The sequence below is a fragment of the Tasmannia lanceolata genome, unplaced genomic scaffold, assembly GCF_043159265.1.
Source record: "Tasmannia lanceolata isolate RefF3 unplaced genomic scaffold, GAP_Taslan_0.1 ptg000004l, whole genome shotgun sequence".
Classification (NCBI taxonomy): domain Eukaryota; kingdom Viridiplantae; phylum Streptophyta; class Magnoliopsida; order Canellales; family Winteraceae; genus Tasmannia; species Tasmannia lanceolata.
The window spans coordinates 11889568-11941623 of record NW_027518681.1 but is presented as its reverse complement, the minus strand read 5'-3'; the positions used below and the strand labels follow the sequence as shown (position 1 = coordinate 11941623).

The window sequence follows — 52056 nt, the reverse complement described above, 5'->3', positions numbered from 1 at the left end:
TACTGCCTTTTCATTATCTGCACCATTCATTTTCAAGGCCACAATCTGAACGGTTTGGATAATCCAAAAAGGATCGTTCCATGGCTTAAAGGTGGCCCGCCTTACAAATCAAAGGTTTAAAGGTCCTATCAACCATATCCAAACCCCTCAGATTCCATTATATTGGTCGATATATATATATATATATGAGCATGTATTTGTTGTGCTCGAGCACAGCTAAGCTTAGTTGCGCTTGAGCACAGAAACAGGGTGGGGCCACATTTTGGGTGGGATCCAAAGCATTCATTTGATGGGCCTTTTCATGGGTAGGGTGTCCATTTGTGGGGCCAAAAATGGACAGATTTGTGGACAAACAGTATCTGTTCATTTTTTGCCCCACAAATGGACACTCATTGGTGATCCAATGGAGCTGATTTTTTGTAGGCCCCCCATCCATGATGAGGCCTTCCAAATGAATGCTTAGGATCACCTCCTCCTCCCCCCAATGCCCCCACCCCCTCTTTCTGTGCTCGAGCGCAACTAAGCCTAGCTAAGCTCGAGAGCAGCAACCCTTTTCTCTCTCTCTCTTTATATATATATAGAGAGAAAAGTGTAACTATACATACGTGTAGCTAACTTAGCTACACCGACGGCTTAAAATACAGTGGGCCCCACATTGTTTGGGTGATGCAAACCAGTCATTTGATGGGCCCTCACATAGATAGGGTGTGACCAAAAAATCAGCTCCATAGGATCATCCTAACCCTACAATTTGTGGAGGCAAAAATTGACGTGTAAAAACCTTCACAAATCGGTCTATTTTTGCCTCTACGGTTTGAAGGGTTGGGATGATCCAATAGAGCTGATTTTTTTAGCACACCCTATCAATGTGAGGGCCTATCAAATGAATGGTTCGGATCACCCAAACAATGTGGGCCCACTGTAGTTTAAGCCGTCGGTGTAGCTAAGTTAGCTACACGTATGTGTAGCTTCACTTAACTCATATATATATATATATATATATATATATATATATATATATATATATATATATATATATATATATATATATATGAGGAAAGTGAAGCTACACCGCCGGTGTAGCTAATTTAGCTACACCGCCGGCTTAAAATACAATGGCCTCATATTGTTTTGGTGATCCAAAGAATTCATTTGATAGGCCCTCACATAGATAGGGTGTCCACCAAAAATCAGCTCCATAGGATCATCCCAACCCTACGATTTGTGGAGGCAAAAATGAACGTGTAAAAACCTTCACAAATTTATCCATTTTTGCCTCCACAGTTTGAATGGTTGGATGATCCTATGGAGCTGATTTTTGGTGGACACCCTATCTATGTGAGGGCCAATCAAATGAATGGTTTGGATCACCAAAACAATGTGGGCGCATTGTATTTTAAGCCGGCGGTGTAGCTAAGTTAGCTACACCGGCGGTGTAGCTTCACTTTCCTCTATATATATATATATATATATATATATATATGAGAGAACAGTTCCTACACACATGTGTAGATAAGTTATCTACACACTAGCTTAAAATACAGTGGGGGCCACATTATTTGGGTGATCCAAACCATTCATTTTTAAGGCCCTCACATAGATAGGGTGTCCACAAAAAATCAGATCCATAGGATCATCCTAACCATTCGAACTGTGGAGGCAAAAAATGGACTAATTTGTGAAGGTTTAAAGACATCCATTTTACCTCCACAAATCGTAGGGTTGGGATGATCCTATGGATCTGATTTTTTGTAGACACCCTATCTATGTGAGGGCCTTTAAAATGGATGGCTTGGATCACCCAAACAATGTGGGCCCCCATTGTATTTTAAGCTAGTGTGTAGAGAACTCTCTACACATATGTGTAGGAACCGTTCTCTCTATATATATATATATATATATATATATATAAGAGCATCTATAAAAGAAATCATACCAAATATAACAGCATATCCGATACCATCCGATAAATACAGCAAGATCTATAACCATTAAAGGTGACTCGATGCCATTGCCCCGCATATCACTTGTGGTGGGGCCCAAATCATTTTTAACAACGCATTTCTAAAGTGGAAATGATATTTTAGCACCCCTCTTAGTTTTATGAAATGAGAAACAGATGATGTTGAGAATGCAGCCATTTTTAGAAAAGGACAAAGAAGATAGGGTGGAAATAGTGGAAATATCACTTCCCTTCCAAATTAATTAAGATAATTAAGATGGTAGAGTTTATTAAGTTGTACATAGATCCAAATCAACCTAGTATCTTTCGATTATGCCAAGTTTGGCTAGAATCCCTCACAATAAGGAAACATGGGAAAAAAACCATTTGGTCTATGTTTTGAAAGACCAGAAGAATCCACGAGATATTGCTCTTGATAATGTTCTTTTCAAAGCCACACAATTCTCCCTTCCCAATTCTAGCAAACTGAGACTGTTCCATACCTCATCACAAGATAGATACGGTGGGCCTCACAAAGAAATGTAAGGCAAGTGGTCCCGAGGATTGATAGAATGTGGTCCCTATTCTCCCCGTTGGTATCCAGGGCAGGTAAAAAAAATGTTTCCGATGGGGTATGAAAAACAACAACTAACTTGAGTGTAATCCATCGACACATGGTCCTGGAAGGGACCACCACGAAATCGACACCTGCCCAGGGGTAATCCGGTAATTACCTGAGAGTAGGTAAACCTAAACCCACAGAAGGGCCGACACCTGTCCTGGGGTAGGTAATTCAACCACCCCAGGCCTCCCTCTATAAAAGGCCTCTCAAGGCTCAAAGTAAGAGGCAATAACTTCTAAGCTACCACTCTTAAAATTTGGCTCTGCACTCCTGCTCGTACTGACTTGAGTGTCGAAGGGCCCGTCCGGAGCAACGACTCCGGGTTGGTCTTCTGACCTCGTTTGCTTTTGTGCATGGCTCAGTCTCCTTCACGTCAGCTCCTCGGGTCCTCAAGCCCAGCTCTTACGTCACTGCCGTATCTGTTATCGATTTTAGGCCTAACAGATTGGCGTCATCCGTGTGACTCCGAACTAAAAGCTATTCGAATCCCCTATACAAAATGGCAGGGCGGAAGAGTGCTCGGGTACCAACTACCCGAGCTGTAGTACTTTGCGGGGTTCGAAGTGACCGAATCGCCTCGCAGGTAGTAGCTCCCTCTGCAACAGCAGAGCAGAGCCCGGCTCATTCAGAACACCTCAATCCCACTCCCACTCCGGATCAATTGCATGCTCTCTTCCAACAGATGACTGCTCTTGTCGATCAATACCAACATCTGATCCAAGCGCCTTCCCAGCATCCCCCAGAGGCCCCACGACCTGTACAGGAAAAGTCGAGTGCCCACAGGGGAGAGCAAGCGCGCCCCAGTGGAGACCGGACCCACCACTCCACAAGGCGAGTCCATCACTCCAGAATCAGGCATGCTCATACAGAGCCTCACCACCGTCGGAGGTCACGATCCCGCTCCACGCAAAAGCACCGAGCCCAGGAAGACCGCACGCCGAGGAAAAGATCCCGGCATCATCGAAGGAGTTCGGAAAGTCAGTCCGGCTCTGCTGCGAGCCCATCGGTGGAGAAAAATAAGTCGTTGGACCGAGCAGAACGGAGGGCTGACCCAATGTTACGGAGGATAGAAGAGATAGATCACCGTATAGAAGAGCTGGCAAAAGATCAAGGCCGGCCCGCTGCGAAGACGTACTCAAACAGACCTCCGTTCACAGATAATGTTATGAACGCGCCGGCACCCAGAGGGTTCAAAATGCCGACGGTTCCGCAATACGACGGAACCACCGACCCTGTGGACCACCTGGAAACGTTCAGGACTATGATGCTCCTCCACGGCGCCTCTGACGGATTCCTCTGCAGAGCATTCCCGACCACACTGACGGGCGCGGCCCGGGACTGGTACTCAAGGATCAAGCCAAACTCCATCAGCAACTTTGTAGACTTTGGGGACGACCTGGTTCGCCATTTTATGAGCAGCCGGAGGCCGAGGAAAACAACAGCATCCCTGATGGCTTTGCGGCAGGAGGATAACGAACCTCTAAAAACATTCGTGAGCTGCTTCAACAGGGAGGCCCTCCAGGTGCCAAACTTGGACCCCTCAACTGCAGTAAATGCGTTCCTAGCGGGCGTGAAGTCTAATGATTTCCGGCGATCAATAGCTCGCCAAAACCAGTACTCATTGGCGGATCTGATGGCTGGAGCCTAGGAGTACCTAGCCGTGGAGGAGACTCTGGCAGCCTTAGATTCAAACTGGAGGAGGACCTCTGAAGAAAAGAACCCTACCAAGCTGCATAGGGATGATAAAGCTTCGAGAATAGAAAGATCCCCGCAGAGGAGAGAAGAGAATTACACCACCCTCAACACCTCCAGGAGAAGCATACTGGCCGCAATCGAGGGAGAAGAATTCGTAAGATGGCCAACCAGGATGATCTCAAAAGGAAACAAGAGAGACAAGTCGAAGTATTGTAGGTTCCATAGAGACCACGGGCACGACACAGATGAATGCTGGCAACTCAAGGAAGAAATCGAGCTGCTGATTAATCGGGGGGTACCTAAAAAGGTATGTTAAAAGTAATGGCGACAGAAGAGAGCGCAGGGGGAGAAGCCCTCATGGCCAAAGCCCTCGACGACCCTCACCGTTTCCTGTGCGGAACCAATCTCCCCCGTCGTCCAGTCCACAACCAGAGATACACCGATCCCAGCCCAAGGGGGTCATCAACACAATTATGGGCGGACCAGCCGCCGGAGGTACATCATCTGCTGCTCGAAAAGCCTACGCACGCCGAGTCAATGCCGTGCACACATGCAGCAAAAGGATGAAGACGGAGAATGAAATCGCCTTTTCATATGCTGATCTCGACAACTTGATACTACCTCACGACGACGACACCCTGGTCCTAACCATGCTCGTCGCGAACTGGGAGTTGAAGAAAATCCTTGTCGACAACGGGAGTTCGGCCGAAATCCTGTCCTATCATGCTTTTAAACAAATGATGATAGGAGACGACCGTTTAAGGCCAGCGAACTCCGATCTGTTCGGTTTCTCAGGGTAGATTGTGAAAGTGGAAGGACAGATTGAACTCCCAGTCCTCGTCGGAGAGCCGTCCTGTCAAGCCTTCGCAATGGTCAACTTCTTGGTAGTGAGGGCCACTTCGGTCTATAACGCTATCTTGGGACGTCGAGGCCAGAACCTCATCCATGCAGTCGCCTCAACGTATCACCAGAAAATAAAGTTTATAACGCCAAACGGCGTGGGAGAAGTCAGAGGAGATCAACCACAGTCCAGGGAGTGCTATGCCATGGCACTCAAAGGAAAAAATGCATCAGAATCGTTGCCGATTGAGCTACTTGATCTGAGACACGAAGCCCAGGTGACTGAACCCGCCGAAGACCTCAAAAAATACTATCAATAGCCTGTCGCCCGACACAAAAGTGGATGCCATTGTAATTACACTTGTGTGGATAATGAAAAAGGCTACTGCTTCTTTGCAAAGTTCCGAGTTCCTCAAATCATGCCGCTGCTTGGTTCACCCCGGCTCGTCTCCACAAAGACTGAAAGCGCACTCCTGGTCGGGAACGGGCCCGCGCAGAAAAACCAAACCATCTCAGAAAACCAGTTCACTAAAACTTGGGTACTCGCTGCTTGGTTCGCCCCGGCTAGTCTCCACAAAGACCGGGAGCGCACTCCTGGTCAGGAACGGGGCCGCGCACAAAAACCAAACCATCCCCGAAACCCAGTTCACTAAAACTTGGGTACTCTCTGCTTCGTTCGCCCCGGCTCGTCTCCACAAAGACCGGGAGCGCACTCCTAGTCGGGAACGGGCCCGCGCAGAAAAACCAAGCCATCTCAGAAACCCAGTTCACTAAAACTTGGGTACTCGCTGCTTGGTTCGCCCCGGCTCGTCTCCACAAAGACCGGGAGCGCACTCCGGGTCGGGAACAGGCCCGCGGACAAATACCAAACCATCTCAGAAACCCAGTTCACTAAAACTTGGGTACTCGCTGCTTGGTTCGCCCTGGCTCATCTCCACAAACACCGGGAGCGCACTCCTGGTCGGGAACGGACCCGCGCAAAAAAACCAAATCATCTCAGAAACCTAGTTCATTAAAACTTGGGTACTCGCTACTTGGTTCGCCCCGGCTCGTCTCCACAAAGACTGGGAGCGCACTCCTAGTCGGGAACGGGCCCGCACACAAAACCCAAACCATCTCAGAAACCCAGTTCACTAAAACTTGGGTACTCGCTGCTTGGTTCGCCCCGGCTCATCTCCACAAAGACCAGGAGCGCACTCCTGGTCGAGAACGGGCCCGTGCAGAAAAACCAAACCATCTCAGAAACCCAGTTCACTAAAACTTGGGTACTCGCTACTTGGTTCACCCCGGCTCGTCTCCACAAAGACCGGAAGCGCACTCCTGGTCGGGAACGGGCCCGCGCACAAATACCAAACCATCTCAGAAACCCAGTTCACTAAAACTTGAGTACTCGCTGCTTGGTTCGCCCCGGCTCGTCTCCACAAACACCGGGAGTGCACTCCTGGCCGGGAACGGACCTGCGCAGAAAAACCAAACCATCTCAGAAACCCAATTCACTAAAACTTGGGTACTCGCTGCTTGGTTCGCCCCGGCTCGTCTCCACAAAGACCGGGAGCGCACTCTTGGTCGAGAACGGGCCCGCGCACAAAAATCAAACCATCTCAGAAACCCAGTTCACTAAAACTTGGTTACTCGCTTCTTGGTTCGCCCCGGCTCATCTCCATAAAGACCAGGAGCGCACTCTTGGTCGGGAACGGGCCCGCACAGAAAAACCAAATCATCTCAGAAACCCAGTTCACTAAAACTTGGGTACTCGCTACTTGGTTCGCCCCGGCTCGTCTCTACAAAGACCGGGAGCGCACTCCTGGTCGGGAACGGGCCCGCCCACAAAAACCAAACCATCTCAGAAACCCAGTTCACTAAAACTTCGGTACTCGCTGCTTGGTTCGCCCCGGCTCGTCTCCACAAAGACCGGGAGCGCACTCCTGGTCGGGAACGGGCCCGCCAAAAAAACCAAACCGTCTCTGAAACCCAGTTCACTAAAACTTGGGTACTTGCTGCTTGGTTCGCCTCGGCTCGTCTCCACAAAGACCGAGAGCGCACTCCTGGTCAGGAACGGGCCCGAACAGAAAAATCAAACCTGCTCGGAAACCCAGTTTACTAAAGCTTGGGTACTCGCTGCTTGGTTCGCCTCAGGTCGTCTCCACAAAGACCGGGAGCGTACTCCTGGTCAGGAACAGGACCGGGCAGAAAAACCAAACCTGCTCAGAAACCCAGTTCGCCAAAATTTGGGTAATCGCTGCTTGGTTAACCCCGGCTCGTCTCCACAAAGATCAGAAGCGCACTTCTAGTCAGGAACGGGCCCTGACAGAAAACCAAACCCTTGCAAAAACCCAAGTTCAATAAAACTTGGTCATCCGAAGCCCGTTCAGAGCATACATGGCCGGACATGATATTTCACTTCAAAATCCTGGTCGTCCTAAGCCGTTCAGAACATCTCCAGCCAGACTGGATATAACGCGTGGGTAAAACTTAACTTGAAGTAGGGTAAGTTGTAGCTAATCTGTTTTTCAGCCGACCTGAGATGGACGACCTAAAATGGCTGACCTGAATCAGTTTTCAGTTCATCCGTTCCTCAAGCCGACCAGAATATAGCACAATGCGCTACAGGACAAAACTGTGGTCATCTGAAGCCGACTAGGACTCGGCGTGATTCGCTACAGGACAAAATTCTGGTCATCTCAAGCCGACCAGGATATAGCGCGATACGCTACATGATGAAATTCTGGTCATCTCAAGCCGACCAGGATATAGCGCAATGGGCTACAGGACAAAACTCTGCTCATCTGAAGCCGACCAGAACTCGGCGTGATTCACTACAGGACAAAATTCTGGTCATCTCAAGCCGACCAGGATATAGCGCAATGCGCTACAGGATAAAACTCTGCTCATCTGAAGCCGACCAGGACTTGGCGTGATTCACTACAAGACAAAATTAAATTTTGTCTTTAAGCAGATTACGCTATATTCTGGTCATCTCAAGCCGACTAGGATATAGCGCAATGCGCTACAGGACAAAACTCTGGTCATCTGAAGCCGACCAGGACTCGGCGTGATTCGCTATAAGACAAAATTCTGGTCATCTCAAGTCGACCAGAATATAGCGCAATGCGCTATAGGACAAAAATCTGATCATCTCAAGCCGACTAGGATATAGCTTGATTCGCTAAAAGACAAAATTCTGGTCATCTCAAGCCGACCAAGATATAGCGTCATCCGCCCAGAAGGCTTAGCCGGATAGATTTCACTTCAGGTTTCTGCCCATCCCAGGCCGCCCAGAAGGCTTGGCCGGACATATTTCACTCCAAGTTTATGCCCGTCCCAGGCCGCCCAGATGGTTTGGCAGGACAGATTTCACTCCAAGTTTCTGCCCCTCCCAGGCCGCTCAGATGGCTTGCCCGGATAGATCCTTTCGCTTCATTTTTCCAGCCACTCCAGAGCACGGCCTCATACTTCCCCAAATCATCACAATGACTTGGAGAACTGGGGGGCAACTGATGGGGTATGAAAAACAACAACTAATGAGTTGTCGACACGTGGCCCCTGAAGGGCCCACCACGAAATCGACACCTGCCCAGGGGTAATCTGGTAATTACCTAAGAGTAGGTAAACCTAAACCCACCGAAGGGCTGACACCTATCCTGGGGTAGGTAATCCAACCAGCCCAGGCCTCCTTCTATAAAAGGCCTCTCAAGGCTCAAAATAAGATGTAATAACTTCTAAGCTACCACTCTTAAAATTTGGCTCTGCACTTCTGCTCCTACTGACTTGAGTGTCGAAGGGCCTGTCCGGAGCAACGACTCCGGGTTGGTCTTCTGGCCTCGTTTGCTTTTTGTGCAGGGCTCAGTCTCCTTCACTTCAGCTCCTCGGGTCTTCAAGCCCAGCTCTTACGTCACTGCCGTATCTGTTACCAATTTTAGGCCTAACATTTTTAGTTTGAAAATAATTGAGGGTAAAATCAAAATCCTCAAAAACTCATTTTCTAGCTGATAATCACTTTTGGAATTAATCCTAACTATCAATTTTTCGGCCCTATATGGTGACATGCATGTGTAATGAAGTCAGTTGATCTCGTAGACCATCATGAGGCGATCAAACATAGTTCTGCTCCAATGTGGAACGTACACCCCAATCCGAAGATAAATTATTACACGAGTTAACTATTTAGCGGCCTTCGTTTTAGTTTTTAATGATTGATTTCAGGTCCAAAATTGAATATTGGAGTCACAATTATGTTTTATTTTAATTCCAATAATCACATTTGAACTCAAAATCCAAAACAAACAGGTTAAGCCTTGGTTTTGGATTTGGGAACCAACTGTGAGTCTAGGACTGATTATTGGACTCAAAATTTATCAAAAAGTTGAGTCCAATAATCATCTTTAGTCCAATAATCAGCTTTTCTAGTCCAATGATCAGTGTTGGACTCACTATCTGTTCTCAAAATCCAAAACAAACAGGGTTTTTTATTCTCTTTACAAAACCCTTGCTTTGTTTGGTTGCTTGAACTGTTGGGAAGAAAAAAGTTCTTCTTTTGGTTATTTTGGTTCCTCGGATTTCGTGCGGGATTATTTTGGTTCCTGGTATTTTTTTTCCAGCTTTGGGTTTCGTGCGGGGTTATTTTGGTTTGTGGGATTCTTTTTTGCCCACTATATAACTAGCAACCAAACGTGGGTTTCCTGCGGAAATTCCACAAAAGTCCCAAGAACCAAAAAAATTCTGGCATCCAAATGGAGTGTTTGCTCTGTTTGGTTGCTCGAAGTTGGGTGGGGGATTAGGAGAAGAAGAAGTCAAAGGATAGAACACAAGAAGATTAGATTGAGAGAAGAATAGTGGAAGATTGACCCGGTGTGTCTGGTTGCGTGGCAATCCGTGAGAAGATTAGCAGAAGATGTAGGGGTGCCATTACTAAAATGGAGGGTAGAGGAGAGAGAAAGACAGAAAAGAGAATAAGACAAGAACTTATTGAGATCTTCTCCTCAAATTTCACTAATATATGCATCCAAAAGGTGGGGAACGAAAATAGGGCAGATTTCGTTTGGTCAATTGTAGCCCACAAAGTTGTTGGTAGGAAAGAGCCAAAAGTCCGTACTTTAGAATTTTGCAATTGGGTCCAAGCGAATGCAGAGATAAAAGTTGCACGAAAAGAAAAAAAAAATCATGAATCATATAGGGTTGAATTTTCTTTAGAACAAGAAAATACCTCGATTTTGGAAAAAAAAACATGAAAAACAAGTTAGTCAAATATTATAGAAGCAATCTTTCAGATAGAATTTTCCACAAAAAATACTTGCCAATTGATAGAGAACTATTGAAATGATAACTTGAGTTGGGTTCATCTCAGTAGTTGAATTTCTATTGTGTGTGATTTAGAATCTGGATTTTTTATTTTCTGGTCAATTAGATTTTCAATTAATACTGGGATACTGATATTGGCACTACCATCTTTTAATAGTTGCACAGACTCGGCCTGTCTTTTCTTTTTATAATCTGCTTCTGAGACCTCTTTGGGAATTGTAAGAACCTTTGACAGCTGTTTAAATAGTAAAAGACAGGATAAGTTGTACAATTATCAAAACATGATAGTACCAATATCAACAGCCTGATTCTACTGCAAAAAAAAGGGAAATCATATCAGCAGAACCATGTTTTGACATTTGCACTATCTCATCATGTCTTTTCTTTTTTATAGAGTTGTCAAAGGTTATTACAGTTCCCAGGAAAAGGCAGGTTGGGTTTGTGCATGTTCCCCCAGCCCAAGTTAAAAAACTGATATTTGTCACTTGATCATCAGATTTTTTTGATTTTATCATGTAGTATTGGAGTTCTTAATTTTTGAAAGAGCCAAAGCATCAACATTAAGGATAGGGATGCCAATGGATCGAGACATTGGACTATCCGAATCCGAAGTTTAATGGACAGGACCTAGATACACTACTAGGATCCATGGACATATTTTGGATCCTGAACATAGAATCTGAAAAAATTACCGGTCGGATCCATACAACTATTAAAAGCCCGTTGGACTGTCTGAAACTTGATATTCTTATATTATTTTACGAAAATACCCTTCAAGTTTTACAACATTAAGTATTATTTCATGGGTATTTTAGTAAAATAAGTCGTATCTATTTTTCAAGCAATTTCTATTTTCAGCATTTCGTCAATCAGTTGTCTCAAGTCTTGAGTTAGCCTCTTCTTTTCCTTCTCTAATCATTGACTCTAAGGGGCCATTTGGATACGCAGATTTTAGAATCCATGTTTTTAGTTTGAAAACAGTGTAAAAGACGGTTCATGATCAGGCTGCTGCATGTTGTCCTGGCAGCATTTCTTGAATTCACTCATCCAAAAAAAAAAGCGTTTCTTGAATTTTAAGCGAGAAATTCAGGTTTTAAAAATCTCTCCTGCATACTAAGGTTTCTAAAACCTGGAAATATGGGAGGATCAGCTACTTCCTTGCTGATGGAAAGAAGGGTGAGAAGCAAAAACGAGTCAAAAACAACAGCTGGTCCGCTTCTTCTCGTCTCTTAGCTACTACAATTTTGAAGAAATTCCGGATTCTAAAATCAGCTTATCCAAACGGCCCCGAAGTCTCTAATCCAGTGTGTAGTCACAGTTGCAACTCGGCCTCACCCTTTTTTGAGAATTTTAATTATATAAAAGAAGGACCTACTAGGAAACTCCGATTTGAAATGGATCATGTCCGGGACATGGGAAGTAGGATCCGAAGAGCAATCCGAATTTGATCCGACCAATAAGGGATTTAATGGATTGTGACAGAGACATACGTGGAACCAATCCGAGGTGGATCCCTTGACACCCCTAAATTTAAGGATGTGACAAATCCGACGAATCCCACTTGCGATTAATCAGATCAATGATCCTGATCACCACATGCACATTACAAGATCAATTCCACCTGTGATCAACCTGATCAACGATCCTAATAACTTCATGAATATTACAAAAGATTTACAACGGGCCCACAACTAGAAAAGTATCACTAGTAGCCAGGTCAATAGAGCTACCGTCCCCCCTGTCCCACATATCCCCACGTGTTTTTTTTTTTTTTCACTTCTTCTTCTTTTTAAGCTGAGAGAAATAGAAACAGAGACTCAGACTCAAATTTTCCGATCGCTCGCCTTTCACGACCGAACTCATTCTCCGTCCAAAAAACAGCTCTATATATTTCAACTCATCATTCATCACACCCTAAGCCCTTATACCTCTTCTTCCCAAAATACCCCTCTTTCTTCCCCAAAAAAAATGGCTTCCTCCTCCTCTTTATTCGCCCCTCTTCTCCAACTCAGTTCAAACCCAAAACCCAAACCCTATTTCCGTCAAATCTCAGCCTCCGTATCAGAAAGACCCTTCACTCCAACCACAACCCCAAAACTACCGATCCGAGAAATCCCAGGCGATTATGGCCTCCCATTTATCGGTCCAGTCAAAGACCGACTCGACTATTTTTACAACCAAGGCCGAGACGATTTCTTCAAAACCCGAATGAAAAAACACCAATCCACTGTCTTCCGTACAAACATGCCACCTGGACCATTCATCTCTCCAAACCCTAGAGTCATCGCTCTCCTAGACGGAGCCAGTTTTCCAGTCCTCTTTGATGTCTCAAAAGTCGAGAAAAAAGATCTCTTTGTTGGTACCTTTATGCCCTCGATTGATCTCACAGGTGGCTATAGAATCCTCTCTTATCTCGACCCATCTGAGCCTAACCATGCCAAACTCAAAAAGCTTCTCTTTTTCCTCCTCCAATCTCGTCGAGAAAAAATAATCCCAGAATTTCACACTACCTTCAAAACCCTGTTTGAAGATCTCGAAAAAGAGATTTCTGGAAAGGGAAAAGCTGATTTTTCCTCCCAAAATGAACAAGCCTGCTTTAATTTCCTTTCCCGATCGCTTTTTGACACAAATCCGGGAGAAACCCAATTGGGTTCGGACGGTCCGACACTGATTGGGAAATGGGTTTTGTTCCAGTTGGGTCCGATTCTAACCCTAGGGTTACCAAGTCTTCTAGAAGAAGTCCTTCTCCACTCCTTCCCTCTCCCTTCATTTTTAATCAAATCCGATTATCAAAAACTCTACAATTTCTTCTATGAATCTTCAACATCGATTCTCAACGAAGGAGAAAAGCTGGGTATAAGCCGGGAAGAATCATGTCACAATCTCCTTTTTGCGACGTGTTTCAACTCATTTGGGGGTATGAAACTATTTTTCCCGACTATAATGAAATTAATCGGACGAGCCGGAGCCAAGCTGCATAGACAGCTAGCTGAAGAAATCCGATCGGCTGTTAAATCCAACGGTGGAGAAGTGACGATGAAGGCGATGGAATCTATGCCGTTGATGAAATCGGTCGTCTACGAGGCTTTCCGGTTAGAGCCACCGGTACCGTACCAGTACGGAAAAGCGAAGAAGGATTTGATTATTGAGAGCCATGACTCGGCTTTTAGGGTTAAGAAAGGGGAGATGATGTTTGGGTTTCAGCCATTTGCGACGAGGGATTTGAGGATTTTTGAAAAGGGGGAGGAGTTTTTGGGAAATCGGTTTTTGGGGGAGGGTGAGAAGCTTTTGAAGCACGTGTTGTGGTCCAATGGGCCGGAGACGGAGGGTCCGAGTTTGGATAATAAGCAGTGTGCTGGGAAGGATTTTGTGGTGTTGGTTTCGAGGCTTTTGGTGGTGGAGCTTTTTTTAAGGTATGATTCGTTTGAGGTGGAGGTGGGGAGTTCTCCGTTGGGTTCTGCTATTACTCTTACTTCGTTAAAGAGGGCGAGTTTTTAAAAATGGGGGGTGTATTTTGATTTTCCGGTCCTTTTTTGCCGGGCACGTGATAGGCACGTGCCCCATGCAAAGTTGTAGTGGAGAAAGGCGTCAGTGGGTTGTCGTGATGTGGGATAGGTTAGTTTTTGCGGGCCCCATGCAACCAATGGTGGAAATATGAGTTGGTGGGAGACACGTCAGCGTCAGTGATGTCCCTTGTAGACTAGCCACCTTTCAAAGATATGTTTTTAAGAGGGATTTGCTAGGGACTTTCGTAGAAAAGAATTTCGCAGCTGTACAATCATATTTTATTCGAATGACAACATATCTTCGTATCATTTCTTATGACCCCTTAAATGGTTACTTAAATGCTCTTAAAAAAAATACTTATCAGGGCACGTTTGGCCATCATGAAAATATATTCCATGGAATATTTGTGGGGCAAGTTGTGACTGTGAGAGATGGATTGGAGATGGAGAGAGTTGAGTCTAGAAAGGATGAGCGCAGGCCCAGCATGAAAAGTTGCTAAAACTAGCTAGGTATTTTCTTTTCAATGGTTTTTAGGGATTTTGATACATTCTCTACTCCCACCCCTTTAAATAGCTACCTCCGCCCCTCTCACATAATTCAGCCCATGAATGTTCCATCCAATAATTATTCATGGTTGCCAAATATGGCCTTGCAGTACATTAAAGACTCTTTATTGATACATAACAAATTAACAGTGAATGTGTGAAGAATATATCCCAAATCAAAACCCCGACTGAAGAACAAATACGATGGTTTGAAGTATAAATATGATTGAGGAAAACGGAATTCCGTTTGGAGAATAAAAACAGGACTCAAATTACCATTGATTTGACCCTTTTCAATGTGTATTTATTGCTTTACGGGGATTTGATCCTGTTTTCCTAGCAGTGCTCAATGATTCAATGACAACAACGCTAACTGCTTAAGCTTTTAGAGTAATTAGTGTTTCATATGGTATCATAGATGCGACCTCACCATGATCACAACAGAAGCAACGTCCTTCTCTAGCGGACAGCCCATGTCCTTCTCTAGCGGACAGTCCATCTAGGCGCCCCCCCAGGGGTCGGTTAGACATCTAGATTTTATTTATCTTTTAGGCTCATCTTCCTTTGATTTATCTTGCAACCCGCACAACTACCCATCTCTGTCGCTCATCACCTAACTTCAACTACTTCACAAGGCCATTAAAAAACCCCTTTCGCTGCTTCTCCATCTCCAACACTTGTTGTAGCTTGGAGTTATCCACCCGCAGCCTTCGTCGCCCTATACCTCATCTACATCCATTGCCATACTCATGGATTCCACTTTGTTTTAGTGTAATTGTTTGTTTCACATAATACCAAAGCTATTGCTTAACCGTAGGTCTTGGGTTCAAAATCCAACAACTCTTTATTATTAAAAATCCATGGTATTGCTAACGTAAAAGAGAGGAGATAAATGAGCAATTAAAACACTCAACCACTTCAGCCGGATTAGGTTTTACAGTGAGAAGTACTGAGAACCACTTCAGCTTTTGGAATAATTGGTTGTTTCGCACATTAATTATATGATGTGACATTGAATTAATGTACTTGCGATCATGTACCATATCAGGGACAGGGACCCAAATAATCATATCGTACGGCATATCAAAGAAGTTAAGAACACCTAGTCGGATGATTTAGGCCTTCATCCATCATGCATCGTTTATGGGTCTGCTTTGAATAGCTAAAATGTTGATTTTTGTAGTCCTTTATCTTCTGCACGGGACGTCCATTTGGAATGGGACCGAGTTCATGTGCTTCATGATGTCTACAATGTCAACATCTTTATTCACATAAACCACGCACACACTATGCCTCACATGTTTAACTTCAAAAATGCATTGTACCATTGGTTGTCAAATTGAGTTTCTGTGCAGTCATCCCCAAAACAATTTGTTCATAAGAGTATCTTTAATAATGATATCACAGGGGCAATGGCACATGAAAGGGAAGGGGGACAATTGCCCCCCTTAATTTTTGGGGAAAAAAAATGAGGAAGTCTAGCCTTTCGGGACTTTATTGGCCAATAGGGAAGGGGGACAATATGAAGCTATTCGGGACTCTATTGACCATAATGTGCCTTGCTGGCTTTCCCTTCTAAAACTACAATTAATACATCGGCAAAAACAATCGCCCATCTCCTCTTGACTCTAAAACTGATAGGCTGCCATTGATTTTGAAATAAATCATTCTCTTAAATACCATCAATAGAATCCTAAATAGTCAGCATTTTCCTCACAATCCAAACCGTTGATTTGTTGCGCCCTTGCCCATAAAATCATCTCCATTGGATGATCCTAACTTTTCAATCTATAGATATTTCTAAATGTAATTTATCTACATATTAGAGGGTTAGGATCATCGTATGGAGATGATTTTTTCACCTGTGATTCCTAAATCAAAGTGTACTAATAGGACACACGCAGAATCTAATATTTGCACTCCATTTAATTGAAAGGTCTCAGATCCCTTGAGAGACATCTTTCAGAGAGGGAGATTATATGATGGCCGGTCATGTATGAGGGTGCAGCCCAGGCCCACATCAATTGGGTGATCCAAACCGTTCATTTGTTGGGCCCTAATGTATATAAGATGTGCCCCAAAATATCTTCTCCATTGGATGATCCTAACCCTCCAATTTATGGAGGTTTAAAATTGACGGTACAATATAGAAATCTGCACATAACAGAGGGTGAGGGTTCGGATGAACAGTATGGAGAAATTTTTTTGGGATACACCCTATCTACATCTACGTAAGACCCAAAAATTAATGGTTTGGATCAGCCAAACGATGCGGGGCGGCCACCATATATAATCTCATTACAGAGAGGGGTTTTTTTGTTGACTCAAATAAACCCCAAGAAGTTGACACGTGATAACATAGAAGTCTCAAGTAACTATATGTACTCCGTCAATGCCTGTCAAGAATAACGCTATAACGAGAAAGGCGCATTAAAGAATGGAGCAAGGCCGACTATTTTGACCGATTTTTTTGAAATTTTAATTTTACCATTTTTATATCCCTTCCTTATAAAAAAATATCTTCTTCTCTTCCCAAGCGAGGGTTTTTCCCTTCATTCTAAAAAAATATGCCCCCCTTTTAGGGATATAAAAGGATATAACAATGAACATTTGAGGGTTCTTTTTGGAAACTATAATAGTGCTTTCATTTGTTTGGAGAAAAAAAATTACTATAATTTTTGCCCCCCTTGTGCAAAATTTCTGGGATCGCCCCTGATGATATGGTAACCAAACCGAGAGTGGAACCAAGAAATAGTCTTTTCCCACGTTAGCGATCTTTTCCTTTTTTTCTCTTTAAAACGGCAAAACTACCCCACCAATGCCATGTGGCAAGGAGGGATTTGATCGTTCCCACTCTCTGTTCCACTCTCAGTTTCCCTTGATCCTAAATGTGACTTTTGTATACTCTTCTCAAATGGCAATGATAATCCTAGACCCTTCAGGTTTTGGACTCACAATCTGCTGTCAAAATCTAAAACGAACAGCTCTATCTCTAACCGAGAATTATTGATTTTTGTAGTTAATGATCTTACTCATGGGATGCTTTTGGGGGTGGGACTAAGACCCTTGGGTCGCCTAATGATGTTACACAAGAACATGAATTGGACTAGATTTAACATACATTGTACAAACATTCCTTTTTATCTCTAACCTAGAAGTACTTTATGCGTAGCTATTCTAAAATTATTGATGTTGGCATCTTTATGTTAGTCATGTTAAAAGAATGTCACTTCTATGCTTCTTCCTAAAAGACAGCTTATTAGTCACCACTTCTCTATCATTTACATGATCAGATCTGTTGATCCAAAGGGTAACCATAAAGCAGGCAAAATGGCATTGAGAACACCTTGTTCGACTTATCCTAGGCCCTTGATCCATCAAGCCTCGAGTTTTGATCCACTCAAGTTTATACAATGGACGTCCGTTTGATATGGGACCGAGACCACGTTGGTAACCTCGTGATGTTCTATAAGACTATAATATCAGTGTTCTTGATCTCACATACATCCCCTCTTATGCCCATTGTAGGACTCAGAACTTGCCTCTTACTATTAATCCTAAAAGTATGTTTCGATATTGTCATTTTCATCAACTTTGCTTTTCCCCTTTAATTGTCGTCTAATTCCATTTTTTGTGATTAACTTGTAACCGATTAAACAATTATTAATGTAGTCAATCAAGGCAGGGGTGCCTTACAAATTATGTATGAAATCTTGTGAGGTCCTATCCGTTAACTAATGGACATTACTTTGTGTAATCCCACACTACATATATTCCGCTATAAAGCCAACTACTGGCATCATATTTTTGTTAAATTTTAACATGTATTTTTGGGAAGTTGATTTTGTTTAGTTTAGTTTTATTTTATTTACTTTTGAGAGATATAGTAAGGGGAGAAAATATAATTTTGTATCTAAAGGTATTTTGGTCATTTTATTGACCTAGTTTATGCATCTGTGAGCCACACTTGTTTGCTCCATCTTTTCCGAGATATTCCCACAATTCTCATTTCCCTCCAATTTCAAATTCAGAGTCTTTTTGAAAATTTAAACCCAGCTCCACTTCCCTAATATATTTAGTCTTTATTTCTCCACTTTCCATTGGAAATTTTGTAGAGATTTTTTAACTAGAAAGACCACCATTGAAGCTCCATTGCGTGGAAGCATGTGATCGAAGCAATTTGGTAACTTGCCCAGTTTCTCCATATTTCGAAGGTTCATTTTCCTAATGTTCTTCTGATAGCCTTGTTGTGAGATCCCACATTGAAAATGGAGGAAAAGTTGATGGGTTATATATGTGGGTATTGTCCGGTTCTGGGTCATCTACCCTTTCCGGTTTTGTTTTCCAACCGCATTAACTGTGCCCGACCCACTCCGCGGGGCCCGCCCCTTGGAGATGCTGAAAACGTGTCTACTTAGGGAGAGGGAAAATCCACATATATAGCCCAGTAACTTTTCCTCCCTTTCCAATGTGGGATCTTTCAATCCACCCCCCTTAGGGCCTAGCGTCCTCGCTGGCACACCGTACTGGATGGGAGGTCCCGCTTTGACACTATTATGTCACGCCAAGGCTTTGGAATTAAACATCAGGGTTACTAAACAACTGAGCGTACGCGGTTTTTTACGGGGATTGCCTTACAAAGTAATTTGTAGATTTCTCTCTCTTTTTTGTCGAACAGAAGTGTGAGTATAACGAAAGAATAGGGAGCCGTAATAAGCTAGGAGATTCTTCATGCGGAGATTTTATATGGTGTAAGGTCTTACAACAATACGGTAGGGGTACCGCCCCTGGTATTTGATCCAACAGCAGCTCACTTTTTGAGGAGCTGATGTTGGATCAAATGTCAAGGGTGGTACTTCCACCGTACGGAAGCCTTATTGTTGAAAGGCCTTACACCATTTAATTTCTCCTTTACGAGTATAATCATGCTTTCTATGCTTCATCACTTTCTTGTTAGCGTTTTCCAAATAAAAAATAGAGTTTGCTCGTAGTTCTTGCTCGTGTTCAAATAAAAAATAGAGATTGCTCGTAGTTCTTGCTCATGTTACTAGCATGAGTCATAACAGTCTGATGTTAATAAGGAGCCCTGAAGTTGTCCTATTTTATCATCATCATCATCATCCTCTTAATTAAAACAGCCTCAAACTTCGCACGTTATAAAAATGACATACATAGATCAATCCAAACAATCAACAGTAGGTCTCACGTCAAGACTTGTGTGTTGAATTGGGACCGTTGATCTGTTGAAACCATCATAATGCAACCCACATGATCCTGGTACCATCTAAAGCCCACAAAAATCAACGGCGTGTTTTTGCTTCTCTCTTATTGTAGGCCTCATACAGTAAGGGCCGGTCTAGATTCATTTGATCAAGGTGGGGAAATATAACTGGACCGGGTTTGTGTTAGCCGTGATCCACCCTATCACATCCACATGGCATATGTGGGCCCAAAACTTCTTGATCTTTCCTATAAAAACCCTCAGATAGCTTTTATTATCATAGAATTGCAATTCATTGAATGGCCAAGTTCACCCCCATATGCTTTGCTCTACTGATCTTCCTCGTCTTCGGGACTCTCTTTGCCGTTCATGAAGGCTAGTATTAGCTTTCTCTATTTCCTATTTCTTATTGCTTTGCATACAACGAGTGCTATCTTTGAATATGTTTAGGAATTTATAAATAAGAATTATGTCTGATCAGATATACGGGCCATACTGGGAATATTTCCCAATATTTCTGATATATCAGCATATTGGAGGCTTTCCAATACCAATATTTATTGACATATTGGCCGCTCTGAAGACATTGTCAACATCCCTTTCGATTGAACTTAGAATCTGATATTAAAAAAAAAAAACAAAGATTTTAAACTAAGATTTAGAAAATAATTTATGTATCCATCGAGGCCCACTTCGGATTGCAAGAATTTTCGGGAAAAGTTTGGAAAGGAAATATATTTCTAAAATTTCCAACTTTTTTTACACACAAAAACTATAACTTGAACCAATCCTATTCAATTTTTATTTAGAGGAACCTTCAATTTATGATCACATCCCTCTAAAGTACCCATAATCATTTCATTTCCTTCCAAAGTATGGAAAGAAAGAAAAAAATTTCCGTCATAAATATTTTTCTTGCAATCCAAACAGGCTGGTTGGGGCGTCGTGACCAAATTTTCTTTTTTTTTAAATGATAATTTATTTATTCTGGACACAGCTAAAATCAATGGAAGCAACGGTAAAGAAACTTCAAACACAGTGTCAATGGGTATGAGAGGGAGTAAAATACATATCGACGTCTGTATGAGGTACGATTGCGACGAATTGGGGTGGATGAAATGCTGGTGTTGTTTCCCTACCGGCGACTGTTTCACCAGCATAGACCTTTGCCACTTACATTGCCCCCGCATTTCTCCTCCCTCTCCATGACCCAATTCTGCTTCAATACATATGATATGTATGGATACATGAACCGTGTATGTAAATAAAACTTATGTTGAATAATGTCGTAAAAAAATTGCAATATGAATTTATTTGTGAGCATTTTAACATTATTTGCTTGCTAGTTGTTGATCTTGTGCGTGTAATTAAGACAGTTGATCTTGTAGAAGTGGGCCACATGGTCCTGATCCCATCGTGAACACGGACATCCCATGCGTAAGATAAAGCTCTGTAAAAAGATACTTATTAGGCCACGTTTGGCCATCATGAAAAGATATTCCATGGAATATTTGTGGAGCCAGTTGTGAGAGATGGATAATGGATTGGAGATGGAGAGAGTTGACTCTTGAATGGGTGAGCCAGCCTGAAAAGCTCCTAAAAACAGGAAAAGGCTAGCTAGGTATTTTCTTTTCAATGGTTTTTAGGGATTTTGATACATTCTCCTTCCTTCCTCCGCCCCTCTCACATGATTCGGCCCATGAATGTTCCATGGAATAATTATTCATGGTTGCCAAATATGGGCTTGCACTATATTAAAGACTCTTTATTGATACATTACAATGAGTGTGTGAAGAATATCTCCCAAATCGAAACCCCGACTTAAAGAACACATACATTGGTTTGAAGTATAAATGATTAAATAACACCCAGGCTAACTGCTTAAGCTTGAGTAATTGGTTGTTTCATATGGTATCATAGCAGGTCAATCCTACCTCACCTTGTTCACAACATAAGCAAACGTCCTTGTTTAGCAGAGAGTCCTTCTAGCCCTCCGCCCGGTTCTGTCCGACATCTAGATTTTTATTTATCTTTTTGGCTCATCTTTCTTTAATTCATCTTGCATCCCGCACAACTACCCATCTCTTTCGCTCATCACCCAGCTCCAACTACGTAGTACGTAGTTATCCTAGCCCCTTGATCCATCAAGCCTCGATCAAACTTAGAGATTTGCTGAGAGAAACTAATCCGTTGATCATTGTAGCCCTTTATCTTATACATGGGACGTCCCTTTGATATGGGACCGAGACCATGTTGGTAACCTCGTGATGTTCTATAATATCAATGTTCTTCATCTCACATACACGCCCTCTTATAGTCTTATGCCCATTGTAGGACTCAAAACTTGCCTTTTACTATTAATCCTAAAAGTGTGTTTCGATATTGTCTTCTCATCTACTTTGCTTTTCCCCTTTAACTGTCGTCTAAATCCATTTTTTGTGATTAACTTGTAACTGATTATACAATTATTAATGTAGTCAATGAAGGCAGGGGTGCCTTACAAATTCTGTATGAAATCTTGTAAGGTCGTATCCGTTAACTATTGGATATTTCTTTGCATAATCCCACACTACATATATTCCACTATAAAGCCGACTGCTGGTGTCTTATTTGTTAAACTTTAACATGTATTTTTTGGAAGTTAATTTTGTTTAGTTTATTTTTATTTTATTTACTTTTGAGAGATATAATGAGGCAAATATATATATATATATATAATTTTGTGTCTAAGGGTATTTTGGTCATTTTATTGACCTAGTTTATACACGTGTGAGCATGTTTGTTCCATCTTTTCCTAGATGTTCCCAAGGTTTTAAATTTCGGTTTCGGTACTGATTTCGGACCCGGCCGAAATTCGGTATTAATTAAAAAATAGTATTTAATAAATTTTGCAATTTATCCGAAAATTTGTAAAAGGTTTTTTTTAAAACAAAAATTACATTAAATCGAAATTTAGGACCGAAATTTTGGAATTTCAGTCAAAATTTCGTAAAGGGTGAAATCCGAAATTTCGGATTTCGGCCGAAAGTTAAAACCACGGACGTTCCCACCATTCTCATTTCCCTCCAATTTCAAATTCAGAGTCTTTTTGAAATTTTAAACCCACCACCACTTCCCTAATTAATTAAGTCTTTATTTCTCCACTTTCCATTGGAAAATTTGTAGAGATTTTTTAACTAGAAAGACCACCATTGAAGCTCCATTGCGTGCAAACTTGTGATTGAAGCAATGTGCCAACAATGTCTCCATATTTCGAAGGTTCATTTTCTTAATATTCTTCTCATAGCCTTGTTCTTCTTTCATATACATTGGAGTTCATCTTGTTGGTGATTATTCTTCTTTTACTTTGGCTGTATATTTTGGGCTAGTGTAAACCATGGTCTCACAATTTGAAAAGCGGATATTCGGATATTGTGAAATCAGTCTTTCTTTATATTATTTACGTGGAGGCTTTGGAATTAAACATCAGGGGATTGCCTTGTTTAGATTACAAAGTAATTTGTAGATTTCTCTCTTTTTTGTTCAACAGAAGTGTGAGTACAACCAAACAATAGGGAGCCGTAAAAAGCTAGGAGATTCTTTATGGGTGATGGGGTATGAAAAGCAGCAACTAATGAGCTGTCGACACGTGGCCCCAGGAGGGCCCACCACAGACCCAGCATCGGCCCAGGGGCAATCCGGTAATTACCTAAGAGTGGGTGAACCTAAACCCACAAAAGGGCCGACACCTGTCATGGGGTAGATAATCCAACCACCCCAGGTTTCCTCCTATAAAAGGCCTCTTAAGGCTCAAAGCGAGGGGTAATAACTTCTAAGCTACCACTCCTAAATTTTTGGCTCTGCACTCCTGCTCATACTGACTTGAGTGTCGAAGGCCCCGTCCGGAGCAACAACTCCGGGTTGGTTTTCTGACCTTATTTGCTCTTGTGCAGGACTCAATATCCTCCACTTCGGCTCCTTGAGTCTTCCAGCTCAGCTCTTACGTCACTGCCGTATCTGTTACCGATTTTAGGCCTAACAATGGGTATAATCATGCTTTCTATGTTTCATCACATTCTTGTTGGCGTTTTCCAAATAAAAAATAGTGTTTGCTCGTAGTTCTTGCTCATGTTAATAGCATGAGCCATAACAGTCTGATGTTAATAAGGCCCCCCAAAGTTGTCCTATCTTATCATCTTCCTCTTAATTAAAACAACCTCAAACTTGACCCGTTATAAAAATGACATATACTGATCAATCCAAACAATCAACAGTAGGTCTCACGTCAAGACTTGTGTGTTGAATTGGGACCGTTGATCTGTTGAAACCAACATAATGCAACCGACATGGTCCTGGTCCCATCTAAAGCCCACAAAAATCAACGGCATTTTTTTTGCTTCTTTCTTGGTGTAGGCCTCATACAGTAAGGGTCTAGATTCATTTGACCAAGGTGGGGAAATATAACTGGACCGGGTTTGTGTTAGCCGTGATCCACCCTATCACATCCACATGGCATATGTGGGCCAAAAACTTCTCAACCTTTCCTATAAAAAACCCTCAGATAGCTTTTATTATCTTAGAATTGCAATTCATTGAATGGCCAAGTTCACCCCCATATGCTTTGCTCTTCTGATCTTCCTCGTCTTCGGGACTCTCTTTGCCGTTCATGAAGGCTAGTATGCAATGAAAGTACCCATAATCATATCATTTCCTTCCAAATTATGCAAAGAAAGAAAAAAAATTCCATCATAAATATTTTTCGTGCAATCCAAACATGCATGGTTGGGGCGACGTGACCAAAAAATTGTTTTTTTTATAATTTTTATTTATTTATTTTCGACACAGGTAAGATCAATGGAAGCAACGGTAAGAAACTTCAAACACAGTGTCAATGGGTATGAGAGGGAGTAAACATCATAGCGGCGTCAGTGTAAGGTATGATCATACTTGCGTGCAAAATGGGTAGATCACTTGCTGGTGTTGTTACCCAAACTACAAACTGTTTCACCAGCAAAGACCTTTGCCACTTAAATTGCCCCCGCATTTCTCCTCGCTCTCTATGACTAAATTCTGCTTCAATAGATATGATATGTATGGATACATGAACCGTGTATCTAAATAAAACTTATGTTGAATAATGTGGTAAAACAATTTGCAATATCAATTTATTTGTGAGCATTTTTACGTTATTTGCTTGCTCGTTGTTGATCTTGTGCGTGTAATTAAGACAGTTGATCTTGTAGAAGTGGTCTTGATCCCTTCCAGAACACACATCCCATGCTTAATATAAAGCCCTGTTTAGATTCCAGGAAAAGTTTGGAAAAGAAAAACTTTTCCAAAATATCTTGTTTTTAATGTTTTTAACTCTGACCCTGTTTCTTCTGACGTAAAATCGGTGTAAAACAAATTCTACTCCCATGGGGCTTTTACTCCTATTTTTCCACTTAAAAATGGGTGTAAAATTTGTTTTACTCCCACTTTATAAACAGAGCCACTATGAGAAAGTTAGGTTGGACCAGTGTGGTTCAAGTGTCCTTTAGAAAGACAACCTATATAACTTTCATATAAATCAAGGTATTCTCAACAACATTTAGTCGGAGTTATGGTTGCTGTTCAGATGAACGGATCTGGCTAAGTACACGAGGTAGAAGTGGGACAGTGTAACAGTGACTTTCTTTTTTAGCATTTTACTTGTAACTCTTCTTCCTCAAAGGGTTAAAGATCATTCAGTTCAGGTCCAACTTTACATTTATTGTGAACCTCTGTTCTATGTAACTGAAATATATAGTCGCCATATGTTATTCAACTGTGTTAAGATTTTTCCTAAAACTCTCATTATTTGGGGGAGTCAGGAATCTGCAACAAAACAACAAGGGACCCAAATGTGAGGAAATCTGTTTTCAGTGAACCATCCAATTTAGGAATTGAAAATTCAGAAAGTCCATAAAAATAAATAACTAGCCAGAATATAATTTACAAAAAAAATGGGTGTTTATTTCTGAATGTACTCGTTCCTCTACTTCTACTCATGGTTCTTTAGATCAGCTTGCCCTAGAGATAGAGATTGGTTTCTATTTGAACCCTATTCCATATCGAGAAACTCCCATTGCCTGCTTGTCAGGCTAGATTCGATCCGATCTTGTTTGACTGCTTATATACATAATTAGTTAACCCTTCCCCATAGGCCAAAGGTCTTTCACGCCCTACTATTCAGGGGCAGTTGGGATGAAGGTCGGTAGATCATTTGATTGTTCACGCATCAATCTCCAAGGCAAGGGAGATTGCCGTAGCATCTATAGGCCATGAAACACCAACAGACAACGATGAAAACGCAACTGGTCAACACCCTCTACTAAGAAGGAAAGCTAGCGTGTACTGGTATAGAGGCTGTGTGTTGGTCTACATAACTTAATTTCTTTGGTTAGAGATGAACGGGATTGGCTTTCAAGGACCTTCTCTAATTGGTTAACCCGGAGGGTAATCGTCTTCAGTATGCTCCTCTCCTTCTCTAAGTTTCCTATTTTGTCACCTCCACCACTGGCAACCATAGCTAACACTCGGCTACAACTTGGAAGGGTGGACAGACACACACCCTCATTCTCAAGCACAGAGACAGTCACACACACACACACACGCACAAACAAACTCTGCACACACATGCACACACACATGCTGATGGGTTCCTAAAAAAATTCCGGGTAAAAAAATATTTATATTATATGCATTTTAATGGAAACTTTAGTATATTTCACTCTATATGATGTTCAAGGAAACTGTAGACGCAAATCTAGTAGGGACTTCTACACATTTAGCTTATAAATTCTTGCAACCTCTATTCACAAGACAGTATAAAAGCTAAAATAAAAAAATAAAATCAGCAGGTTAGAATAAGCTCACTGAATTACATTACCCAACAAGCTGTTTGATGAAGGAGAGCTCTGTTCACTGAACCATGGATCCTCTACAGACACAGGAGAGACCTCACTATCCTCCATTGAAAGTACGCAATCACCCCTCGGTGGGACCACCAGCTTCCTACTATCTGAACTTGTCTTCCTGCTCAATTTCCCCAAATTCTCGTTGCTATTCGATGGCGAAGAGCAAAATGATGCCAAAGATGCCTCGTAGACGTTCTCCTCCATCTGGGCCCACCCACTTACCCTGATCTGCTCCAGCTCATCTACCACTTCCATCATAGAAGGCCTCATATCCCTATGAAATGCAAGGCATCTGAATGCCAGTTCAGCCACCTTGTGGACAGATGAAAGGGTCCAAGCATCTCTATGTGGTTCTAAAAATGGATCAATGATCTCATCCACACACCCCTTCCCAATCTTATCAATGGCGAGTGCAGCCAAATTCACCTCATTTTGCACTCTAGAGAAATCAACCGCCTTCAATGCAGTTATAATCTCAACAAGAACAACACCAAAGCTGTAAACATCACTCTTATCAGAAAGCTGGAAGTTCTGATGATACTGAGGGTCCAAATACCCCGGTGTCCCTTGCGGAGCAGTCGAGATATGAGAGGATTCAGTCATACCCAATCTGGAAAGGCCAAAATCTGCGACTTTCGAATTGAAACAATAGTCCAAGAGTATGTTACTGGATTTGATGTCTCTATGGAATATTGGAGGGTTCATTGCAGAGTGCAGATAGGCAATGGCTTTGGCAGTCCCGGCCGCAATTGTAAGGCGAATTGTCCAAGGGAGGCCAGAGCCCCTCTCTAATTGTAGGTGCTGAGACAGGGTCCCATTGGGCATGAATTCATACACAAGGATCTGTTCACCTTTCTCTATACAGCAACCCAAGAGGCGAACAAGATTTGGGTGGCTTACTGCTGCAAGGAGCTTAATTTCATTCATAACTTGCTCAATACCATCATGATCTCTATGCCTGATCTTTTTAACAGCAACCCATTCATCGTTGTGGAGTTTTCCTGCATAGACCGTTCCATAGGCCCCAGTTCCAAGCCTCTGCTTCTCAGAGAAGCAATTTGTGGCTTTCTCAATTACTTTATATGGGTAGAGATGGACAGTGGAGGCTGTGGCTTCGGATAGTAAGTGTCTGGCGCTCCTAAAGTTTCTCGATGAAGTGGAACGTCGTCGCTGGATGAAGTAATAGAGAAGAGCCAGACCAGCCATTAGAGAAGCTCCAGCAGCTATGCCTGAATAAATAGTTCTTCTAATTAAGAAACAAAAATCATGATTTGAAACATTAAATGCTGCAAATCTCCACTGTGTTATAATCAAGGTTTTAAATTTCGACCAAAATCCGAAATTTCGGATTTCGGTGAGGACCGAAACAAAATGGTACTGAAACCGAAATTCCCGAAATTTACCAAATTTCTAATAAAATAATAATTTTTTATTCCGTTAAAAGAATTTCAAACGAAATTACCAAGATTTCACCCGAAATTTTGGTAATTTCGATCAAAATTTCATCCCAATAATCCGGCGTTTCGTGAGCCAATACGGCTGGATTTCGGCTGAAATTTCGGTTTCGGATAAGTCCGAAATTTAAAACCATGGTTATAATAACTTCATTCATTTATAGTTTAACACCCCCCTCACGTGTGGCCCCTCTTTTTAGCATTGGCATGCACGTGGCACATGTGGCCCCTCTTTCGGTTTGACCATTAGATGTGAATTTTTAATATCAAGGAGTTTTGAACCCAGGACCCGCCATGAGGCAATTGCTATGATTAGGGGTGTGGCAATGGTTCGGTTTCGATTCGGTCTGACCCCCCAAACCGAAATTTGAATCGGGTAAACCGAACCGAGACTGAATTTTCAGTTCGGTTTCAGCCAATTTCGCCACCCCTTGCTCATATTCATTGGAAATCGGGGGCAACGGTTCGGTTTGACCCCCAAACCAAACCGACTCGAAATTTGATTCTACCGAACCGAAATTTGAATCGGTTTGGTTTTATGAAACCGAAACCAAATTTTCGGTTCAGTTTCGACTCGGTTTCAGTTCGGCCAAGTTTGCCACCCCTAGCATGTGAAACAACCAATTACTCCAAAAGCTTAAGGCCCTATTCGTTTAAGATTATGATAACTGATTGTGGGTGCCAAACCGATTGTTCGACTCATAATTACGTTTAAATTTGAGTCCAATAATCTGTTTTGTACACATAATCGGTTGTCATAATCTTAAATGAAGAGGGCCTAAGCTGTTGGAGCTGGTGTTATTTAATCATTTATACTCTAACAATTTCAAGTGACAGAGAGTGCATTGAAATATTTCGAGACTAATTACTGTATGGATTTACACAAACTTTAATTAGAAATTTGTGAAAGGGACAGTGCTTAGTTAACATCATTCCTCTTATTTTAAATATTTGTACAATTAAAAAAAATTATTCACCACGTAAGAACAAAAATAGGGAGGAAAAGTCAAAGCAAGTGGGTCCCACTCTTTTCTCTTATTTTATTATTTTGGGCTGAAGAAGGAAAGTTACCTCCAAATAGAACACCAACCCTAGTAGTTCCTCCGCATCGACCGGACATGTATCTTGATGGATTGCAATTGGAAGAGACTGAAGAGGAGAAAAAGACAAAAATAAAATTAGAAAAGAGAAACTGATGGTAGAAACTAGAAAGAGTGAACACCATGGTCTCTCCTGTCTGTCAAAAATGGCTGCATATTTAAGACCCGTATTGAAGACCGGTCTGTGGGGTTGAACCGTTGAACACACTCTATTAAAGTTGATTGTAACTTCTCACCTCACTGACCATAATACCCTTTGGATTTGTCCAACCAACGCCTAGAAAAGGGGCATTTTGGGCATTTCAGGAGGGCTTCAGGTCCATTCAAAGGATAGCAATCAGGTCAAAATACTCAAGTATCCAAACGTAAACTGACCGCAAACTCAGGCTTTTTTTCGTTTAAGATTATGACGACTGATTGTCAGTCCAAAACCAATTATTGGACTCAAAATTACGATTATTTTTTAGATAATTGGTTTTGTACTCATAATCTTAAATTTCCCATGGATTTCGACTTAATGACTCAAAATTACGTTTAATTCATCCACCTCTCTGCCTAAATGCGCAACACCTCCTCTACTCTTGTTTTAATGACCAAAACATCCTTACTAAATGAGACCGCCATGAATAAAGCACAATTAAACAAAGGCGGCCATAAATTAACCCCCTTCTACGATTAATTCACCCCCTAATGTCAAGTATTTTTCAAAATGAACTGTAGAGCCCACACCATAAGATGATACAAACCGTCCATGTAAATAGATTGCACCCCAAAAATCATTTCCTTAGATGATCCCAACCATCCAATCTATAGAGTTTTGTGAAGTTTCTCTATAGATAAGAGGACTAGGGATCATCCTATGGATATGATTGGATCATCCTATGGTGTGGGCTATACAGTCCATTTTGCAAAATTCTTAACAATAGGGGGTGAATTCATCCTAGAAGGGGGTGAATAAAAAAATTACAAGGTGTATTTTTACAGCAAAACCATACCTTTCCAGCAACCATCTCCGGCGAAGAATCCGTCGCCTTCAAAACCCTCCCAGCACCGGCACTGGTACGCCGGTTTCTGGCTCACCGGAGAAATGAGCTTCGTACAGTTAGCATTCACAGAGCAATTGCATTCCCCATCCATCCACCACCCTAACTCCACCGCCTGAAATTCCAACGCTACCAACGCATTCCTACTCATATCAGCAGCAATCGCCGAGTAAAGAAACTCGCAACCACTTCCGGTCACATTCGTCCTGTTCATAAACCCATTATCATCGCTCGAAAAGCAACTGATATTCTTATCACAACTCGATACCTGGAACTGTCTTTCTAGTATCAGCTTCGGTACAACACAGCTTGAATAATTCCTGAAACAGTTCCCTAACAGGAGTCCGTTCTGTGAGGTCAGAGCGTAGTTCCGGCCGTAAAATTTCCCGGCGTTTCCGATCCGGCGATCGCATTCCGGCGGAAGATGGATTAGAATTCCGTCCGGAGTTATGTTTTGGACGAGGAATTCTCCGACGCTGATCTCACTGTTTGTGCAGTTTAAGGGGATTTCACATCCGTCAGAGAATCCGAACGGGAACGGAACGAGATTTGTAGGGTGACCGCAGTACCGGATACAGCCGGTTGAGTTTTGAGTTGAGATGAAAGGGAAGAGTAGAATTACGAAGATAAGAGCTAGATTTACACGATCTAAAGATGGAATCATCTTTATTTAGACGATGGATTGAAACTAACTAGAAATTACTCTGTTTTTAGGCGAGAGATAGATTTGGAATAAAGGAATTTTCAATTTCTAAGGAAAGAATCTCGGATTTAAACGAACATCTGATGATCAAAATCTAACATTAGTTAAATCTTCGCTGATGACTGGAACTTTATTTAATTTCTCGAAAAACAGCATCTGAACCCTAAAAACACGCTACAAATCGGATCCAATTAGGTAAAAAAATCCGGTTTTTCCATAAATGAAGATTGGAACGGAAGCAAAACTACTCTGTTTTAAGAGATCCGATCGAGGAAAAAAAAAATAGTTTTGAAGATGGCTTGGATGCTTACTAACTCATTTATTGCGCTTAGAAGCGAGCTCCTTTACTAAAAAGAAGAATTTTTGAAAGTCCTTCTCCTCTCTTGAGAAACTCTTCAATGAACTGAATTTCTCTGCGATTTGGAGAAAGTGAGGAAAAAATGAAGTGGGAAAAGCTAACGTTCTTCGCCTCTGCAATTCCTTGTTCTCTTTCCTTCTGGAATTTTAGGGTTTGGCGAGAGATGGAAGAAAAAGAAAAAGGGGTTAGAATTTTGGAAAATCTTCCTCTAAACACAACGATATCTCTCTCCCTCAAGTCTCAAACCCCCAAAAAAGCACGCAGAATACATTCGTATGGATTTTTTATATATTTTCGAATGACCAAGTTACCCTTGATTTTGTTAACGTTATAAGCTGGAAAGAGGGCTACGTTTGCCGATCATGAATTTAGTAACTTCCACCCATTCTGGTATATTGATATTAAAATTGGAAAATTACCGTGTTAGTACTTCTTTTACTTCCTATTGTTGGTCATAATGAATCTTAATCTGGTACATATATGAATTGTATTTGTGATCCGGATTGCCGTTCATTTGATGAAGACAGGCTAATTGGGTAATCCTAACCATCCAATCATAGGATTTTGTATTCATTAAATGTAGATCATTGATCAATTTTTTTTCTACTTGTCATTTTACAGCTTGCAAATGTCCCTGATTGAAAGGTTTAGGATCACTCGATTTCCATCCTTTTTGGATTGTGGGCCGGCCGTGTAGGGACTCATAGGATGAATGGTCAAGATCACTTAAACTCGCGATTGGATTAGAGATACTAGCATCAACACTATTCACTATCCCTAATTTCATTTTTTATTTATGTATTTAGGGTAAGTGATATCTTCAACCCTTTTCCCAGTTTAGTTTGCATGTAGTTACCTCGTAGAGTAGTGGTGTAAGTAGATAAAAGGGAGGAGACAAGCATTGGATTTTCCTGGAACTTACCTTGTAGAATAATGGTAGCTTTCCTCGGAGAATAATGGTAAGTAATGTTTGATTGTCAACCTCGTAGAGTAGTGGATAGAGAGAACCATCCCGGTCTTTGTGCAAACAAATTTAAATTCTGATTCCATTTTAATAAATCTGCTTCAAAAAGCTTAAGAGTACTTTAGTCATTTCATAATAAAACTAATAAAACAACTGCCGTTCACGGACTACTCTCATCTTCTCATATCCGTATGGGCGGATATTATGGATCTCTAACTTAATTAATGAAGTTTACAAAATTGCCCATTCATGTCACGGGTTGATTGTTCAGCCCGGTCTTTGACTCGTATTATTGCGAAACCGAGAAAACAACGGCCCTTTAGCTTTCTCATTTTTTAGGTTACGTTAGTTGTCTCTGATGGGGTATAAAAACAGCAGCCTATTAGCTGTCAACACGTGGCCCAAGGATGGCCCACTGCAGACCTCGCGTCAGCAGGGGTAGTTTGGTAATTACAGCATAGTAGGTGAGCTCGAACCTATCGCTGGCCGACACCTGTCCTGGAGTAATAACTCCTCAACTACCCCCGTTTTCCCTCTATAAAAGGGCTTCCAAAGCTCATAAACAGGGTAATAACTTCTTCATCCACCACCCTAAAACTAGCTCTGCACTCTTACTCATACTGACTTGAGTGTCGAAGGGCCTGTCCGGAGTAACACTCCGGGTTGGTCATTCTGACCTCGTTTGCTCTTTACGCAGGGCTCAGCTACTCAGCTCATCCACTTCGGCTCTTCGGGTCCTCCGGCTCAGCTCTTACGTCACTGTCATATCTGTTACCGATTTTAGGCTTAACAGTCTCCTCATACGATCATTTTCTTTATTTGTTCTAAGAGAAATTGATAAGTATAGGAAGATTTCACTAATCTTAATTGAATTATAATGAATCCTTAATGAAAGTTTATATAGAACACTCAGAGGTTAAATATAGAAAGATAATGGGTAATTGTAGATAGAGATAAATATAGAATCTTCCTAATCTAAACTACTTCCCTAATCACTCTAGGTTCATATAGAATTTTCCTAATCTACTTCTAAGATAATCCGACGGTGAGGATCTGATCTACTCTAACATGCCCCCTCAATCGTACGTCCATTTTTCAATCCACATACGTTTGATTACAATCAATTTCCTCAATACAATTGAATTCCCCAAATTATAAATGTAATCAAAATCCACCAATTTGATGAACAGAGTCCAAAGTTGATGGAGATCTCTTGATGATGCATATTAATGTTGTTGCCAATGATGGGAATGATGCTGGTTGTGCTAAAGAAGGAGCCACTTTGATGATGTGCCGGGAAGAGCTTCAATGGGCTGAATCGAAGTCAAGCCTCGATGGGCGAGTTATCAAGGGTCACCGAACCAAGGTGGGTCACTATCGACCAAAGCCTCGATGGGCAAAAGGAAGCCTTGATGGGCAAGACAACATGAGTCAGCTATTGGTACCGATCCTCATGGAAAAGTGAATTCCTCTTTCAGGCACGCACTTCAAAAGAAATGAAGTGCTTACATGACTCACCCGGATTTTTTATTTTTTACACAAAGAGGACCCAAGCATTGCCTCACCCAAATATTTTTGAATTCGAATATTCAATCCATGATCCAGGGTGCATGACTTACTTAGATCAGCCAACCTAGTCATTGTAATTATGGATGTTAATTCAAATGGAGGGTAAAATTACCATTGTACCCTTGAAACTTCTTATGTGAAATGGGACTCCCTAGTCCTTGGTAAGGCCTGCAAAGAGTGTGCGAAGTTGATAACTGTTTTTTGAGGTGAAGCGTTATGAACACTTGGAAAGGGAAATTGTGTTCACACTCCCTTCCCTTTTTTATAATATTTTCATGAGTTAGCGTTTGTCCCACTCCTTAAAGTCTCCTCAAGTCGACTGTTGACCCCCAGACTCTCCTAGGCTAAGTCATCGAGTTTTACCCTACCAAGTAACAAGCTAAATCAAAACTCTTTCGACTCACTCGAGTTAATGAAAATATAACCTCATTAACCATTAACTTACACAAGTTAATATAGTCTTACCTTTATTGAGCATCTGAGCCAACATTTAAACACTTGAAGTAATCAGGGGTGCAACTCAGGTCGGGTTGGGTTGGATTGAGGCCGACCCGACCCGACCCGACCCGAGGAACCCATACATTTTTCAACCCGAACCCGATCCAAGCTGACTTCTTAAACTTACTTAATTAAATAAAAAAAAATGTTGGGTTTCACTCCATACAAAAAACTCATGATTTTGTGTTATGCAAGTAAAAATTAGGGCTGCAACTCGGGTCGGGCGGGTCGGGTTTTGGAGAACCCAACCCTACCCGAGAAATATCTCGGGTCGGGTCGGGTCGGGCTTTTTTTCGAAAAACCCACGATTCCCAAACCCGGCCCTACCCATGATAAATCTCGGTTCGGGTCGGGTTTTTTCACGTTGACGCAATTTTTTAAGAAAAATTCTTATTTGGCAAGGCAACTCAACTCATAGAAGTAGAAATTACACTCACATTACACTTGAATCAAACAATGATATCATTACACTCATATTACACTTGAATCAAACAATGTTGTAATTACAATCAAACAATGCTGAATCAAACACTTGAATCAACTCAACTCATAGAAGCAGAAATTACACTCACATACAATAACAGTGGGTGCGTGGGTTTTCACTTTTAACTTTTAACTAACAATAGAAAAAAATGTACATACTATAACTTATGTAACTCGGGTCGGGTCGGGTCGGGTCGGGCCCCTTCAAACCCGGCTCGACCCGAGATTCATGCGGGCTTTTGAATGCTCAACCCGGCTCAACCCAAAACCCATGAAACTTGAACCCAACCCAGGCTATTTTCGGGTCGGGTCGATGCGGGTCTGGTAAAACCCGGCTCGAAGTAAAAATACATGATTGGGTGGAAATGATCAAAACAAGCAGGTGGCAATATTAACAAAAATGTCAGGAAATAAAAATTCGGCGGAAAAGAACCGAAAATCATGTGGGAAACAGAGATGGGCCCACAAGCGATGCACCAGTACAACGACTTTTTTTTTTTTACAGTTGTTTTTCTGGTTCCGTGTGTTGCCTGCCAACATGTCATCATCCACCTCAGAATTCGAATCTTCTAGTGGCATAAGAATATTAATTAAGGTGTTTTGGTATACTTAAAGTGCTAAATCAATAGAATACCGACCTTAGTAATATAGTTAATAATCGTCATTAGAAAGATAATTAATATTTAGGGAGACCTGTCATGCTTGACTATGTTCCTTTGGAGGGCCGAACGGGAAAGGAAAATTTCGGTGGAGAAATTGGTTAGGTTTTGGAGCTTTTCTATCATTTGACTCGAGAAAATTCCTGCCAAGTTTCTCATGAATGACGTTGACAACCCGTTTAATCTGTTTTGCTATGCATGGATTAGATTCGAGGCTGGATGGAAGATTTTGAAGTGGGTGAACGGGGTAGATATGATCTCGGTGGGACCATGTGTGATGTAGTGTTTAAAAACTCGTTGACTCGACTCGGAACTCATCCGATTCGACTCCCTTTTACTTTCGCCGCATTCCGCATTATACCGCATCTGCATTTTGTGTTTTGCCTTACAGAGTTAATAAAAACTCCGCCGAGTCTCCCGAGTTACGACCGCGTTCTTGGCCGCATCCGCGTCGAGTGGACAAGGATTTTTCTTGGCCGTGTTCCGCATCACAAATCCGTTTTTAAACACAGGTGTAATGTGTATTTTTCTATCATAATTAGATGGTTTGATGAGGTATAATAGTGTGTTCAGTCAACAATCTAACCAAACATGTGGCGCAAAGGGAATAGTTACCTCTTGCGGGCCATCTTCTATCATTGTGGAAAAATGTGATGGACTTACTACCATCTACACGGCACATACAAATTAAAATAGAAATAATAAACACAAGTTTAAAAATAATACCGAATGTTTTATATGGATTTGTAAAATCTAGTACATCATCATGAGAGAGATCATGGTCTTCCACTATGGAAAAATATACAAAGATTACAATGATATTAAACCTAATCATATCATTCTCCCAACCAGGAAATTACACACAAGAGAACCTAAATTGGGTTCAAACCTATGTCTCCATACTAGTATATATTGTTAGTATTTAAATATAAAAGGAAAAATAAAATAATTTAAAATTTATTTTTTAAAAGTTCTAATTATTTAAAATTTTGCAACCAGCTTCAAAAAGTGTGTTTGCACTCTTCCCTCCTAAAATAGCAGAATAGAGTTTCTTCTGCAAAAGTGCAAATTTACCTTAAAAAAAGCGACCTAGTCAGCGATTCATCTCACCAAATCTAAAAGGTGGCCCAAAATTTGTTAAATTTTTGTTTTCACAGACATAGGTTATGTCATATTTACTTTTGGATGAAAATCATCGACATAACTCTCTCTCTCTCTCTCTCTCTCTCTCTCTCTCTCTCTCTCCATGTTCAACTAAGACATGCAAGAGATACCCCCCTGTTTCCATAACATACAATGTTGGAGTTATCTCTTATAAGATCGAATAGGATGGTCTATATTGCCACTTATATTTAGATTAATCCATATTAGGAATCTATAAAAATAGTTTTAGATAATTAAGGTTAATCCCATTAAGATTCCAAATTTAGAAAGGAATTGTTTGATTAACAATTAGGGTTTCTTCTAGTTAGTATCTGATCTGCTAAGACAAAGCCTAGGATTCTTACTATCTGAGCTTCAGGAGTTGGCTAGATTGAAAGATCTTTCCAATGGTCAGCAAGTGATCAGGAGTATCTCCAGGTTGGGAGCATCTTTAACGGTTGGATCGCACGGATTGATGAATATAGTCAATCTGATCATCATGGCGGGAGGTAAGATCTAAGTTGGGAGTGTTAACTAACCAACTTAGAGAAAGGCGTTATTTATCTTTTATACTTTAACACTCCCCCGCACGTGTGGCCCACTTGGCAAACACGTCGCACATGTGGTCCCACTTTGGGCCAACCATCGCATGTGGATTTTTGCTATCCGGGAGGTTTGAACTCGAGACCTTTGGCTCATACTATGTTAACTAACCAACTTCTCCAGAAGCTTAAGCGCTTTTTTCAGAAAGGCGTTATTTATCTTTTATACTTTATCTTTAACGGTTAGATCGCACGGATTGTTGAATATAGTCATTAGTCAATCTGATCATCATGGCGGGAGGTAAGATCTATTTTCCATACCATGGTTTGATTTTATAGCATCTCAAACTCAATGTATATTTTTCCTATTCTTAATTGAAAACTACATGAGAGAAAGAGAGAGTCTCGTCCTGCTTAGGGTTGAAACAAGACATCAATCTCAACCCTCATCTTCCACATAGTATAGGAAGGCTGTCACTGATTCCCCTTCTAAATGTAATTTGTTGACAAACTTGTTATAGTTATAATCAAGCTCTATCAATTTTCAGATGTGACAAAACTAGCCTCACTATCTTATTAAAAAGCCTAGACCACTCTCAATCGTCGAGAGCTACCTGCCTCCCTAGTCCCTACCTCAGCCCGAGATTTTTTTTCCTCCTATTCTACAAGCAATACCCAATAAGAAATCTAGATAAGCGTTGTGACTAATGCTACAAAGAGAGTGGCTGTTAATGCTCTTTCGTAACAACCACTATTTTGGCATCAACTGTGCCAAGTGGATATGATTCACAAGTCTAGCCCATTGGTTACTCACACCTTAATCGGATGATTCTAGCACCCTGGACCCACCGAGTGCCCTTCGAGAAAAAGACCACTTCTCGCTGATATTAACAGCAAACTCTCCATGCTTGACCACTGGTCCATCACACATGTTTGGAGAGAGGCAATCTGAGCAGGTGACCTTCTCTCCAAAATTGATTGTCCCATTGAGGGAGAGTTCCCTCCTCCTCTCATTGACATCCTCAAGGAGGATATTGATGGAATGTTCTTTTCTCTCTTTTCTCCTGTTCCTCATTTAGGTCTTGCGTAGCCCTAATTACTAGTTAAAAAATCAATTATTTTAACTTTTATTTTCTTGGTAAGTAAGTTTGGGATTGGCAGGGACCCTACCGGTTTATTAAATGAAAAGAAAGATGATGCATTTAAATATAATAACCATCATCCCTGTTCTTGAGGCACTCTAGATAGTGAAAAGAAAGGACTCAAATGATCCAAAAACACTATAGACCTATGAGCAAACCGATGACGAAGAGGTACCTATACCGCTTTCAATTTTGCTAATACCTCTTACACTCTAATATTGCAGAGGTAGTTCGGGTAAACGGATCCAGATCGGGACTGAAGTTAGGTCCTTCAGAGTAGCTTTTGGAGTCCATTTCTGGAATATTTTCCTAAAACAATTTAAAGGCTTATCATCGTCCAATCACGATCTCACGTCGATACGAATAAGTCCAAGATGATCTCATCACCCTCTAAAAAATCAAACAAGTGGAGCCCACTTCCGTTGAGCAATCTCTGTCCATTATGTAACAATAATCACAACACACTTGGTGCAGATCAACAATATGTGCCTATGGGTTCCCCAAAACGTTACATAATTTTCAAACTAATAGTGCTAAGGTAACAGGCGGGCCGGTTTTAACCCGGCCTGCACGGGTCCGGGTCAAACGGGCTGGGTCAAAATGACCCGGAAAATTTTATGTGTCACTATGCTTGGACCCGGACCCGGCCCGTACGGGCCGGGCCGACCTGCGGGCCGCCCGGATTTCTGATATATTATTTTTAAGATTTTTTTTCTAAAAATAGGGATTCGCTAGCCACCTTCTCCGAGTCTACTTTTAGGCTTGTCCACATCCTTTGCTGCAAAGATCTGACAGAAGTACGAGTTGCGCGAAGGTGGCTAGCAATAAAATAATAGCAATTTATAATATTCATACGGTTACTAAATTTTAAATGAAAAATTACGGAAAAAGGGAAGCAAAGTAGAAAAATTACCAAAAAAATACGACAAAAAGGTGTTAAAATATGACAATTACCAAAAAAAACAACAAAGAAAATTAAAAAATATGACAATTAAAAGGCCAAAATAAAACCTTTGTAATTCTCTAAAGGCACCCGCGGTTACACCCGGCCCGGCCCAGTTTTGACGGGCCGCGTGGACCCACGGGTCAATTTTAAACAGGTCACAGACTGGTGACCCGGACCCGGAATTTACGGGCGGGCCGAGTGGACCCGCAGGTCCGGGTCACTTTTTGCCAGGTCTAGCTAAGGTTGGATTTGAGTAGTTCACATGGCTCCCCAACATTTCATCTTTTTGCACCCAAAAAGCAACGTAAATTGGGTTGTAATGAGAGCCCACGAAAGAGAAATGGATGTTAGTGGGCATCATCAATTGATAATGTCTGCTTTTTTTGCCTTTGCCTTCATAATTCCTTATCATTTTTTATTTGCTTTTGGTCGTTTCTTTAGCTTTGGCGAGTCTTAAACAATAATCGTATGCTCGCTTTTCATCATTTCACGTTTGTTGGATGTTGGTTGGGTTTGTAATAAGAAGTAACAAAATACCATTTTCCTGTTGCTTTCGTTTCAGTATGTACACCATATCCCAACATAAATTAGGATCTTTCATAAAGTGCTGCGTTTCTATCATTCTCTTCGTTAAATTAGGAATGCTGCAACCATAATTGTCTAATGTTTCAAATTGTTAAAGCAAATTTCATAGGAAGTTAACAGCAAATTTAGGGCAGTGATAAATCGACTCCCTATGTGTCTTTCTCTCTCCTCTGGGTTAAAGAGAGAAAGAGGAGAGAGATAGACACATGGGGGTCGATTTAAGATATATAGGAGTCCATTTATCACTCCCCCAAATTTAATGGGACAATAATAGCAGACTTACTAGTAATCTTTTCTTTCTTTCCACAGAGACTGTTCGCCCAGAAATCAGTTCTCTCTTCTCTCTCTCTCTCTCTCTCAATGCTGAAATTGAAAATTTTACATTTTAGTGAAATTCATCTCAGCCATTCACAAAAAGTGAGAAGCTGATTTCGGGCGTGAAGGAGGTGAAACAACCTCTTTTCTAAAGTATGTTTTAAACCGGTAAAACTTCTAATTTTGGGGAAATTTTAGAACTCCTAGAGAAACATAAGAGGAGAGATATCCAGTCCCCTGGCCTTCAAAAGGAAGGATTATTTTGAAAGTGGCGATACTGGCCACCATTTGGATTATTTGGAAGGAGAGGAATGTTAGACTCTTCAAAAATTGCTCCAATGACCTTTCTTCATTTCCTCTAAGATCATTTCCTATATCTTGGGTGAGGGTGCTTCCTCCTTTCTGATTCCATTCTACTTATGTTCTTAACGTGCTGGATGGAGATATATTTTGTATCAAACAGGGGAGGAGTCCATAACTCCTAGATGGATGCTACTTGAGCAAGGCTGGTTCAAGTTAAACTTTGGGGGATCTAGTCTTGGTAATCCCGAGCCGGTAGGGGGTGGGAGGTTTACATTGAGAAGAGGAGGGAGCGACTATATGGGATTTTTAGGGCCCCAATGGGGTCAAGGACTCAATTGAGGCAGAGGTGAGGGTGATTCTTCATGCATCAAGATTAACAGTGTTTCGGTTAGGCTAATAGTGGAGGAGGATTATGTTAACACCATTAGATATGGAGGAATGGTAGCAGGCCTCATCAGTGGAAATTTGCTGAGCTGATTACTGAGATTAGAGACTGCAGAGGGTTATTTAGTCTAATTTCAACCTCTCGATCGGCTAATAGTGAGACAGATCAGCTTGCCAGAGCCAGTGTGAAATGGGGTTTTTTATTGATTTTTTTTATTTATCTCCCCCTGAGCAAATCTGATATCTCAACTTCGTCTTAGTTTTCTTCTCCTTTGTTCATTTGACCTCCTCGGTCACCAGCATCCCCGCTCTTTTCTATATAATTCGCATCAATTAAAAAACAAAGAGGAGAGATATCTCTCTTCAGGTTTATTTTCTCCCATTCACTTTCCTCTAATCCTGTATTTGCTCCCATTTAACTTGAAATCCATTAGGATGAAGGGGAAGGAGGGTTTTCAGACTCGTAACCGTGAAATCAAACCATTGATCATGTAGAACATAATGTGGCAACCCCCAAATGTTCACGTTCCCATCTCTAACAGACACCCCATGTGTCATATAGGATAAACAGATCTGTCACATAAACAAGGCACAAGTAGGCCCTGTTTGTTTTGGATTTTGAGAACTGATTGTGAGTCCAAAACTGATTACTGAACTCAAAATTAAACGTAAATTTGAATGGACTCAAAACCCCATTCAATAAATAAATACAATATAAGCGTTTTAATCTCATAAAACTCGATCAAGCGATGAACTAAATTTTGATTCAGGCGAAAACAAAGGTCTTACTGACCCATCATACACGGTATTTCTTGAAGAGTTAATCAGAAAGAAGGGTACCTGGAAATATTTCAAATTTGTGATGCTATTTTGGACAAAAACTCATGGAGATTCTTGTGTCCCCCTCTTCTTCTTTTCCTTCTTCATCATCATCATTTTTGTCGTACCTTCTTCCTTCCAACTCCAGACTGCATAGGATTTCAACAATGAATCATAACTAGTAATATTGAGCGGAAATGCGTGAAGAATTACCACAAAAATTTGGTTTACTAAAAACCAATCTCACCTTACATCACCACTTCAATCTTGTCTAAAAGAGTGACATATCAGGTGGTGGCCCATAAAGAGTCTTCCATGAAAATGGAATAATCCATCCATCACCTCCAGTGCCTGAATCAAACATGCCAGAATCACTAAGTATGACAGTACGGCTGCCTCATCTCTGAAGTAAAAACCAGTGTAGGTGTATGTGTGGGGCAACTGTTAATAGAAAATCAAGTGGGGCATCAGAGATTGGATGCCTATTGAAATAATACTGATAATGATGATGGTGGTATTGAAGCCTAACTGATATATTATTAGACTTATCAAGGAGATTGTGACTAATTTCCAACATGAGATTAAAAATTCAGTTAAAATTTTTTAGGCATTACTTTTCAAAAAAAAAAGGGAAAGAAAGAAAAAACTATAGGCAATCAAACTGTACAAACAATAAGGTAGAAAGCACAGAGATTTAAGTCTGATGGACTCACCACAGAAATCTTTTGAACTCAACCCTTGTAGTTTGCATGCTGCCTCAGCCAACTGAAAAGCGTCTGGTATGTTGTCCCCTTCCGAACAGTAGCACAATATGCACGTGACTTTCAAACCTTTAGCCTTCACCAAAATCCAAAATGCAAGTAAAACAGTGAAATTTCATTCAACTAAAGAAATATTACAACTTAACCCATGAAGTTTAATCATGTAGGGCTTTAAAAACAAATACCTTGCAACAAGAGAACAATGCAGCAAAAGGCAAACTTGGGTAGCAATCATCATCAAGTTCATCCTCAAAATCAAAGTCTTCTGGCATAGAATTTCCTTCAGCCAGAGAGTTGAGATACTTCCATCGCCTTTGGTCAGGATCGTATTCCTCAAGTCTTTTCCAGCCAAACTTTTCACAATCGCCATCTATTCCATCCATAGTGGTACTGGATAGGTAATATATCTGTGTATCACTGCAACAAAAAGACAAACCACAAACATAGCAAACACATGTCTCATGAGGCATTTGACACTAAGGAAGTTTCAATTGAGTAGTAAATAATGACAGGATCACTTCACATATAGGGTATACCTTGATTTTTTATTTTATTTTTTGAATGGCTTAGGCCTTAGGGTATACCTTGAAAAATCAGCTTTTTGCCTCCTTCCAGAATCTAAGCTTGAAAGCAGAATGACATGCTTCTTTCCAGCAGCAGCTGCAAAATATGCTAAATTCTTTGCAAATTCAACCATCATTCCCTGTATCATTGATGATCTGTCTGAATCAAATCTTTCAAGAACTACAAGTAACTCTACAATTACAAAAGTTACTAGAGAATTAGAAATTAGAGACCAGACCAACCAACAATGGCTGCCTATAATGGGATAAAAAAGTCATCATCGTGTTGAAAATACTCACCCACCACAGATCATGGAAAAGGGTTAACTTTTGATTGCATGAAATTTTCAGAGCCTTCCCATGGTGGTGAGGTATTTAATTATCTCTATTATAGAAGTAAAACTGGGTGCAGGGACATTGTGGAAAGCACAAACCAATAAAAGCATCGATTTCATAGGCTTCATTGAGTACATGTGCAGAGTTTTACACGCCTCTGTGGCAAAATTTTAAAAGCAATGGTGATTTACAGGAGATGAACTATATTTTTCTTTTTTTGAATGGCCACAGGAGATGAACTAATTAAAACACCAATATTTCTTCTTTCGTAATGAATCTCATTGCCATAATAAAAAAAGATATGAAACATTAATCTGGTGTAAGCGTAGCACAGTAGCAGGAAGGGGCAGATATTGCAAGCTTTGGCGCCAATTCCTCTCTGGTACAGGAGATGCAAACATTGTGAGTACCACAAATCCAAAAGATCAAAATGTAGGAAGTGCACTGCTAAATTTTGGAGGGTTAAAGATGAGAGTAAAAAAATGACAATTCTCAGGCTTGGTTTTCATGCAACTGAAAGCCAAAGGGTTTTGGAGGAAGAAGAGGGGCAATCACAATCATACAAAAGATCATTTTTTTCAAGTGGCTCAAAAGCGGACTGGGCAGAGCAAGGAGAAGTAGAAATCATCGAAGATGGGAAGTATCAATCAGTGAAGGTTTCACGTGAGAAAGTTGAGAAAAGAATGAGAACCCTGCCTGACTGGGAGGGTTAAATAGAAAAGTTGAAAGGTGGATGAACTACAGAAATGGGAATCAAAAATCTGAAATCATAGTTTTGAATTTCTACCGAAACTGACACAAAAAGACCGAAATGTTTCCGTTTTCATCCCCACCGAAACACATATCAACTTATAGTGAAGCCAAAACCGTAAGTACAATATTGGTATACTATACAGTGTTTTACATTTCGGTTTCGGTCACCACAGAAATGGAAACGTTTCAGCTTCAGTATGAAATTTTGGTGAGAATCCTATAAAATCACGGAGATATATGGAAACATATGTGAATGATCAAATTTAAAGGCGGAACTTTGGGCAATTCTAGAAAAACACAAATACACATTTAGAAACCATGACAAAAGCAAGTGAACAATCCATACTGGTTTTAAAACATCGAAGAACTAGTGACATGCACTGCCGCGCATGGCTAATAATTTAGTACACACCCAATTTATACGAATTGCATGTGAAATGTGGTGTATATTGAATTATTAGACATGTGTGACAACGCATGTCACTAGGTGTTCGATGCTGTTTTACCATTCTAGGTGATTTTTAGCCTTTTTTTTAAATTGAATGGTGTGATTTTTTAGCTTATGTGATGGTTTTAACTTTTTTTAGTGTATATGTGTGCTTATTCCGGCACTTCCTGAAGTTTAATCTTAAATGTCCATCATTTGAATATGTTTTATATGTTTTGGTAATCTTGCAGGGTTTCAACCAAAATTTCGGTCCGAAATTGACATGTTTCCATTTCTATCATTGCCGAAATACATATCGAAATCAAACTCTAAAACTTCGCATGAAATCTCCCCCTGATACCTGAACCAATAAAACTATGACATAACGAAGTGTTGTTTTGGATAGAATTTGAAGATCAAGCATCCAAAATTGAGAGAAAGGGAGATCGAGCCCCATGTGAAAAGCTGGCACTGTTAGCCCATTGGAATTCTGAAATGAGAACAGGAGAAAAAGCAATTTGGATCCGATTATTTGGTATCCCACTGCATGTGTGGGTGAAATCTATAATTGAGACCCTGGGTTCAATATTTGGAAAAAATTTAGAGATGATGGAAGTGGAGGGTGGAAAGAGCATAGAGTGTGCCTCCGTGCTGATCCTGTCATCCGGCAGAGCATTCATTAGAGCTTCTGTAAGAATGAGGGTGGGAGAAAGATGGTTCTCCATAGAGGTGTGGGGAGCTCAAGGATGAGCTCCAAAATGCAGCTGAAAATCCAAGTTGGAACAGAGTTCTATGCTCCATTAACAAAAGATATGCTGACTTCAGAGCTAAGGGAGCTTGGCTTTAAGAAGGATCGTGTAGCTAGAGCTGCACTTCGCTCGGAAGATTCGGATGAAGCGAGTGCGGAGACGCGGTAGTTATTTAGTTGCTTCATTTGTGAAAGGAGGATCTTTCATCCTTTAGGCTTTCTTTCTTTGTTAACTTGAACGAACGCTTAAGACGGAGTTCGCTCAAGGCTCACTCTGAATTGCTTTGTTTGCTTTCTTTCTGCTGCAAACAGTTCCGCAAGAGCTGCTTAAGACTCCGCTTTCTTCTACGCTGGAAACTGACCTCCGAGATAAAGCTGGCTTAGTTGGTTTGGTTGGCCGGCTAGCCTCGCAAGCTTAGCCGGCCAGAACAGGCTTGCCCCCACTGCCCGGCCCGAAAGAGCGCTTCGGTAGGCTGGCCAAGGAAGATGACCGGCGAAAGAAGGAAAGGTAAAGAGCCGGTGGAGGTTAGTGACGGGCCCAAGATCTTGAAACAAAGGAATACTAGGTCTTAGGTGTGCCAGTAAGCTAGGTCAGCCACTTTAAAGGATGGGAACCAGAGTGTGCCAGTGTGGAAACCAATCCAAATTTATCAAGGAAGCCCAACGATGAAACTTTGAGACAAATTTCAAAAGGGCAGAATGATCCGTTGATCTCATCCTGACTATGAATTCCAATTCAGCTCAGAATGTCTCTTTCGCTCCTATACGCCAGTCACCTAGAAATCTCGAAAATGGAGCCTTAAATAGCTGGACATGTGTATTGGACATCCTGACAAACAAATCCTAACATTCAAAAGTTGGAGACGTACTGCAGTCATCCTCGGGTGATAATCGGACACATGTCCAAGCGGCCAGCTCATTTTCAAGTCTATGAGATTTTCTCTGAATGGGTTATCCTCATGTAATCAGGTGCTAAACATGGAAGATGCCGAGTCATTAGCAGATAGGTTCTTAAATGGTTACCCTTAACCTTCATACTTATTAAAATGATGTTCTACTGATTTGCTTGCAGGAAAAGGTTGCTATAGAGGCTAGATTAAATATGATCAAAGGAAAGAGACTGATCCAAAAGAAGCCCTTCTAAACTGCCAAGATGGAAAACCCAACGGAAAATGACAATGAGACTCCAAATGAAGCAGAGAATACTTCATAGAATTGTAATCGAGACCAGTCGCTGATGGAAGAGTTTATGTCATAAAACTCTAGTGCAAGTAATCAAGGCATGAATCTGGTCGAGGTGGAAAAAACAACGGAAAATGACAATGATATTCCAAATGAAGCAAAAAATAGATCACTGAATTATAAACGAGATCAGGTGTTGATGGAGCTAATCATAATGTCAGGTTCAAACTCACCTAAGAGACAGAGAAGTGTGGAGAATCTTAGCTCAAGCTCTCGATCTGCACAGTGAAGAGGATCTTTTGGAGACAGACTTAAGCAACATTTTAAGTGATATCACCTTGCTTTTTGTGGAGGAGCAAGCACCTGATAATGCAGTGAAGACCATGATGAAACCAATTGAACCTGAAAGGAATTGAAGTTTCAAGTCGTAACGGAGTTAGGAATTGAATTTGAGAGGAATGAAGAACAGGTGTGGCAAATTCTCAATTAAAAGATTATGGAAAGGGATAATGCGGAAGAAATAGTGGTGAGAACAGCAACCAATTAATCAATGATGAACATAGTAATGAGGAATATTAGAGGACTAGAGTTGAACACTAAGAAATGCGCCATCTGAGAGGTGATTGCAAGGCAAAGAGTAGACATTATTTCAATTTCCGTATCAAAGGAGGATCAGGGAACTGATAAACCAACTGTGGGAAGAGAACATAAGATATGGGCAAGTCTACCGGCAAGAGGAACAATAGCGGGCATCATTGTGATCTGCGAGGAATATAAGTTTAAGGTTGAGGGGGAAAGAAGGAGGGAGTATATGATATTGTTGGAGCTAGTAAATTTGGACAGCAATCTGGAGTGGATGTTAATAACAGTTTATGGCCGTTGGTTGCAAGTTTGAAAACATTTATAAGGTTGAGAACGTTTCTATGCGTGGAATTAATGGAATTCATAGCCAGTGGGATGGTTCGTGCACCGTAGGCATTTTAACACGATTAGATTTCCACATGAAAAAATAGGGGGGAGAGTCACGGAAAACATGCAAAAAATATAGGAAATCATTCGAGCCTGTGAAGAGCAGTATCCACACATCAATGAAAGAGCATTACCAAAACCACCGATGGACAGTAACCCATTACTTTTGGAAATGAATGGAAATTTGAGAAGGGGAGCTATATCCCTTCAAAATAGATCCAGCATGGATTGAAATTCTGGGATTTGAGAAGGAAGTGAAAAGATGGTGTCATGAAATAAATGTGGAAGGATGGAAAGGTTTTATCTTTTGTAAGAAATTGAGGCTCTTAGAACAAAAGATAAAGAATTGGAAAAAGCAATATGAGTTGTCAAATAAATTTTAAAAAGAGAAAGTACTCAACAAAATAGAAAGCCTTATTGGAGGAAGAAGCCAAACCTAATGAAGAGTTCAATCTTGAAAGAAAAAGCCTCAAGAATGAATATGAAGACATTATAAGGAGATAAGAGATCAGTTGGAGGCATATCTCGAGGGCATTCAAGATCGAACTCTCCAATTGATCGAACTCCACTCCTCGGGGCCGATCACCTATGCGGATTCATCGAAGGCAGAGATCAGAGCTATTCATTGTGGCATCCCTAGTGTTAGTAGTCAGTTGGATGGTAGATTAGAGGTTCAGGGTGATTCATCGAATGTGATTTCTTGGATTAAGGGTGTAAGCAAAGGGCCACAGAGTCTATCATGATATATTGGCGACATTCACGAGAGGATAAGGGGTAGGAAGATTGGTTTTAGCACATCCCTCATAAAGTAATGCTCTTGCTGATAGGTTAGCCAAGTCTGGAGTCTCCAACTCTCCTTGTATTCCAGGAAGCTTTTGTCAGATGATGTAAATTTGTCTTCCTTGTTTTTTTAATAACCTTGGTTATGTGTGTGTGCCTGACATCATTGAATCCCCCATTTGTCTGTTTCACTAGATTTCAAAAAAGTATGAAAATAGAAGCCAATCAATATGCAACAATTTAAACGATAAGTAATTGTGGTATACCTTGACAATTGGAGACCTTTGTTGAATCAGGGTCAAAGCATGTGAAGGAGAAGCATAAGCTGCAAGTGGCAAGGTCCAGCAAGAACATCATGTTAAATTTTCAAAAAGACATTCAAAGACATTAGAAGGCTCTTAATTTTTCAAAATCCAACTCACGTCACTAATATATTTTTTAATTAATTTATGGTGTTGCAAATATAAGCTGTACAACATCAAAATCTCATTTACAAGCATTTACAGTTAATGAACTGAAATAATGTCGCTGCCATTTCAAGGTTTCTCAAGGTTAAGTGTTATGTAGTTAATTGGCATTACTTACTGAAGCACATATACGCAGAATATGAAAAAATTTGTTGACTCTGATAGCATAAGGCGGTCAATTGTTATCGGTTGTCAAAAGCATGCATGCTGGAGTGTGGCACTTACAAGATGGTTTTAGTGATGATAGGATTTGATATAATGTTACAAATAAGTTCCAGCTTGCACAAAATGCTTCAAATGAACACTTTGCTGACCACACCTTTTTTGTCAAAGAACGAAATTCCCTGCTGAGTAAATTCATTCTGAATCTAGATGAAAAAGAATCCAACAAGAAAAGAAAGAAGCTCACACACTGCGATAGTCAGATCAATAGAGAAGAATAGTCATCTGAGCTGCTACATCCGAAATTATGGAGAAGGTGGGTTTTATAGATCACTAGGATGGTTATTGCAGGCATTCACCTATCCCCCCAAACAAACACTTGCAAGGCCACCTATGACTAAGAGAGATAACGGCAATATACCACCCTTTGAAGCGGAAAATGTTATTTTGCCCCTTCATAACGCAGTATTGCCATAGATTGGGGTTATCAACCATTTTATACCCTGGAAGGTAATATAAATTTGAAATACTCACAACCTAGAGACTACATAATGAAGTATTATATGCATAAGAAAGTTTATAAATATACAACAACTATAATTCATATTCATGCACCAAATGCTGAATATGTAAGGAAAATGTTTTTTATCAGCACCTTGACTGCTAGGGGACCTCATCCTTCAACCACCAGGATAGGGATACACTATTTCCTTCTACTTTAGGCTCGGCTTCCCTTGCACCATAAAAAGTTTGATTACAAAGCAGTCAACATTTGTTTCAAGTTTGGGTCTCTTCCTAGTGACAGAGAGACCAACAACATGGTAGTATCCGATTCACAACTTGCTATGCGAATAAGTGAACAAAGAGTACAAGGTCTGAGAGGCAAATTTGGCCTTTTAATAGGTTACGAAATTTGCTAGAAGTTCCAAACCCCAACATAGCCCTTGACAATGTCTGCCCTGCCAATCAAGGTTTGAAATTTCAGTTTCAGTATCGGTTTCGGCCGAAATTCAGTAAAAAAATTCGGAAAAAAAAAGATTTTTTGGCCGAAATCCTAGACCGACACCAAAACAGGGTACTTTCAGTGCCGGTTTCGGCCGAAATTCCAAACCATGCTGCCAATCAACAAGGAAATACTCTCATCGCCACCATGCAAAATGCTTAAGATACCCAATGGGTAGGTAGCCCAGAGCATTTGTGGCATCAAACATGAACATGACTTCAGATTTGCTCTATCAAATATGCTAGCCGCTCACTCTGGCTCTCTGTATCCAAGCCTTCTCATCCTCCAATGAGCCAAGGAATGACTCTAGAAGAACAACACTTGGGAGCTTGTTGAAAAAAAAACCCAATTGTAGAAAAATGATAGGGTGTACGTGGATATTTTGAAACAAAGAGGCTGTTCCGTTGAGCGGATTAGTTCGCGATATGGGACTGAAGCAAGGAGGCATTTTGTTGTATTGTGACAAAGTGTTATTCATTTAGCGAAGAACCAGGTATATCATACCAAGACTAGGCAAATTCATGCGAGACATTACAATATACGAGATGGAAGTATTCACTTGAAGAAAGTACATGCAGATGATAATGAAGCGGATATGTTGACTGGGTCGGTTAAAGCGACCATTGCTTGAAGTTAGCCAATATCATCATATGATGATGATTGATAGGGAACCCCAAGGAGTAGGCTGAGCACCTCATGTATAGGAGGTACGGTGCCATGTTCTTGAGACACAAAGTATAACTTATCTGGTGTCTATGAATGGCTTAGTTGCGTTTTTTTTTCGGGGGGGGGGGGGGGGGGGGGGGGAGGAGAACCGGAGAACCAAATTAGATAGTTGTTTTAGGTTTTTGGAAAACCTATGTTACGTGGAATCTCTATCTCACAACTTTTGAAGAGAAGAAAAACTTACGGTTTTGTGCCTCTTGCAAAGGGGGAGAGAGAGAGAGAGAGAGAGATTCCTCCTTGGGTTCTCTAGATCGGAGAAGGAGAAGCACGGGGACAAATTTCTCGTTTGGTTGAGAGGTAAGAAAAAATTTTGTATTCTCTTGTGTGCAATACAAGAGAAGACGACAAGGAGTTGTGAGGGAAGGGTTTGGGAATTGGTCAAGAGCTAGAACGATTGAGGATCCTATTGTAATCTTTCTATATTTCTTGATTAGTGAAATATTTTCTGCATCAACCGTGAACGTAGGCCTTTGTACCGAACCACGTAAACCGGGTATGTTCTTTGTGTGTTGCCAATGTGGATTATTTTATCTTGTTTTTTATCGGACCTTTGTCGGTGGGTTTCATACATTCCTTATGCTACCTAGCACTACCATACAAACTAATCCCTCGCCCCACCCCCCCCCCCCCCCAACCAAACTCCATTATCTACAGCACCAATTGAGTATACTATTTAGACCTCTATACATATAAGCTCAAGAACAATTTCTCGATACATATAAATGAACGAAAAAAAAATCTTAAGAATGTAGACTGAATTATGAAAGAAAAAACAAAAGAAATCAAACTGAATCACGAAAATACCTTCGAGGGATAAAGCAAGATCGCCTTCGGGAACGGGCCCATAAGCATCGTTACCAACGCACGGAAGAACAGAGGGATCGTCCAAATAACCGATCCTTTCAGCTCTCATCGAAGATATTAAGAGATCGATTGCTAATTGCCCGACATTACCTATTGACAATGCAGGCTTGCATAATTCCAGGAAAAAAAAAAAAAAAAAAACTAGTTGTCAAAAGCAGGAAGAATGAAAGAAACCCTAATTTTCATAAACCCTAGAAGAGGAAGAAAAGAAAATTTCTTAGGAGAAAAAGATAGGGAAAATGGAAAGGGGTAAAGAGATGAAAGAAAGATTAGGGTTTATATGGGTATATACCAGAATCAGAGTAGAGCATTCGGGGTGGGGATCTTTGTCATCTTCCAAGATGAATTCCATGATCAGGTTGGAAGAGGTTTTTCTTTGTCAACCTCTTTTTTCTCTTCGGTTTTCTCTCTATTCTTCTTTCGGAACCAAATGAACTCCAAGGTGGGGGAGGCGAACAGAAAGTTTTGCGTAGGTGATATATTCGCTCCCTTTCTTCCCAGACCACCCCCATGGGTATTTATGTTTTTTTTTTTTTTGATGGGTAATGGGTATTTTTGTTTATGTCTCCTCTTTCCAATAAAAACAGGTGGCCCAGAGAAGAAAAGGGGGCGATAATACCATATTTTTTGGAGTGTGGTGCAAGAAACAATGTTCAAATGATCCACGGCTCATCTCTAAAACACCACCACTTTTGGAAGCAATTTCGCAGTTACAAAT

The 52056-nt window shown here is 41.0% G+C and overlaps 3 protein-coding genes and 1 long non-coding RNA gene across 7 annotated transcripts; 2 read left to right on the top strand and 2 right to left on the bottom strand.

The window, feature by feature from the left end:
- The first annotated feature begins 12202 nt into the window (after positions 1–12202).
- On the top strand, positions 12203–14222 carry LOC143875503 (allene oxide synthase 1, chloroplastic-like). The gene has a single exon (XM_077377071.1). It carries the CDS (start codon positions 12366–12368, stop codon positions 13893–13895), a length of 1530 nt encoding a protein of 509 aa, XP_077233186.1. The 5' UTR covers positions 12203–12365; the 3' UTR covers positions 13896–14222.
- A 5330-nt stretch (positions 14223–19552) lies between these two features.
- Positions 19553–24857, top strand: LOC143875502 (uncharacterized). The gene is made up of 4 exons (XR_013250133.1): positions 19553–20045; positions 23200–23471; positions 23603–23694; positions 24495–24857. It is a non-coding gene; the product is annotated as an uncharacterized LOC143875502 (long non-coding RNA).
- A 442-nt stretch (positions 24858–25299) lies between these two features.
- Positions 25300–31516, bottom strand: LOC143875501 (wall-associated receptor kinase-like 14). Of its 2 annotated transcripts, XM_077377070.1 has the most exons (4): positions 30137–31516; positions 29113–29190; positions 26560–27816; positions 25300–25505 (listed from the first exon to the last, which is right to left on the bottom strand). In XM_077377070.1, exons 1-4 carry the CDS (start codon positions 30846–30848, stop codon positions 25498–25500), a joined length of 2055 nt encoding a protein of 684 aa, XP_077233185.1. In that variant the 5' UTR covers positions 30849–31516; the 3' UTR covers positions 25300–25497. The 2 variants fall into 2 exon arrangements, with proteins under 2 accessions (XP_077233185.1, XP_077233184.1); XM_077377069.1 differs by lacking the exon at positions 25300–25505 and having other exon boundaries at positions 26428–27816.
- A 9943-nt stretch (positions 31517–41459) lies between these two features.
- Positions 41460–51850, bottom strand: LOC143875500 (clast3-like protein). 3 transcript variants are annotated; one of them, XM_077377066.1, is made up of 8 exons: positions 51631–51849; positions 51279–51444; positions 48383–48441; positions 42943–43061; positions 42544–42775; positions 42311–42434; positions 41845–41948; positions 41460–41746 (listed from the first exon to the last, which is right to left on the bottom strand). In XM_077377066.1, exons 1-7 carry the CDS (start codon positions 51688–51690, stop codon positions 41869–41871), a joined length of 840 nt encoding a protein of 279 aa, XP_077233181.1. In that variant the 5' UTR covers positions 51691–51849; the 3' UTR covers positions 41460–41746; positions 41845–41868. The 3 variants fall into 3 exon arrangements, with proteins under 3 accessions (XP_077233181.1, XP_077233183.1, XP_077233182.1); XM_077377068.1 differs by having other exon boundaries at positions 51279–51428; positions 51631–51807; XM_077377067.1 differs by lacking the exon at positions 41460–41746 and having other exon boundaries at positions 41900–42038; positions 51631–51850.
- Between the last annotated feature and the right edge of the window lie 206 nt (positions 51851–52056).

Coding starts and splice junctions, on each gene's coding strand:
- LOC143875503 (XM_077377071.1), top strand. CDS start 12,366: ATGGCTTCCTCCTCCTCTTTATTCGCCCCTCTTCTCCAACTCAGTTCA.
- LOC143875501 (XM_077377069.1), bottom strand. CDS start 30,848: ATGATTCCATCTTTAGATCGTGTAAATCTAGCTCTTATCTTCGTAATT. Junction 29,191..30,136: donor CGGAGATGGTTGCTGGAAAG/GTATGGTTTTGC, acceptor TCTCCTCTTCAG/TCTCTTCCAATTGCAATCCA. Junction 27,817..29,112: donor GGTTGGTGTTCTATTTGGAG/GTAACTTTCCTT, acceptor CTATTTATTCAG/GCATAGCTGCTGGAGCTTCT.
- LOC143875500 (XM_077377066.1), bottom strand. CDS start 51,690: ATGGAATTCATCTTGGAAGATGACAAAGATCCCCACCCCGAATGCTCT. Junction 51,445..51,630: donor AATGCTCTACTCTGATTCTG/GTATATACCCAT, acceptor GAATTATGCAAG/CCTGCATTGTCAATAGGTAA. Junction 43,062..48,382: donor AAAGGTCTCCAATTGTCAAG/GTATACCACAAT, acceptor TCAATGATACAG/GGAATGATGGTTGAATTTGC.